Source organism: Colossoma macropomum, unplaced genomic scaffold (assembly GCF_904425465.1).
Source record: "Colossoma macropomum unplaced genomic scaffold, Colossoma_macropomum, whole genome shotgun sequence".
NCBI lineage: Eukaryota > Metazoa > Chordata > Actinopteri > Characiformes > Serrasalmidae > Colossoma > Colossoma macropomum.
In genome coordinates, this window is record NW_023494806.1 from 11702497 (window position 1) to 11774585 (window position 72089).

The following is a 72089-nucleotide window of genomic DNA, read 5'->3' on the forward strand; positions in this document are numbered from 1 at the left end:
AAAGACTCATTACCTTCTTATATCTCATTTACAAAAATGGTTCCTTAAAGAAACATCCACTGATGGATTCTTTAGAGAAGCAAAAGAGTGGAACCATTATGGCATCACACCAAAGAACTCATTTGGTTCCATTTAGGACCTTTATTTTTAATAATACAGTTTATGTTAGTTACTGAGTAATATGTCTTAATACTAATAACTGGACAATAAGCCCAGAGTTCAAAGGGTTAAGCAGTAGTTTGTCAAGGAAGAGAAGTCATTTAGAAGGTCAAACTGAAACATACATCAAGTTGATGTTAACTGAAGGTCATTTGAAGGTCATTTAATAACTCTAAGATCAGAAGTAACCAAAATGAGTTTGGCTTTAAACTCAGATTAATTACTTCTAAACGCAGGTAACATGCTAGATAAAGACATTTAATAGACTTCTCTAAAGTGTATTGAAACCTTGTCAAAGTCTTCTGTTGAACACTGAACAGTGTGAAAGTGTGCAGAGGATCTTCCACTGAGTATGGAAGATGCTTTCAGTATTGATCTTTCTGAAAATAAAGTCTGTTACTTGCAGCAACCTTGGAATCAAGTCTGCATTCTTTTCGGTTAGCCTGAATTCCTCATCACCCGCTTCTAATGAATATACTCTTTGAAAGCTTTTTCACTGTCCTCACCAGAAACCAGACATTTTAAAGGTATCAGTTACAGTTAACTGAACAAACAAGACATTATTGACAAACAAAGTGACCATAATTAAGCACAGAGACAAAATATGACCTACACAATAATGGTAGTAATATTCCTCACCGTGTGTGTATTGGGTGTGGAAAGACATAGAAAAAAACATGAAGGGAAAAGCATGAAGATACAAGATAAACATTAGAAAAAATCAATTGTTTTGAGAGAGTAAATTATTTATTAGATTACAGAGGAAAATAGAGACCAGTTTCCAGTTTGATTTCTGGTTTGAGGCTGAAGTCTGTCCTTGGAAAATGCATTTTGTTTTTACAACTTAGAGGAATAGTTTTCTGAGGATCATTTGAGCAGGGTTTCTCAACTACTAGGCCACAAACCATAAGTAGGCACACTCAGGTGGTCCTTTGGCCAGTATTGAAGAGAAGCCAGTGGTCTATGTTGGGTCAGTGATAGTACTTTGTCATAAAATCAGTAAGAAAATGACAATTACAAGAAAGAAAGAAATAAAATGTTCTCAAATGGTAAACAATATCAATACATGTCGTGCAACAATGATGCACAAAGCAGCTTCATCTATTTTTGCCTCTTGTTTCTAGAAACAAAATATACTGCCCTGAAGTTTTAATTGTCCACTCACAAGTAACAAATGTAGCTTAATTTATATATAACTCCATTACACCTGATTTCAGATATAAAGCAAGCCTATGTTTGCTTAATCTGTTGATGTTTAATGTTTAGTGATGTACATGGCAGGTTGCGTCACCTGAAAACTGCTGTATTGAAAATTAGTCAAAAATTATTTTATTAGGCAAAAAAGGACCTTCATGCTTTTTAGTGATAAATAGGTCGACTTTGGAGTGAGAAAGATTGAGAACCCCTAACTTAGAGCTATAAGTGTAGAAGTAGGTGTAGTGCTTTTGATTGTAGGATCTCCTAAAGAGTCTCCTAATCTCCCACACTGCCCTAAGCCTTCTAAACTCTTAAAAATAAAACTTTCAAACTGTTTGGAAAAATACCATATAACAAGGCTGCTCAAAGTGTGGCTTGCAAGCCAGAAATGTATCATAACCCCACCCCCTCATCCAAAAAAGAACTATATACTAAACTATAGAACTATAACCGTATTTTAGTACTACATACACTACTGTGCAAAAGTCAGAAGCAACCCTTCAGTTATTTAATTTCCAGCCAAAACAGCCATTAAGTATTATACATCATCAGAAAATAAAGCACAAAGCATAAACTCAAATGGAAAATTACACAGAAGCTTCAACAACTCAATATAATATTAATCTGTTGAGTATTTAGCGTGTGTACCCTTTGACTTTATCACAGCTTCCATTCTTTTTAGGAGACTTTATTTCAGTTTTTTCAGAGAAATCTGCAGGGACATCTTTCCACACATCTAAAGTTCAGTCTTAGAGGATGGTTGTATTTTCTGCTTCCATGATCCAAGTAACTCAAACATAATCAATGATGCTGAGATCCGGACTCTGGGGTGGTCAGTCCATTGTTCTGAGAACACCAGCAGCTTCTTTGTTTGATTTGCAAATATTTTTCTTTTTTGTATATTTCCTTTCTTTCTTTACCGCTACACATCTTTTAGATTCATAGCGTTGAGTTGTCCTCTCACAGTGGAAAGATGGACAGAAACACCTGTAAATACTGTGTATTTGATGGTGACAGTTTTGGTGGTCTACCAGGTCTTGTACGGTAGTTAGGAGATCAATTTTCTTGATGTCTTTTAATTATTTTTTAAACCCCAGTTTTAGAAACGACTGTTTCATTTCCCTTTCTCCTTCTTTATACAATCTAATCTCTTCAGATATATGCCCTGAAAAATTAATAATTAAATGTTCATAATGGCCTTTTTGACTGGGAATAAATAAATGATGGGCGGTCTCTGACTTTTGCCCAGTACTGTACCACCAATTTTTTTATTTTTCTTTTGAATCATATTGTATGTATTTTAGTGTAAAAAAAACAGCATAATGTTATAAAATAGTCTTTTGAAAACTTGATTTGAAACGTATTTGCACATTGCTTTGTCTTTTTGGCCCTTGCCTTGGCCCACCACAAACATGGCATTTTGGTTCCCAAGATAAAACGTTTGGGCATCCTTGCATTAGAAGAGCCATTTTATATGCTTTCAATGGATGGTTCTTCAAAATAAACTCCATTCAAAGGTTCTTTAAGTAACCAAAACTGCCCGTCTCTGGCATTGCTCCAAAGTGCCCTTTTTGCAGAGTGGCAGGCGCAGGGACGGTAGTGCATTCAGGTCTGCATTCATTTCGGTCAGCCTGAATTCTTGATCATCCGCTGCTAATGAATATGCTCTTTGAAGGCATAACCCAAGCTTTTTCTCTAGCCTCGACACAAACAATACTCCATCCTTTGGGAAAGATTTCAATAAGCTGCTCTTTAGCTCGTTGCCAATGCCACCTTCTCCTCCGCAGCAGTGCACTGTGGGTAAGAAGAGGCACAAGGGAGAGGGGGGCTTGTTTTGTCCACGAAGCGGCGAGGGAGACAGATGGTGCCCACAGCCAGAGTTGCATCTCCATCCTCTTCGACTTGGCAGTCAAACATGACAGTCTATGACTCAAGTCCACACACTGCTTCCTGGAACCGCACATATCCATGTTCCACACATTTCCACACAGAAGTATGACTCATTGAGATTTGAATTTGAAATCCAATGGACTGCGGAGGAGCAATCCTCACAGACTTCAGGACTCACTAATCGCTTGAGGATCCGAGACTTTGAGAACAAGTTGTCGTTCTTGTCTCGGCATGTTAAGAGCATAAAATCAAGAGCATATGGTGGTGTTCTCCCTGTTGTCTAGTTTTTTTTTTTCCTCTTTCAGCCAGAACATAAAGCTGCCTTAGGTCTAACAGCTTTCTAAATCTTGTTACGAAACCTCTTCTCCACAGAGAGCAGGGGCAATAAGTTTGATGAGGGGGGGATACGATGGCTGCCTTTGATCTCAGGTGAAGTCTGCAGACTTTGATTCTTATTCTGTTTGAACAAGCTCTTTCAAACGATATCAGAAGGTGTCAAGAACTTACAACACCGCTTGGGAAAATAATTCACCCGGAGTTACAGTCATAGAATTTCTCACAATGCTCATATTCAATTGTTTCATATGATAAAACACTAACTTATCTAGCAGTTCCTTCTAAAAATACCACTGATTAAGATGACTATCTGCAATCATCCACTGCATGATACAAGAAACCTTGTATTGCTCCTGTAACATTGTCTCTGCAGCTGAAATGGCCTACAGCAACACATCACTCCCGATACAGTGCTATTCCTAGCACCATGTATAATGTACGGCCTCTCATAGCCCATAGCATATTAACTGAGAGAACTTACTACGTCTGTGGGGGTTTGTAAAAGCATTATTACAGCCCATAAGTGGATGTGAAACTGCCTCTCCTATTTCTAATGCTAAAAGAATGTCTTTGTTGTGGCTAATTTTCTCTCAGAGGGAAACAGTAGGAGATACCTAATGGTGTTTGTGGGGCTGCATTCATTCATGCTAGATGTTTTGCGCCAGTCTGGGTGATGAGTGGAAGACTTTCAAACAGTAATGCCATAATCTGTGCACCATGGTGATAGCCTACATTTAATCCGAACATCAAAACTGTGCCAGATATGTGCCTAAAAATACAAGTTTATAAGTGGTTCTTAGCTTGGATGTTTGTTTCTAGGAAAAAGCTGTAATTGGTATAAAACCACCATGTTGTACATCCAAAACAAAAGTAGCTTACTTTATTGCAGCAACATCTCTATACTCATCACTCATTGATAGTAAATCATCTGCATATTCTAAATATACAGAAACCATGAGCAAATGTTTAAAACAAATGAATAGTCAGACCATGTCGTTTAGTGAGGAGGACGTGAAAGCTGGAGCTAATTGATTACTTAAGCACAATGACTACATTGAGTTGTTAGATAAATATCGACACAGTTATACACCAACTTTTCAGCTAACCAGACATAAAAACAGCTTTATTGACCTTAAAAATAACCACATAGTGCTATACCAACTGTCCATCTAACCCACTGTAAACACAGCCATATTAATCTTCAAAATAATCCCATAGATTTATACCATGTTGACAAAGTATACTATGTGCAAAAAACTTGTACAAAACTTAAGATTTCGGTTTTCTTCCCTCACTTCCGGTTCAACAGATCAGATACAGATAGTGCCACAGTGTCACACAAATAAACATGATAGCACTGGTGTCTGCAAATGTTTGAACACATTCAGTCAAATGACATGTTTCGTTGTTTTTCTAAGTGAAAATAAAGCTTTTGTTTTTATGTTCATTGTTAAGTTGTTTTCAAATGCAGCAAAAATAAATAAATAAAAATAAAAATATAAAACAAAAAAAAATCATAGGAAACACAGTAATTGTGTATTAAAATGTGCAGAAGTGTGTTCTCTGCACGTGTTAACTTATTGAATAAATTATAGAATCTGTAAAGGTCCACGGAATTTTCTTCACGGGCCCTTGGCTGTAAATAAGTTGAGAACCCCTTCTTCAGCGAACAGTCCATTGAAAGGTTCTCCACTATACAGGAAGAACGGATAACCTGGCTTTCAGGGCTAAATGACCAACCCATTTTGCTTGGTTAGATTCATACAGCATGTGCTCAGTCCAATAAAAAGTGCTAGTTTTCAATCTAGCATTTTAGGATGCATGAGGCCAACTGAGGTACAGAGGCAAAGCATCCTAATTATGTCATTAAAAAATGATTTAAACACAAGAATTAGTAGTTCAGTCATAAGAAGTGAATGGTGAGTCTAGAGACAACTTTGAAGGAAGCCCTGAGGGCTTCTTATTTATTTGCTCAGCGAAAGCTACATGCTATTGGAGCAGAGGTCAGTTCCTGCTATAATAGAACAGGTCCTAGACCACCATCACATAGTTTTATGCCAAGTATCCCACTAATCAGACCTAAACACAGCCATATTAATATCCAAAACAATAACATAGTTCTTTAAGAACTGTCCCACTAAACCTACCAGATCTAAACAATAACAACAACAAATAATCCAATAGCTCTATACCAGCTTTCCAGCTAGCCAGACATAAAAACAGCCTTATTAATCTCAAAAACAACCACATAGTTCTAAACCAACTGTCCATCGAGCCCGGATGTAAACACAGCCATATTAATTTCTAAAATAATCCCATAGATTTATACCAACTCGACAATGTGTACTATGTGCACAAACTGTACAAAACTTTAGATTTTGGCTTTCTTCCCTCACTTTTCACCAGTCCAACAGATCCATTGAAAAGTTCTTCACAAAACTACATGTGGTTCTTCTTTGGGAACACTTCAAAGAACTCTTTTTGGCATCTTCATTTTTAAGAATTCAATAAGAGAAACATGGCCTGTTCCCGGAATACTCCCAATGCTCATGATTCAACACCAAATGTTGAGTTAACAGAATGGGATGGGGAGAGGTGTTACAGTAGGACTTTCTCACGTTTGCTTCATAACATTGGTGTAATTTACACTTGGTGCATTTTAAAGATCCATTCTTGGAGTCGAGGCTTCAGCAGGGTTCTTCACGAACTGAAGAACATGCCAGCACGGATTACAATGATATTTACAGAATTATAAAAACCGTTGTACAATCTGAGAGAGTGCTACAGTGGTAGAGTGACTTGCATCCATAACCACAAGGTCATCAGTTCCAGACCTTTCATGTCACTTCAAAGAAGTAAGATTAAATGTCAGAAGCCTGCAGGTCCTAATATCCTGCCCTTTGCCAGCACTGTGCTGCAACCTGTCACCTCTGTCATTAAGTACTGTGTCGTAAAGAGGTGATACTAAAATGTTTCTTGTTTGGATGAAACATTTTGTGAGTGATTTAGTGATGCTTATTACGAATAACCTTAAACCTAACCTGATATATGAATAAATAATGTGTTCTAAGCAGACAAAAGCAACATTATTTATGTCTTTAACAGTGAAGGTCACTCTGAAATTATTTATCCAGTAGGAAGAAACTTGCTTTTTTTATCACAACAGGAAGCCAGAAGATACCACAAGCTCTACTTACATGTATCTGTCATTTGATCAGGCCTTTTCTCTGGTATCCTGATCTCTGTGCCACTACCTAGACCCAAAGGCAGCCTTATAAATCTCCAAACTAATCCTATAACTCTACACCAATCATCCTGCTAATCAGACAGATGTGGCATTGGCATTGCATTACACCGATTTTATATATAAATATTCTTTATGACACAAATGAGTCACCTGCTACTACAAGTTAAAAGACTAGAGAATTTTTCTACATGGAGCACTTTAAAACAGAAGTAATGATTGAAGAGAAACTACAGTATAGTCTACATATTCTCCTTTTCATCCTACAAGCTGAGCAGAGAAACATAAGGCCTCAAACCCATTATTAACAAAAAGCCGGAGGGCAGAAGTTATATAACTGTTTTAACTTTCAGCTTTCAAACCATCAACTCATAACGCAGTACATGTCTGACAAGCATACACAAACAAAACTCATGTCGAGACACAAGGAGTTTCAGGATGTGTCAGGAATGTGTCTAACTTCCTAAAAAGAAAAGAGCATGCGTGGGGTGAGACAGACCTAGCCCCTTCCTTGTCACGACGTTGCTGAAAAAAAAAGTGCCGTGTTGCTTTGCGCTGTTTGTGAATGACGTGTTGAAACAGTGAAGACTGCGTTTACCTGTTATCCAGTGATGAACATGCTTTTGAGATTCACAACTTCATAGTGTGAAAGAATGTAATTATTTATCTATTCTTGTCTGTTCTGACTGTTATCTATTCAGACTGCTTAGTGACTGACATCACCAAACTGAGAAGTTTCTCCAGCTCTTTGCTTCTACTCTATTTGTATTTCTTCTAGACTAGGTGGTGCAATACTTCAAAAAAGTGAACTGACTGCACAGTATACTGTGTACTGTAGGACAAATACATGACACACTCACTGGCCACTTGTGGGGTTGTAAGTTCATGTTGCTGGTGTACATTTAGAGACTGCTGCCATGGGCAAAATGTGCAGCCTTTCATCACTGGTCAAATTCTAACCACTCTACATATAAGCTCTTGTAGGTGCATTTTCTTGGCCTCTGCCAAACCCAGATTTATCCATAAGACTGACAGATAGTGATTCATCACTCCAGAGAACACATTTCCACTGCTGCTCTAGATTTCAGTTGCACACTCCAGTCAACAATTGGCATTGCGTGAACTTAAGCTTGTGTGCATCTGCAAGGCAATGGAAACACCCTTCATGAAGCTATATATATGTATGAATATATATATATGTATGCATGCTGACGTTTCATCGCTCCAATGACTTTAACTTACGAAAAAAATGTTATCTATCAAATTGTTAAATCCTATTGGGGCTTATTTTTTTTTCCTTCACGCTCGTCTCTGGAGTTTTCTAGTAGAAATATAGGTGGAGTGAGCCAGTGAGTGGAAACAAGAAGGTGGACAGAAGCTTCCACTTCAGATGAGCTAATGCTAAAGCTAATGCAGGAGCTCCTTGATTTTGAGGAGCTAGGAAGGAGGACATGTCTTGTGTGATTTTTGTATATATTTTCACATACATTTTCACACGCATATAAAATAAATACCAAAATAAATATAATTTGAAACAAACTTTAAATGTAGATATTCATAGGTAAAGCTTCTCCAGCCTTGCAACACTAGTTTCAAAAGTGGGCTGGGGCCATATTAAGATTAATCACTAGCTGTTACTCCACAGAGTAACTACTAATCCATTTGTACTTTCCATGAACTTTAGTTGAAGCAAGAGCAGTTCATTGTTGTAATGGATCCAGCTCCTCAATACGGAAGCCATTACAGAATGAAGATGTTCCAAACACCCATTGCCAGTTGTGGATGAGCATGTAAAGAGCTCCAACAGACGCCAGCCTTTAAGCCTGTGCACATTAGATTCATGCATTTTATTGATGGAAACCCCATATCAGAAGGTTGCAGAGTCCAGAGCATAGCACTGGCAGTGTTCTGCAGAGCATTTCTTCTAATGAGGCTATAAAGCAAGGCTGCTGCTGTTGGATGCTGGTGGGGCTGACTGCTGAATGCTGTTGATTAGGATAATGGAGATAAATATGTGTCTTTTTCATTCATATCACAGCACGTTTCTGCCTTGCTTCCATTCGTAGTGATCACTTAGGGGCTCGAGTGGCTATTGTTACTATGCCACTGCTGAGTTACTATGCAAATTCTTCACATTTCACCAAAGCAATAGCATCTCACTATTTCAGTCATAAAATATTTGAATGAAATGGGGAACGGTGTACTCCTGAGACAATTACATGCTCACATGAACAGGGATTTTTCTGTGACGGTCTACAGTATGGAGACTTCATTATGTGACAGGAAACAGCAAATAGATGGGTTATGAGACAGGTGGCCTTGATACTGCAGACTATAATTGAAAACATCCCATGTGAGCAAGTGCATCTACCATGAAGCATCAATCAAACCTGATTTTATTGGAATATATGTCCTTGTACAGTATGATTTATCTCTAGATCTTACATAAACAAAATTTTTTACCACTATTGTGTTTGTAATTAAAAGGACATTAAAGACAACAATGAAGCCTGGTGTAATTGTAAAAATGCCATATTTATGAGGTTATGGCTCAGAGGGTCTCAGAGTTGGAAATGATTAAACGGTCCGCACACCCGGCATTGTTTTCTTCCACTAATCTCAGAATCAAAAAGCAGGCAAGAGACAGCGAGAGAAAGTGGGGCATGCTTGTCTTGCATTACTCAGGGGCTTCATTTTGGCTAAGCGTACCACATTGCTTATGCATTCATTAGAAAACTGGAAAAAATACACAATTCCTCTGACACATAGTGCAATAGATCTATATCTTGGCATAATAGTGGTTTATAGTAGTGGTTTGCTGCCAAAATATAACTAGACTGTGATCAAACACAGGTCAACTCCAATAAAATGAAGTAAGCCCATATAAAAACCTGGTAACTCAATTTTATGAATTAATTACTAATTTCCAACCACTAGCACACTCTAAATGTAGGTATTCTGACATTAACTGAGCTGTGTGCTACAATTTCCCATTAAGCTGAATGGGATTTTTGCAATAGATCCACATCTTGGTGTAATAGTGGCTTACCTGCTGCCAAAATATAATTAGGCTATGAAAGATAAGATAAAATAACTCCATATCAAAGCATCATGGCCCCATTTTTCCCCTTTTGTTTCTTTTTCTACACCATTTGAAATCAATAGCCATCCATTATATGATGTTATAAGCTTTTCATATGACAGCAGCAACACCAGAAATATTATAATTGAGACAACTTGTTGCATGATAAGTTTTCATTACAGAACCTACAATATATGATGATGACCTTTTCTATCATATATAACTTCACACAGATCTCCCATTCGGTCATATGTTTGTCTTAGAAATAACAACTCATCTTCTGAAGTGTTTAAAAATGAAGAAGCACCATGTGACCTTTAAGGCCAGGGGCTTGCACTGGGAGCAGGTTGGCACATTATTTCCATAGTTTGTGTGCCTTCAGTGTGTCTTGAGCTGCCATGGTGATGGCATTTAGTGCTCTAATAGAAGAGTTTGTTACAGTCAGCAAGTGAAGAACGATTGTGCTCTAATGACAGCACGTGAGGATATTTAGCGTCAATATGACGCCTTGGAACATCAAACACCAGAAAGAGACGGTTCTTCAGTGGTCAAGATTTCTCACCAAAACGCAAGGATGCTTCCAGATGTACAGACACAGGGCTCGTTTCTATTAGATACACATACATGATGTATATGATCTGGAATACATAAACTGAAATGTAGTATACAGGAGCTGAGTTACCTAATTACAGTCTAAACTCTCTCTCACTCTCTCTCCCCCTCTTTCCCTCTTCCTCTTTCTTTTTGTTTCCCTCTTTTTCTCTCTTTCTCTCCTTGATTACCTATTTTCTTTTTTCTCTCCTTCTCTGTTTCTCTCTTTTCCTCTTTTTCTCCCACTCTTTCCCTTTTTTCTATTTCTTTCTTTTCCTCTTTTTTCTCCCACTCCACATTTTCCTTTTCTGTCTTTGTTTATTTCTTTTCCTCCTTTCCTCTCACTCTCTCCTCATTTTCACTCTTTCCCCATTTCACACTTTTCCTCTCACGCTTTCCATCTTTACTTCCTCTTTTCCTGTTTTTTCTCCATCCTTTCAGATTTCTGTCCTGTTTCCCTCTTTTTCTCGCTCCTTTTTCCTCTTTCCTCTTCCCCCTTGCATTTTTCTCTTTCCCTATCTCTCTCCCCTCCATCTCAATTTGTTTACCTCTTTCCTTTCCCTCATTTTTTCCCTTTTCTTTTTTCCAGCTCCCCAAATGTCTCTCTGCAACTATTTCATCCTGATGACCCATTAGACCTGCTCAAAGCTCGCCAAACAACGAAACCACTTTATCTCTCACAAATCAAGAACTGACTAAGGGGGGATGGGGGGTGGGGTTGCAGGGAGGCAGTCACCATAGCAACCAGTCGTTCTTTGTGTCACATTTCACAGATTCACTTTGCTTGGACCTCAAAGCCCCCAACCAGAGGTGGGTAGTAACTAGTTACATGTATTCCGTTGCTTTTTGATGGATTTAAACTTTGCTGAGTTTTTTTTTTTTTCACTTCTATCCATGTACATTTGTAACAAATCTACTTTTCACACAGTTTTCTTCTAGTCATTTAGACATAATGACTAATTCCTACTATGACAGCAACTGTCCTGCTTATGTAGACCAAAAGAAAGGATCTTCCAAAAGAGAAGAGTCTAACAAAATTCAGCTCTATGCAAATAAATATTCCCCTGGTTCCACTGCAGTGCTATACGTTCCTGGTACTTCTGGACTTTTACTCAAGCTCAGTAACAATGCAATAATAGTATGTTTCACTGAGAATGTGTTCAGGCTACACGCTAAAAAAATGGTTCTTCAAAGGGTTCTTTAGTAAAGAACCATGAACAGTCAAAGAACCCTTTGCATGATTAAAGGGTTCTTTGCATCGTGAAAGTGTCCTTCAGACTGATGGAGATCGTACTGTAGATGGTTCTTTGTAGAATCTTCTTGAAAAGAATTCTATATATAGCACCTAAAAGGGTTCTTCTATTGTTACAATGTCAAGCTTGTATCAATAGAAGAACACTTTTTGTTTTATGTATAGGTTCAATATAGAACCATATGAAATACATTTTCCACATCTCCACATTCTGTACATCTGCTTGGCCATGGAAACCCCCTTCATGAAGCTCCCGATATATATATATATATATATATATATATATATATATATATATATATATATATATATATATATATATATATATATACATGCATCATTTTGGAGATACAAGGGTGTATATATATATTTCATATATATTCTCTGAAGAGCACTTTCATGATGCAAGGAACCTTTTAATCATGCAAATTGTTGAACAAGTGAGGTAAAAACAAGGCAGAAAAAAGGCTGTAATGTTTGCTGCCTTGTCTGACAAACAAACATTGGATGTAAAATTTAGACAGCTTTTTGGTGTGCGAGTCATTTGGTTACTTGTGCTGTGTGTAGTTGTTTGTGTGGCGAAGACCCCCGAGTTCAAACGTCTTTACAGCAGTCGCTGCATTACAGGCACAGTTTAAAGGTCCTCATTTGTAGATTTCAGGCTCCTCAGCCCACCTCTGCCCCAACAAACTGATCTCCTCAGCCCACCTCTGACCCAACAAACTGATCTCCTCAGCCCACCTCTGCCCCAACAAACTGATCTCCTCAGCCCACCTCTGCTCCAACAAACTGTTCTCCTCAGCCCACCTCTGCCCCAACAAACTGATCTCCTCAGCCCACTTCTGCCCCAACAAACTGATCTCCTCAGCCCACCTCTGACCCAACAAACCGATCTCCTCAGCCCACCTCTGCCCCAACAAACTGATCTCCTCAGCCCACCTCTGACCCAACAAACTGATCTCCTCAGCCCACCTCTGCCCCAACAAACTGATCTCCTCAGCCCACCTCTGCTCCATCAAACTGATCTCCTCAGCCCACTTCTGCTCCATCAAACTGAACTCCTCAGCCCCAACAAACTGATCTCCTCAGCCCACCTCTACTCCATCAAACTGATCTCCTCAGCCCACTTCTGCTCCATCAAACTGATCTCCTCAGCCCACCTCTGCCCCAGTCAAACTGATCTCCTCAGCCCACCTCTGCTCCATCAAACTGATCTCCTCAGCCCACCTCTGCTCCATCAAACTGATCTCCTCAGCCCACTTCTGCTCCATCAAACTGAACTCCTCAGCCCCAACAAACTGATCTCCTCAGCCCACCTCTACCCCAGTCAAACTGATCTCCTCTGCCCACCTCTGCTCCCAGCAAACTGATCTCCTCAGCCCCAACAAACTGATCTCCTCAGCCCACCTCTGCCCCCCGTCAAACTGATCTCCTCTGCCCACTTCTGCCCCCATCAAACAGAACTCCTCTGGCCACCTCTGCCCCCAACAAACTGATCTCCTCTGCCCCAACAAACTGATGGTCATCTCCTCCTTAAATGCTAACTTATGATGAGGGAGAGCGCGGTTCTGGCACTGGTGGGCTCCTGCTGCGCTCCTTCCCCCCTCCCAGACCCTTCTTGAATTTCCCACGCCTGCTCGTGTCACATCCGGTTCAGCATCACAGCTAGCAGCTCGCGTCTCAAATCTGCTTCCCCACACCTCCGTTCTTGCATTAAGAAGCCAACTTTTGATAGTGATGAAGTGATTTTTTTCCCTTGTGGTCCAGCCTCCGTTCTCGCTCTTGCCCTTCTTTCATCTTCAAAGAAAGGGGCTAGCAAAAAAGAGAGGGGGGTCGCGGATAGCGTCGACAAACCGAGGCGCAGTAAATATGCTAAAAGACGCCGAGCTGATTTCATCTTTTCCTTTATTTTGATACCGAAGTCTGCGTGAAAGAACCGAGACGGGGGTCTGAAAAAGAAAGAGAACGAGAAAGATAAAAGAGAGGCGGACCATCGTGGCCAAAGCCAACCTGCATGTGATAGCCCCGGATCAGGTGGCGGACGGCGGCGGAAGATGCAGCCTGCAAGCAAGCTCCTGAGTCTCACCCTCCTCGTTCTGATGGGCACTGAACTCACCCAAGTAGGTTTATAAACGCCATTTTCTTCCCCAGCCAAGCACCGCAAGCCTAATTAGTCTGATATGCGCGGAAGAAGCAGCGCTGCCACTGCAAATCCCATATTGTAATAGGGTAGATTATGCTTTTAAGCCAGCTGTAGTAATGTGCTTAAGCCTGTTTCAGAGGAATAATCACTGCAGGGGGTACCACCTCCTCTTAGACCACATAGATAGATAGAAGGTTTCGGCTGAACTTTGCAACTGAAGACTAACAATACAGAATGAATATAATAACAGATCAACAGCTTTGCCATCAGATAGTAATGCCATCGAAAACACATTCATAATTCATCACTGATCTCCATTAAGCACCACTGTTTCACAATTGTGGCTTGAGAGACAGCAAAGCTATGGGTGCCCTATCAGAAATGCAGATATGAATAGCTTTGATCTTTCTCAAGCCATAATTGTGAAACAGTGGAATAGTGGTGCTTAGTGGAGAGAAGTGCAGGTTGGTAAAGTATGTTTTCTGGGGAATAATCATCTTCCTGGCTAGGAGCAGTAAATCTTGACTGGCCATGCATAGTGCCTTTGGGTCTGCACTTCTGTGGAGGACAGTAATCACTTCACTTCTTGAGAAACTACTCCTTCAGCAACTTGTTCACTGGGTTAATTTCATTAGAAAAGGATTTATATATATATATATACATATATATATATATATATATATACATATATATATATATATATATATATATACATATATATATATATATATATATATATATATATATATATATATAAGAGTACTCAAAACATGTTTGAAATTAGCTGCAACAAAGATGACCATGTTCTGCTTCTTTTCTTTCCACATTAAAAGAAAAGATTAAGTATGATTCTCTTTTGTTATTTCAAATGAAAATAGGCATCGGACAACTGCTGATAATTCCGCATAAGAGTATGGGGCCAAAAATCAAGATTCTTAGCAGCCGTATCCTGTGCCTCTTTGCAGATCTGAGCTCATGATCTTTCTCAAGCCATAATTGAAACTGTTGGTGCTAAATGGAGAGCAGTGCATGTTGGAAAAGAGCTATTTTCTCCACCCATATTGAAAAGTGTGGGCAATAATCAGCTCCCTGGCTTAGAGCTGTGAATCTTGACTGGCCTTTTGGTCTGCACTTCTGCTATACTTCTGTGGACAGTAGTGGACTCGGCTGCATTCACTTCACGTCTTGAGAAACTACTCCTTCAGGAACTCCTTCAGGGCAACCAAAATATATATCATATTATAAACGGATTGGGGATTGAGGGATTATATATCTGTATACATACACACACACACACACACACACATATATATATATATATATATATATATATATATATATATATATATATATAATATAATATGTATTATATACATAATCTAATTATATTATATATAATTTCAGTACTCAAACCACTTCTCAAATTAGCCATACCAAAAAATGACTATATTCTGTATATTCTGCTTCTTTTCTTTCCACATTAAAAGGAAAAGATAATATTATTCTCTTTTATTGTTACACAAGAAAAAAGCCATTGAACAACTGCAGGGTAATTCAGCATATGAATCAATAGTCAAGTCAATAATCAAAGTTCTTATCAGCCGTATCCTGTGCCACTTTGAAATGCTACACTGAAATGTCACTTGAAGTTTCTGTACCATACAAAAGAATAGGTTCTTCTGAAATGTCGTACATTTCTTTTTGTGGAAACTTTCTTTTCTGCAGCTCAAAAGTATGTTTCAACACCTCTGGTGTGGGGAACATCTTCAACGTGTTAATTGATGCAATGAATAATGTTGGTTTATAGTGAGAAAATACCTCCTGATTTAGGTTGAAATTCTTAGTGAGAGAAGAAAAAGTTGTCTTGAGGGACGATTTTAACAGTGAAAAGTAAAAAGTGCTATCTGTACAATTGGCTGATATATATAAAACTATAGTGTGTTTAATGAACTTAGATTAGTTTAGTCAAAGATAAAACAGACAAACAAGGTCAGAAACTGATAGAATGGGAAATAGGTGGCATTCGAAGTCTTTTTATGATGAAGTTTTTAAACACATGAATATGAAGAGGATGTGAGTCTAGAATATGACATTGTATTTGAATATAAATACACTCTGTCTTTCATTTCTGCTTTGGTTACATGAATGAAATGCTTATTTTCCTCCAGTGTTGAGGCAAGCTATGTGAGAAGCCAGGCTGCAAACAAGGAATATTTGATTATTAAGCAAATACCAAAACATAACTCATTGTTTCTTTAAGCATTTTAAATGATTCTGATATTTGTTCATTATTGAGTAGCCAGTTTAGGCATCTGGAAGATACTGAAATCTAGGCAGATATGGTAAAATAAGCCAAGTGGATGTTAAGACAATTAGACATCTGTCCATGTAACACCATAAATCAGCGAGTGAAAACTGCTTATGAAAGGAAAGTAGGCTGAGAGCTGAAGATAACTGTGCTTAGGCACATGTATATGAATGTTTTTGAAATTAGCAGATGTCAACCTCTGAAAGTTTCTGGGTGTTATGTGAAAATCCAGGTTACAAATGATGCTCAAACAAACACTGTCATGAGCAGCACAGAAGGTCAGTAGCCAGGAGGATAAAGAAACCTGCACTGCCCCCTGTTGGCTAATGCAAGTGTTGTCACCCTGAGGAATGATCATTTAGCAACAAATGTGAAAATGGTATTTTAGTATCAGCATTTTTCATCATCCAAAAAAAAAAAAGAAAAAAAAAATTCCCGAAGAAAACGAAAAATGGCCAATCATTACTCCAGGCCTCCTTTCTTTCCATTGACTGTAATGTTTAAGCTCTTCATAAAATAGTTATCACTCTTATTTTATCATTTCCTTATCTTGAATAATAAAGCATAACAAAAACAGTCATATAAGAACAGGTATGGCTGCACTGGTAAAGGTAATGCCATTATATGCATCCATTGATTCAAATGTACGTCATTTTTGCATAAATAAAATATTTTACACCAACACAGTTATTGGCAGGTCTAAGTGAGCTGACAGAGAAACTTGATGGACTGTGTTTTGTTCATGTGGAAATTATGCCCACATTTAAAATAAGTAAATTCAGTGCGTTCCGTTTTTTTGCGGATATTTACGCTTTCTGCGTATCTAAAATCCTTTGAAACAATCCTTTTTTCACGTACGCTTGCATGTTTCTAATCCTGCCCCCAAACGCCTGACCTTACAGCACAAATGACCCCCGCGGTTGGTGTTCAGTATTGCGATATTATTCACTCCGTTTGGAAATCGTGAGTCAAACGAGTCGGAAAAAAACCGGCAGGAGCGGAGCATTTCATGAATATTTAATGAAGTGGGCGTGTCCCGTGGGCCAATGAGGCGCCTTGCCGAGTCTCCGCGGTTTGCATTACTCGAATGCAGGCGTAGAGACCTGACGGCGCTCGCCAGCTCTTCCTCGTCCTCCTCATCCTCACCTCGGCGCTGTGTTAGAGAACAGAGACAGAGAGGAGAGTCATCATGTCCCGCACGAGCGCGTGTGAGCGGGTCTCCCCGCCGCGAGGCCACTCTTCCTCCGGCCAGCCCGGCCGTCTGAACCCCTCTTCCCCGCTGGCGCGCGCACAATGAAGGATTTAGAGGAGCGGACGCGAGCGCAGAGATGTCGGTGCCTTTGCTGAAGATTGGAGTCGTGCTCAGCACCATGGCCATGATCACCAACTGGATGTCGCAGACGCTGCCCTCTTTGGTCGGGCTCAACACCACGAAGCTCGCGGCGGCTCCTCCAGGAGTCCCGGACAGGAGCACGGGAGTGAGTGAGAGAGAGAGAGAGAGAGAGAGAGAGAGAGAGAGATAGATGCACTGAGACTATAGAACCTAAAATGAATGCAGAATGCTTATTACAGAAGCAAACTGATTGGTGAAGTTCCTAAATGGCTTATTAGGCAATTATTATTACCAATATTAATAATAGTATATAAATACAGTAGTGGAGGTTCTTATTATTAATATTATATAAATAGATGGTTGTTAAGGTTCTTAAATGCCTTATTAGGCTGTTATTTTTAACTTCATAATTATTTTTGTAGAAGCAGAGTGATAAGGTTCTCAAATGCCCTGTTAGGATATTATTTTTACTACCATTATTAATATTATATAAATAGAGTGGTTGGTGAGGTTGTTAAATGTTTTATCAGGCTACTATTTTTATCTTTATTATAATTTTTGTAGAAGCAGAGTGATTTGTGAGGTTCTTGAATTACTCATTAAGCTATTATTATTATTATTATTATTATATTGTATTCTGTTGAATCACTTGTGTTTCAATATTTTAATCTAAAATTAGTCTGTTATTATAATGATCAGGCTCGTGATAATGATACACTTTTATAAGTAATAATAGTCTTAGTGTTAGTAAAGTGGCCTATTTCATCATTTTTTTTAAAATATCTGTAATGCTGGCAGGAAGAGGGTCTTAATATATCATGAATATCATGGTGAGATTTTCATCTATGCCTGTTCTTGTAGACAAGCTGCAACACCATTTAGAGAAGGTGTCAAATTTCCAAGCATCTTTTAATTATAATCACATAAGGCATTAACATGGCTAGAAATGCAGCCTCAAGCGACCTAATACATTAATCTTAATAATCTTTTTCCTTCTACAACGCTAAACGTGGAACCGCTGTCAAACAGAATTATGTGATCCTGCACAGACATATTTTTGCAACTTGTGAAAGCAATAATTAGCTATTTTTGTCTTCTTTCTTCATCAAATGTGAAATTCCTGCAGTGCTCTTAACTCTAATCATGAGAGCTGATCTAACCTGAGAGAAAATATTTACCTGATTGGATTTCCCACTGCAAACAGTGCCACACAGCAGAAAAAGAATATGTTTCAGCAAACAGATAACTGCTTGGAGCGCATTAACAGAACCGCTGTTCTCTGCTCATCAATCAATGCTTTTCCTTTCCTTCTTGAAAAGCTCCATTTCTGAAAGCAACTGTAACAATATGTGAGTGTGAGTGAAAATGGGAGGGGTCCTTTTAAAGATCTGCCTGAGCAACCTGTCTAAAGTGTTCTCCTCTGTGTCTGAAATGCTTTGCCCTGCATAGTCATTTATTTGAATAGCTGCAGATTGTACAATACCACATTTCAAACCTTCTAAACCTTCTTAGATACGAGATTATGGTTCAGTGGATAATCCCAACATACAGTACCACAACTGCAGTCGATTTACAAAGACGTGCCTTCAATTTGGTAAAATCTCCTCTCTGGAATTAGAATATGGAGAATCCATCTGAGTATTGGAGATTAGATTGAGACATAGGGGAAGGTTTCTACATTCCACAAATCCAGATGTCTCTCTCACATTAAGCTCTGTGATCATAGTTATACAAAATCCCCTTTTGAGGGAAAAAAAAAAACAACAACACACGACTGCAGTTCAATATGACATGTGGAAGGTCCTAGAATTTACCTGGGAGCTATGTACAAGTGAGAGCCCTTTATTTGGACATGCAGGTCCTGAGGCTGGAAGATCCAGCAGATCTTTGAACTTGTGTGGATGTACCATCAACTGCATAGGGCTCAAATCCAGCAGGATGAAATAAGTGAAACGTCTTGCTGTGCTTAAGGAGTGGAAGGAACCAAAGAACTGAAAAACATGAGAATTAAGAGCAATGCCATAAAAGGACCACTTTTGGTTCCCTAAAGAACATTGACTGGCCTTAGTTGACTTTTAAGCCCTGATATGGCCAGGGCCCACCAATGGACCCAACGTTTCATTACACAGTTCTAGAACCTAAGAATGGCTCAGTTGGTTTGCACTGCATCCCTGTAGTTGCTGAATAATAAGCCTTAGTATGTAATAAGTCTGGAATTTTAAGGGGTTTTAAAGAACTATGCTTTGAAAGGTTCACCCCTCAAAAAATGATTCTTAAAGGGTTCTTTACTAAAGGCAATGATAGTATATAGACTCATGACAACTCAAGGAACCAGTGGTTCTCAAACCAGTCCTCAGGGCCACTGAGATGGTTCACATTTTTGCTCTAACCTTATGGACAGTGAGTTAAGTTGAAACAAAAATGCAGACCAAGGGACCCCAAGAACCTGTTTGAAAACCACTGCTTTAAACAACCTTTCAAAAAGACTTCCGTACAGCACCAAAAAGAGTACTGTTATTATTACAGGGAACAACGTTTTTTCATACTGTATAGAATCCTTTTGCTATTGTTCTTTAGGAAACCAGAGTGGTTCATCTATGCCATTACACCAAAGAACACTTTCTGGCACCTTTATTTTTAAGAGTGAAGTTGTGTGGACTCAGTGTATATTTTTTATTCTAACTCCCAGCAGAACTGTTCCAGGTAATCAAGGGTTGAAGAATGCTCATTTTCTGGGTCAGGTATTTGGGACTGTGGATTGAATTGTAATGTGGAACAGCCAGAGATGCTAACAATTGGGTTGGGATCCTCTAGTGTGACCTGTCTCTTTAGGCTCTCTCTCTCCCTGACCTCGTTTGTCTGTGTGTGACGCGCTTTGGCCAGGTGCTGCCTGCGAACCCAGAGGAGTCCTGGCAGGTGTACAGCTCGGCACAGGACAGCGAGGGCCGCTGCGTGTGCACTGTGGTGGCTCCACAGCAGACCATGTGCTCACGGGATGCCAGGACCAAACAGCTACGACAGCTTCTGGAAAAAGTAACCTTTACTTTCACAAACAGGGCAAATTCACACAGTCACTAATATTCACTGCAATTTCCAACAAGATTATCCATCTATCTATCTATCTATCTATCTATCTATCTATCTATCTATGTCTGTCTGTCTACTATTTTTAGACACAAAACATCTCATGGATTGGTCTTGTAACTCAGTCAGTCAGTCATGTTTAGCAGGCTGAAGATTTTCCACAAGGGGGCATAGTTAACACTACCATAGCATTTGGTGCTTCACATCAATGACACTGTGTGCTTTTTAACACATATGAACACAAGGCAGTGACAGATTTTTTTACTTAAAGATATGTTCACGTTAACCAGCAGAAGTTGAATTACTACTATATTAATTAATACTATATTATTATATAGTGTTATATGGTATATATATTACTATGTTATTACTATATTAATTTCACCATACTTCAGATGTAATCACATAATGTCATGTTTAATTACAAAGTGAGTTACCCAATAAATGTCATTTATCTATGACTTACATTCTGTGTTTATTGGAAGTTTATAACATGCTCTTGGCACCATTGGTAAACCTCACTGTAAGGGGTAAAATAGCAATAGTACAAAACGTGTATTACTAATTAACGCAACATTATTTAGATTTTGCAAAACTTGCTAGCCAGAAGCTCATGGTCCGTGCTGTGGCTCCGCCCCTCCAGGTGCAGAACATGACCCAGTCCATCCAGACGTTGGACCAGAGGACACAGAAAGACCTGCAGTACGTCCAGCGGATGGAGGTGCAGCTACGCGGCCTGGAGACCAAATTCAAACAGGTGGAGGAGAGCCACAAGCAGAACATTGCCAAGCAATACAAGGTACGGGCAAATGATGTGTTCATCCAATCATTCTGCCTTGTTGGTTCCATTTTTAGTCCAGTTGCTTTCTTCATTTATAACAACATGCAGAATTCCCTTTTAGAAAGTCCTGAGTTTATTTACTTTACTGCTTGCCATTTTAAAATGTGCCTTTTTGATTTCATGTGTTTGGTTATATAGTTTATTACAGAAACAACTGAGACAGGGACAGAAAATGTTTAGTTTTACTAGTCTCCTAAGGAGAGTGTAGAGTGTAGCCTTTAGCATTTAATCTGCATGAAAGTCCTATTGGTTTGAATTCACATATCAGCAAAAGTCATCCTCTGCATGATGCTTAAGGGAATAATCCAGCATTTTTCAATTTATCTTAAACTGTTACAACTTATTTCCAATAGAAGCCAATGGGAAGGCACTGAAGCAAATGTCCGTTGGCTTCTGCTCATGCGTTTTGAGTTGATGGGATGGGAGATTAGGTGGAAAAACACTGGAGTATTCCTTTAAACCCCAACCTTTACTGTTAAGTCCATTACTGCATGTTCAGGCATGTACAAACATGGGCTTTCAGCCACATGATGAATTCATAAAGAGCTGTGTTGATAGGAGCAAAGCATGGAGGAGATAGGTCTGTTGGCAGTTTGTATGGGAGCAGTTTGGAATTTCAAGAAGTCCTCTGTGTCGTTGGGGCTTTACAGCGGTGCATTATGAATTCTAAATGAGGCTGTAATGCCCATATAGAAGTAATATATTCATAAGCTTCATTGGATATAAATGTTTGAATTCATATAGTTCTTACGATTATTTGCACAAACGCAAAGAATCTTAACTGTACGTGTCCTTGCATGTTGCATCCTTCACCCACTTCTGTGTGAAACGTAATGTGTCATTCTATGCCTTAACCTGCATTTGGGAACAGTATATGTGTATAAGTAATTCAGACAGGCTAGTGAGTTAGCTATTCAACAGTATCTCATCTTCTTGCTTGCAGGGCTAACATTATGAATTATATCAAAGCTGCAGAGACTGAAGAGCAAGTTCAAATCCCATTGTAATCCCGAGCTGGTCTACTGAACATTTTGGCACCATTTAGTTTACTTTTGAACCGATAAGCACCTTTAAGGCTCCATGTTCCGCTCTCTCTTTCTGTGCATGCCACTGTAGAAGCATTCCATGAGAAGACATTTATTTATGTTATGGTGATATCTCTTCCATGTCTTTCCTCATTCAAGCTTGTTTAATGCACATTTTGTTACCAAGGGGGAAAAAAAGTAACAAGTAAACAATGTTGTATGTGACGCAAAGCATGTACTCACTTAAAAGACGTTGCATTTTAAACATTGAAAAATAAAAGAGTTTTCCCAATTGTTCTTCGTGTACTGAGGACTTGTTTATCATGTTTATGATATGTCGTATGCTACATATATGCGTTAGGCACATATTACACTCATGCTAGGGTAGCCAGAGAGGGCATGGTAGGGTCAGACAGGTGTTTGGACAAAAACCGATTGCACGCATGCCTACTGAACCAAGCCTATTTTAACCTTACAGGCCATAAAAGCGAAAATGGAGGAACTTAGGCCAATGATACCAGTGTTGGAGGAATACAAGGCCGATGCAAAATTGGTATTGCAGTTTAAAGAGGAGGTGAAGAATTTGACGTCAGTGCTAAGCGAGCTGCAGGAGGAGCTGGGAGCCTTTGACTACGAGGAGCTCCACAACAGGGTGTCAAATCTTGAGGAGAGGCTCCGTGCATGCATGCAAAAATTAGGTAGGCGGAGTTTGAGCACTAACACCACCACCCTCTCTGTCTCTGAGAGTGTGGCTCACAATTAGTCAGATATATTCACACCAGTAGATATTATTGAGCTTTTTAACTCACACATTTAGCCCACAGCATGCAAGTACATGACTAAGCCATAGCACATGTTAAGCTGGGTAATGGAGGCTTTATGATAAAGGTAAGTTCACTTCCTTTTCAACAGATCAACACAGAAAATGAGAGTTGTCAAGAATAGATAGCTGACATACACTGAATGCAGTAACATGGCAGTGTGAAAGGTCTTATCTTTTAAGAGTTCAACACAGAAAGCCAGAATCATGATGAATACATGGCAGACAAATTGTGTTCAGTAACACAATACGATGAAAGATGTTTCTTTTTAACAAATCAACACAGAAAACAAAAGCTATCATGAATAAATAGTGAACACAAGTTGTTTGCAATAACATTGTACTATGAAAGGGTTTTTTTTTAAACAGATCGACACAAAAAGCAAGAGTAATCATGGATAAATAAATAATTTAATAACATGACACATTAAAAATGCTTTTTAACAACACAAAAAATGAATAAGTAAATGAAGATTGAATAAATAAATAAACAATGAATAAATAAATAATAAATTAACAACAAAGATCATGAATAAATAGCTAACATACCTTGATGCAATAACTTGATTGTATAATCAGCCGTCATACATTGTATGTAATAGCATCTATGAAAGACATTACTTTTTAACAAAACAGAAAACAAGATTTCATTTTCAACACAAATAGTAATGTGAGTGGTTGGTAACATTTTACTTGAACACTGGTACAAAAGAATGACATAATGATGTCATAAACATGTCATGACAGATGACATATGTCATAACAGATTTTGTTCAGACTATAACCGTTATAACAGGCAATAAAACATTACCAGTAATTGTCATTATAAATGCCATAATGTTTGATGTCTTGACAGCTTATGTCACATGTTAATTTTTTCCAAGCATGCTGCAGTTAGTCATCGTGACATCAAGCATCTGTCATGACAATTAACGGTAATGGTAACATGACACCGTTAGACTACTGGACATAATATGTCATGATAAGACTTAACATGTTTATGGCATTGCTGCATGTTGCTGTTATGTATGGCGATTAAGTTAAGTATTACAGAATGGTCCTAATTTTAACCAAGCAACATGGACAATGAGTTATCAAGCGCTATTGCTGTTGATGGCAAAATGCTCTTGATTGCTTGTGGCATAATAACAAGCACAATACGACTTGTATGCAGTACCACGACTGAAATCAACATAAACAAGAGTATGAATAAGCAGCAAACACAAACCGTAACATGGGGCTGTGAAAGGTTTCACTTTTCACTGGTAGATGTTCTACCTTGGGTATGATAAGGAATTTCACAGAGGTGTAGAGGCATTTAAAAGTTGATTGAAGTATACAGAAGGCTGAATTTCACACACACAAAAAAATGTTTTTGCTGATGCATGAATGCCACCGTCATCCTCAATTTCAAGCAGGCTTCGCCTAGACCATGAGTGGTGGAGCTGTCTTTGACACCCAGGCAGAATTGATAGCGCTAAAGTGACATGCCTTGCTCCACCATAATGAATAAATCAAGGTCTGTGGAGACATGACATTAATGCGGGGGGGTGAGACAGAGATAAATCAGATTATCTTTGGTGTCAAAGGCAGTGCACTGAGACGCCGACTTCGTCTTTGTTCTGATTTTACATGAGCTGCTCCATGAATACAAAAAAGCAAATTTCCACAAAAACGCTGCAAAACATATAAACTGAAGACTCAAAGACAACCCATACTGTGTGCACTCTTAAAAATAAAGCTGCTGAGAAGGGTTCTTTGTAGCAAGGCTATAGAAGAACCACTTTAGGTTCCCTGAAGAGCCTTTAAGAACCATTTTTGCAAATGAGACACATAAGTGTGAAGAAACTTCATATAATGTAAAGGTTCTACAGCAGTTAGGGGCTCTATTGCAGTTAAGCGTTCCATAACAGTTAAAGGTTCTATTGCAATTTAGGGTAGTAAAGGTTTTTTCTAGAACCAATTTGGAACCTTTATTTTTAAGAGTGTAAGGAGGTGGCTGGTGATACATTTGGGTTGTTTCTCTTAACTGGAACAACAGATTTATCTCCTGCACAGGGTGTAATTTTGGCCTATTTTACATTAGTTTAGAGGAGGCACCATGCTGGGATTTGGCTGTCAACAGCACACACTAAAGTGAGCTACAGGCTTATGTCTCCTTCTGGGCCAAAACTACGTACACTGGTAAAGACAATTATCTAAAAATAGAGGCAGGATTTGAGAACAGAAAGATTATTCCTCTTGGTACAGTAATCTGCCTGTATGAACTGCTCACAATACATTATGCAAGAAAAAGGTTAACCATGGCCTGATCCATTCAGATTTTTTAAACCAAAGCCCATAGTATGGCCTAAAGGCATAAACTTCACCTCATGACCTGTAAACATGAAATCAAATACATACATGCATACACGAAAATGCAAGATCAATCTACAAACGCGGTGCCGCTCATGCAATGTTGCATTTTGACCTTTGGTGAAAGTATATATATATGGATGCTGTCTAAATTTCAGCAGAAGATAACGTAAAACTACTCATTCTGGACCATTTCATTTGGTCATTTCATCATTACTTTTTCACACAGTGTAAAGGGGAGCTGACATTTTCAGTGGAGATGCAAGGATTTCCTAACAGCATTGAAATCATCACTTTGAATTTAAGATGAATATGGGTCTAATTTCTAACACAATAGTTATAAATGCTAAGGTAGGTGCATATAGAAAATATTGCAAATGAAAGGATGATATTGTGATTTTCTGTCAATCCAGGGACACAGAGAGCCTGTTTACATCTTGCATTAACATGCATATTTGGTGATCAGATCACGTTTATATTTCACTTGACCACATGAAAATCCAGGTGTAAACATCTCCAGGACACATTGTGATCAGATTACGTTCAAATCACTCAAGCGTAAATGGAATACATTTTCGTTATTCATATGAAATTACGTGACCGGAAATGTGTCTGGTGAGCACTGACTAGAAGGCGAGAGGATATAGTGTGGAAAAAAAATGAAGGATATATGAGGCTATAGTTTTCCCTGAGTGTGGAGTGCATGAAGAGCCTTTACACTGATGAAAGCGTTCAAGCCAAGCTTGTCCACTTGTGTTGTACATGTTGATGTGCTTTTTACATGGGAAAAGTACAATCGGATCTCATTTGGTCAACTGTGGATACATTGGAATACAGCCAAAGTTTATCCAGATATGAACCAGACACAAAACACATGCTAATGCAAGGTGTAAACAGGCTCCTAGATTAGGTTTCCCAGACATATTCTTTGAGTAACTTATGTTTTAATTGAAAACAGTGAGTAAAGACACATAAAGGACATATTCAGAGAAAAAATGACTTTAACAATCTGATCAACAATAGTATATATTTACTAATCTTTTGATTTAACATTTATACCAGGGGTGCACAGCCCTGGTCCTGGACCTACAACATACAACACACCTGGCGCTGATATTCAGATGCTCCTGAAGGCCTTCATCACCCGGGTCATGTGTGTTAGATTAGTGTTGGAACTAAACTCTACTGGATGGTAGATCTTCAAGACCAGGTTTAGGCTTCTCTGGTCTATACAGTGCCACTTAAATTGACAAGATGGAATTCAGTAGAGTATTTTAATGCATTTGAAGACTGAAATTATAGCTATGGGGCATAAATAAAACTGGTATTTTGAATACTTCATAAACTACATTAGATCCTGGCATTTAGCAACCAATTTACATTTGAAAGTGTGTTATGACACTAATAAACCACTCTCTCTGTGTTATTATACTGTACAAAAGAGAAAAATGTGTTTATCTGGACAGTAAGCTTTTATACTTATTATTTTATTTATTTGCTAATATTAGAATAAATGCAAATAATGTTATATCTTATTTATAATATTTTATATATTCCATCCATTATATTATACTACTGTTTTCTAGTAATATGTAATATTTGTTTAATGCCCTCTAGTAAACTAGAATAATATAAAATTCTTTTAGGAATCCTATTGAAATTCCTGTGGCATTAGTATTGTCAGTCAATCAATAAAATATTTACTTGTTCATTATTTATAAAACATTCCTATTTATGTAGAAATAGCTTTTACAGTCATGTTTAAATATTACATTCACTCCTCCAGAAAAGCCATAATGTACACACAGTGTACTCATATGAACTGTGCAGGAGTAAATTAAACCAGTGATTTTACTGGTCAGTGTTATTCAAGCAAGAGAAGGACATGACCTCAATCTTGCTTACAGTATGTTGCAGTATAATTGCATCAACAGGCTCACCGATTAAGTGCCATGTCCTTAGACTTCAGCGGCTTGTATCTTGCGGACTGTATTCAGCTGGACCTTCTCAGAATACTATAGCAGAAAAAAAGCTGTGATGATGACGATACTCTGTTGTTCTGTGTAGTCCCATTAGCTAACATTTGCACATCCGATCGCTTCCAGTGATTACCCATCTGTGCAGAGACGATTAATCTAACGGTTATTTATTGAATATTAATTTCCACGGAGGACTGTTTGAAAGTGGGTTATGTTTGCAGCAGTAAGCCCAGAATGGAGAATGGGGAGGAATAAATCACAGCTTGTCCGATCCCATAGAGATTACGGAATTACACAGGTCAATATTAGCAGATTGCTGCTGCTGCTTTGTAGAAGTCAGACAGGCACTCTGTGCTACAGCTATGCACTGGTTGTGTTATTCTATACTATGTTATACTGAGCTATAATATGATATAATTCTATATGATATAATGCTAAACTTGATATTATATTGTGCTACATGACAATTTTTGTAGTATAGTGTATGATAATATTGTTGTTATTGTAACAAAACCTCACAGTGTATAAAATGGTGATAAAATGAAATGTTGAAACATGTAAGATTACAAGGTCTTGACATGACACTGAGGATAACTAGAGGGTATATACATACAATGGGGAGACACATGAGTTTTCGTCTTCATTTAGACCTGGAAATAATTAGAACATTTAGAATTTTGACAAAAATAAAGAAAAGTAAAATGAAGAAGAAATATTCAAGATTCTGCATCATTTCTAGGTCACTATTCAAATTTATGCAAATTTGTTACATTGACCATGTTAAGGCCTTTTGTAGTCCTACCTCTTCTATTGAAGCTCATGTTCAGACGACTCATGGGTGGATTTGATCTGCTCATCAGAGGCTTTTGCACAAACTTATAGAGTCCATGCCAGCTTGAGTGCACACTGTCATTAACGCAATAGGAGGACATACTGTACCTAGCACTAAGAAATTCTGAAAATCTCAGTAATATTTTAAAGATTTTACATTTCACTCCAACTGCTATGCTGATAATATAATTTCTAGCCAATATAATAGTATATACATTACATTACATATACATTACGTGCTATTCCATTGGCTATAATAAAACAGTGTAATGTACTACATTACAGGGCTACATGTCATTCAGCAGTATAAGGCATACCATATTCCAGTGCTTTGTCAGTTTACAGTATTACAGAGAGTCGATATAGTGTACCTCATTCAGTGATTACAAACTTGAAACAACAGTACAATGTAACATTTCAAAATATAGCCAAGCCGGTGAAATGTAAAACAGTTCATTGATCTGAACCGGTGGCCATCCGGGTTTATTTAAGCAAAGCAATGAGGTGCAGTTTCACTGCTGAGTACAAAAATATTTCAGGGAGAAACAGCAGAGGAGCTAAAAATGGAGGTTTTGGTAAGAGGATGCAGTAGCCAGTGCTCCAATGCCAGGAGAGAAAAAGAGAGAGAGAGAGAGAGAGAGAGAGAGAGAGAGACAATGACAAGTGGAGTTTATTTTCAGCTGAGGAAAGATGGATGGAAACCATAAGTCATAGACATGAATGAAGTAGTGAGATAAAGAGTCGGATCCTGACACTAGCCCGGGGTGTTCATTTACCTGTGTGTGTGTGTGTGTGTGTGTGTGTGTGTGTGTGTGCGTTTGTCTGTGTGTGTGTGTGTGTGTGTGTGTGTGTGTGTGTGTTTGTCTGTGTGTGTGTGTGTGTGCGTGTGTGTGTTAGAGAGGCAGAGAGAGCGAGGGAGGCCATCCATATTCCATATTCCACACTCTGACAACACTGCTAACGTCCACACAAGTCGTGCCTGACAGCTTCTGTCTAGCACCGTGTCAAAACAGAAAGTATGAGCCGTTTGCTGATGTCTCGAAACTTCTGCCTCAGTGCTTCACATACTCGAGTCTGATAGAAGCATAGCTTGCAGTTAATGAGGATTTCATGCACCAGATGTTGCGTTCAGGTTTGAGGGAATATGAAGATAAACCATTCCATATCATATGAGGATCTCATATAAAACTGGATTAAGGTTGGATAATGTATATTTAGAGAAGTGATTATTGCAGAATTATAGCAATAAACAATATAGTCATAATCCAAATTCAGTTACGATGTACCACACATGTAGAGCCTTACCCTACTCTACCTTACATGTTCCTGATAGTATTAGTAGCCATGTAATTACCAACAGGGCTAGCCTCTAATAATACTTGATTGATTTATAGTGATGACCATATTCTGCACAGACAGCCTGTAACACTGTTAACTTCCAGTGGTTCTCCACATTCATTTGGTTCGAAGCCAGAATATTGCCAAACTGTGCATTGGTACCATAGATCTTATGTATGAGTTTATTTTATTTGCATGTACCCCAGCATTCTTTACCAGACTGAACATCTACATTATAATCTTTCCAACTACAGTTCAAAGTATGCAAGTGGGTAGTTAATTGTTTGGTGATGTTCTGTTTTAGCCTGTGATTTAGTCCATTCTTTTCTATTGTATGTATTTTTTAACTAACCGTCGTTAGCAAATGAATAAGAACTCAAGAACAATTTGCACTTATTTAAATTATTGCAATATTCAATATTATTAATTATTGGCCCAAGACTGTTCTGTATTATATGTCTTCTGAGCCCCCTCTGGTCTGTTCAGTATGTTACATGCAGGGCTCAATTTGAGGGAGGGGAGAATTTGAGTCTAAAATAAGACCGAAACACACACAAATACACACACACACACACATTTTCTAAGCCACTTATTCTTCTGGGTCGTGGGGGAGCTGGAGCCTATCCCAGCAACCAGTGGGCGGAAGGCAAGACCAAAATAAATAAATAAAATGATTAATTAGTTAAAACATCCTCCTGTCACGCAGTCATCATGCCCCCTTTGAATTAACTACTGTAATATACGCTGCTATAATGATGATATAATCATTATGTGACATAATGCATCTACATTCTTAAAAAGAAATGCGCCAATAAGGGTTCCTTGTGGCGATGCCTTAGAAGAACCACATTTGGTTCCTTAAAGAAACTTTCAGTTGATTTTTATAAATTAGATATTTGAGGGACTTTTTTACAGCTTAAAAAAGTCTTCTGCATCCCAATAGGATGTTGTGTTTCCTAACCTGTCTTTATGCCTCCAACAGGCTGTTTTTGTTACTGTGCTTTTAAGACTGGCATGTGTAAATTACCTCTGTTCTGATTAAGTGACCTGCATTGCGCCTCATTCAAAAAGAAGTTAAGGCTGAAACACTCCTTATAACTTCAGTGTGAATGGGCGGGGCTAAGCTGCAGTACACTAAATATGTAGTATATATAAATATAAATATATATAAATATATAACTATATAACTATAAAACAGTGCATCCAAATCCATATCCATTAAGGAATCTTTGTTTTTGAGAGTGTATATATGTACATGCCACACAATCATTGGGTCAAACTAGGTAAGGATTGGGCAAAAGCACTTTCACAAAGGTAAAATTTGAAGTCTGTTTGTAGCACAATTTTTACTTTGTCCTATATAAATGGTTCACTGAACTCATCATTCCACCATTCATTGATTTTTTTTAACAGTTCGACCACTGGTTATGTCATACATGTGCGCACTTCCAGAGACAAGTTCTTCAAATGTGTAGCATTCTTGGCAAAAATAAAACTGATTCTGCTTCTGATTCTTCTATAATCCTCATTAATTCTGCTGTTATCATTTACAGCCTGTGGGAAACTGACAGGAATAAGCGAGCCTGTCACTATTAAGACGTCCGGATCGAGATACGGATCATGGATGACTGATCCCCTCGCCCCTGATGGTGATACAAGGGTAAGTTAATTAATTAAAAGCACTCTGCATTAACATCTCCTTTGTTTTGCAGAAACCAAACAAACAATGCTTTCACATGGACAGTGGAAGTGGAAGATGAATTGCATTCACTTTGAGTGCTGTGCCCTTGACTTTTGTCATGACGCTGCATTTTTATGGTGCTAAATACACTTTTCTGTGCCATATCAGCACTCTTGTTTGTCCCCACAGTATATTTGCTTGAAAATAGTCCAAGACTGAAGCAAATTAAATTAGCAATGCACATTCAGATGCAAATGCAAGGTGTAAATCTCGCTAGATACCATTAGCTTGGCAGCAGAGTCATTCTAAATAACAAGTAAACGAACACCTGTGTCACTGCTTCAAATGCAGTGCAACTTTATGCTAGTTTATGGATTTTATTATTATTATATCTCATTAAATAGTCTTTCCAAAGTTATATTGGTCTGGTCAGTCTAGTATTCTTTCTCTTTCTACAAGCTCTTAGGTCTTTTTCCAATTTGTCAAACACGGTCCACACATCCATCTTTGTTAAATGCCAGTAGGGGGGATTGCCAAATAATCCATGGTCCTGTCGTATATTAATGGACCACTTCAAAGAGAATAGTTTGAGGTGAGCCTGTAGCTTTTTAGCTCCTCTGAGGGAAAAACCAATAGAAACGATACAGAGATTTATCCACCCTTCAGATCTATGCCCCTTTTGAATTATTAATGAAGGGTGAGGATGTTGCCCTTGAGATTATCTTTTGAAATATAAGCCACAAACCTTTAGAAAGGGATTAGTAATAGCCAAAATAGGTCCGTCTTAATCCAGGGCTAATTACAATGCTAGCATGCTAATTGAGAGTGGGCTGATTAGCTGACCATTTTTGAGTCCACAGTTCATCTGTTCAGTCAACTAACTGCCACAAATGAGTCTGAGAAACTCCCTGTAATTGCCTTAGTTCCACTGTAAGATTTTAGCGTGTTTTGCATCATTAGCTTCACAAGGCTAATGTTTTTGATAGGGCTGCCATTTGGGAACTGCTTGTGGAGTAAATACAGTGTAAATGAGCACAAAATTTAAAGTAAAGAAAGTAATATGGTGTTCATTTTGAGAAAGCATAAATAAATAAACATAAATTAACCTTTCATGCTCTGGACTGCATCCTGTATCCCAACGTTAGTGGTTTTTAATTTCTCAAAAAAAATAATGGCTGATTGAAAATTGTTTGGACGTGTAGAAGTATCCCAAGTACTGAAGTTTCTGTGAAAACAAATGGTGGCTCTACAGTTCAAAGACATATACGTATATTGTCGATGCTGGGTCAAAATCTCTAATTTTCTAAATGATGACTTCTTAGGAGCAGGAATAAAATTCTTCACTTCAGTGTACAGTACTATGAAAAGTCACAAACCACACTTCATTTATTTAATTTACAGTCAAAACAGCCATTATGTACAATTTATTCATTCATCAAGAAATATGTCTGAGGATACTAGATATAAAATTGATCTCCTCAGACATATCTAAAAGAATTCTGAAATAATTAACTTGAATAAGGAAGAGGAAGTCAAAGGAAAAAGTTAAAAAATGAGTTTTCAAAACTAGAATTCAAAAAGTTGTTAAAACGAAGGTTGTTCTGTTCTCAGAACAATGGACTGGCCACCCCAGAGTCCAACATCACTGAATGTGTTTGAGATTACTTTGTTTATGAGAAGCAGAAAGTGCAGCCAACTTCTAAGACTGAACTCTTGAGGTGTGGAAAAATATCCCTGCTGATTTCTATGAAAAACTGAAAGCAAATCTTCTGAAAAGAATGAAAGCTGAGGGTGGACACACTAAATACTGGAAAATATACATTGTATTTGGTTGTCAAGCCTTCTGTTAAATATGTTTTCTGCTTTTTCCTTTGAAAAACAAATGGATTTCTGACTTTTGCAAAGTACTGTAGGTGTAAAGCACTTTGAGCTGCCACCAGAATAAACCTATACAAATTGTATGAATAAGTTAAAATTATTATTATTATATTATTATTATTATTATTATTAATAATAATAATAATAATAATAATGTGATAAGATCTTTTTCCAAGTAATGTTCGACCATTTTTGTTTGTCCATTCATCATGCAATTCTGACATATTGTAAAGGGTAGCTAGCATTTTTAAATGCTGCATGATCAGAGTTATGAGGTCCTGAAATGACAGAGATGATTTGATCATATGATGTTTCAGTTATTCAGTTATGATAGATTGTGAATATCTTGTAGTGTGTTCTGGCTTGAAAATGTTGCTCTGTCGTGTGATGCATTTCACACTGATCTGATCTTCATGCTGTTTCTCCACCATCAGGTTTACTACATGGACGGTTACCACAACAACCGTTTTGTCCGTGAGTACCAGTCCATGGTGGACTTCATGAACTCGGATAACTTCACCTCTCATCGCCTCCCTCACCCTTGGTCTGGCACCGGCCAGGTGGTCTACAACGGCTCCATTTACTTCAACAAATTCCAGAGTCACACAATCATTAAGTTTGACTTCAAAACGTCCACCATCAGTAAGTCCAGCCAGCTGGACTACGCTGGCTTCAACAACCGCTACCACTACTCGTGGGGTGGCCATTCCGACATTGACCTGATGGTGGACGAGGGTGGGCTTTGGGCAGTGTATGCCACCAATCAGAACGCGGGGAACATCGTCATCAGCAAGCTCAACCCAATGACGTTGCAGGTCGTCAAGAGCTGGACCACCAACCACCCGAAAAGGAGCGCCGGGGAGGCTTTCATGATCTGTGGAACTCTCTATGTTACCAACGGCTACTCTGGAGGAACGAAGGTCTACTACGCCTTCCACACCAACTCCTCCACTTACGAATACATTGACATCCCATTCCAGAACAAGTATTCCCACATCTCTATGCTGGACTACAACCCCAAGGACAGAGCACTGTATGCTTGGAACAATGGGCACCAGGTGCTGTACAATGTGACCCTGTTCCACCTTATCCGCTCTGAGTAGCCGTAGATCTCGACGCAGTGACCTTCTCTGTCGGCGTGAGATGTAGATCTGATGGAGTACTGAAGAGTAGAGTAATACCAGTGATTGTTCAATAAAAGAAGACGTCAAAATATATTCAAAGTAATATTAGGCAACATTATAAACAGCTGCCAAACGGTTATGCCTTTCGTTTTCTTTTTTAAAGGTTTGGACACTGAGTTCATTCTTGCTTTAGATGATTGTGTTCTCAATTTTGTATCACAGAATACTTGTACAGCTTTGTCTATGAATATGAATATGAATATGAATTAAAACATCCTGTAGGCCAAAAGAGAGAGAGAGATTATGATGCAGAAAGGAAGACATTACTGTTTATTTACACAATCATATCCTTTGTATCAAGAGCAATCAAAAAACCTTTCAACACCAACTAAAGAAATGAAGGCACTGACTGTTGGAGGCACCCTGTTAAAGTGAAAAAAAAAATAATAATGTCATTGTGATTGTATGTAGCGTTTTGGATTTTCTCAAAAAGTTTGCATGGACATTTTTTAGCACTAAGATCCACATGGATGTATGTATTTCGCAGTAATATGACACGTTATGTGAAAAGGAGAGTAGATTAGCACTGGGTTTGTTACATTATTTGCTATGTTTTCTTTACGTCTCTTTCTTTGGTTCACATTATCCGTGCATCTTCTTAATTTTTTCGTGTTTATAAAATGAAGTTCTTAATTGGTAGCTTGGATTGTAACACACACAAAAAAAGAATATATCAAAAGAGAATCTATCCAAACCATATCTCTATGTCAGCAAAAGAAATATTACAATAGAATGTATCAAAAATGTATTTATAAGATAGCAATGTATACTTTGGTTGTATTTCAAAAATTGACTTCACAAGTCAGCTGTCTTCGTAGTTTAGAAGAGATTGATGGTGGCATCCAAAACTGTTGCGCTTGCATATGTGTTGTACCTGCAATGTGATTCATATCAATAAAACCAGTCTTTATTTTACACCTACTTTGTCATGGTTAAGCGAAGAAATGACAAATGCACACAAAAGTAATCCAGAGCTGTTATCAGCAACATGTTTCTAGAACAGCAGATGTAAATCCAATCAAAATAGGCTTTGAAAAAAATATAATCTTCTCTCTTTTCTGAGAATCCAAACCTTTATCAAGATAACCTGACTCCAAAGTGAACCTTGTCAGCCCCTGAAGCCCAGGGGACGCAGGGATCAGGACGGATAGTCTGATGGAAAAATGAAACGCGTCCCAGGGTGGATGTCATTACCAGCCTCCAATTCGTTCTCCATGGCAACGGGGCTGGAATGTGATGACCTCATCTGTTTGACTGCGGGGAAACAGCTGATCGGGAAAGCGCGGGACAGACCCAGGTTGTGCCGCGTAAGACAAAGTGGCTCATTAGCCTTGAGCTGTTCTCCCAAGGCAAAGCGAAATTGAATTGTCTGGGTCTGCCTCTACTACAGCAAAGCGAGCACCCAATTCTAGCCACATAGTAAGACACGGCAGCCGTCTCTAAAGATGCTCAGCTCTCCTGGCAATAAAGCTTAGATTTGGATGGGATTTTTTTTTTTAAAGAAGAGTCATCAGCAGAATTGCAGTGTTCTAATGTCTTTGGGTATTACCGGACTTTTCTGGTATTGCATAAAAGTTTTAACATCTGAGAGAAAATAGAACTTACAGAGGACAAGCTTTTAGTCTGAAAAGCATTCACTTGGATGCATTCTTGAAATGGAGGCTTTGCATCCGTAATAGTGTTCAATCTCTGTTTCATCTGTATTAGAGGCGATCAGCAAAGGATTAAGAGAGAAATCGTGATTTGCCTTTTCCATAAGAAATTCAGATATTGGAGGATTTTACAAATGGCCTATTCACCCAATACATGTAGGCTTATGTTGTGTTCCAAGTAACATTGCTGTCATCCATATAACACTTCACAAGACAGAATCATGTGACCAGAGGTGGCTTTTTCTTTACCATGACCTTGAAGTATTTTTGATACCTTGATATTTCATTTTTGTCCTAACAAATTAGAGGTGTACCGAAAATTGATTCCTATACCTGAACTCAGAGTATCAGATGATACCAAGTACAGCTCCGATAACAGGGCTTTTTTATGTTACAGTGTAAAACTCATATTTACATTTATGGCATTTGGCAGACGGCATTATGCAGAGTGACTTACAGTTTGATCAATTACCTCATATACCTCACTGGGTGAAACTCCTTGGGATCATTCTTCTATGTATGGAAACGTAAGGTTGTAGTTACACTCCACTGTAAACAATTATTGTAATTTTACAATACAATTTATCATTACACAACTATTTTTTTAATTAAAATACGGAATGTTTTATTATCAAATTTGGGAGCTTACATCCTTTCATAACAATGTATAGTATAACTTACAGTAAATTCCTGTAACTATTTCCAAGTTCCCTGAAATCTCTAGAAAAAAATAAAATTGGAAAACATTCTTTCAAATGTTTTTATACCACAAATATGCAGGATTTCACAAAAAGAAGACATATTTTATAAGTAAGGTTTAAGTGCATTATGCATATAAAAAAATTATCAAAAGACCTATATGGCTTTGATGGCACAAACAGTATAATGCAAAAGTCAGAGACTGCCCCATCATGTATTTCACTTCCAGTCAAAACATTAACAGTCATTAAAAAGAAGTCATTACATTTTCAGACTCTGAAAAAAGTAGAAATATTTAAGAGAAAATTACACAGAAAACTCAACAAATAAATATTGCTTTTTCAGTATTTAGTGTGTCCACCGTTTGCCTTCATTCCAGCTTTCCTTTTTTTCAGGAGACTTGATTTCAACTTTTCAAAGGAATCTGCAGGGATATTTTTCCACATCTCCAAAGTTCAGTCTTAGAAGTTGCTGCTTCTCATGATCCTAGTAATCTCAATAACAAATTTATACATGAAAGTCAATAAAATTTCACTCCACATCTCAGATGTCCTGTTCAGTATTCTATTTCAAATTTCCTTCTATTGTTCTCTAAACTTTCTTCAGTAACAGCTTCTTGACAGCTACACATCCTTTCAGATTCATCACATTGAGTTATCTTCTCTCAGTGGAAGGATGGTCAGAAACACCTGTGGATTTTATCAGATCTGACTGAGAGTGGAGCTTGATTTTCTTTTGATGGCCTACCAGGTCTTGCATGCAGTTGTGTACAGGAAAGAAGTGGCAGCTGTAAAGAAACAAATGTGTACAGCAATGATGATAATTTGTTGTAATTCCAATTATTCATCTAGTGTACTGTAGTTAGGGCGGCACGGTGGCGCAGTGGGTAGCGCTGTCGCCTCACAGCAAGAATGGCCTGGGTTCGATTCCCGGCCGGGCGACCGGGGTCATTTCTGTGTGGAGTTTGCATGTTCTCCCCATGTCTGCGTGGGTTTCCTCCGGGTACTCCGGTTTCCTCCCACAGTCCAAAGACATGCAGTCAGGCTGATTGGACATGCTAAATTGCCCCTAGGAGTGTGTGTGTGAATGTCTATGTCTGTCTGTCTGTCCTGCGATGGACTGGCGACCTGTCCAGGGTGTATCCTGCCTTCTGCCCGATGACAGCTGGGATAGGATCCAGCACCCCACCGCGACCCAGAAGGATAAGCGGTTTAGATGATGGATGGATGTACTGTAGTTACACTTTTACATTGTACTCCTTAGCTGTAAAAACATGCCCAGAGTTACTGTAGATTACAAGAACAATCTCCATGTAATGCTGTATAAATTTCCATCTCTACCTTCCATTGCCTGTGACGAAGTTTTTCCACCTGACCACCACCACCCCATCTCCTCCTTGTTTCTTAGTCCTATTAAAAAAAGAGGGTCTGGCCTTCTAGTTCAAAACAGAAGCTGTCCAGAACTTCATCCCGAGTTCTCAGAGTTCACTCCCCTCCTACAGTCATATAGTCTCTTCTCATACTACAACCATACACATAAGATATGTCTGGCTGATACTCAATTCATGTAATAAGGTCAGTATAGATGTCTGGCCAATCCTCAATTCACATAACAAGGTCAGTATAGGTGTTCATTTCAATCCAGTGCATCAGTGTATCACTAGAAACAATGTGTGTTTTTAAAGCCTTATACCTGCTTTGACCTCTAGACCAAAGCTGTTGACTTTGTAGTCATTACTTAATGAGTACAGATGGTGTGTTGACCACAAGAACTGCAGCAGATACGGCAATTTCCCCCAGGAAGGGAAATTCATCACCGTGCAAAACACTTTTCTAATATGCAATCAATGCTGCTTTTACAAACCCAAAGAATGTGAGACAAAAACGCTAGCAGTCACTGAGCTGGTTAGCTGTGCTGACAGCATGTTTTCTATCCCGTTTATCAGCCAGAAAAACACAGCTGTTCACCTATTTGCCATTTAGCCCTACATGGACACCTGGGCTCCTTCAGTAACAGAGGATAGTGTGGTTCTAGGGCACTGGATGACTGAATGATAGATGCAAGAGAGATGTGCACAACTGTAAACTCATCAGTGTCTCAGATGGGGCCAGCTAGGCGTCCCTCTGGATGTCCTAAATGTGCTCTTATCTTTTTAACTTGGAGAGCATCCACTCTGTTCCTCTGCTATTTCACCTCTCCCTCTCTCTCCCTCTCTCTCTTCCTCTCTCTCTCTCTCCTCTCTCTCTCTGAATCCCCTCTCTATCCTCTTAAGGCTGGAATTGCTTTTAACTCGCGCTCTAACTGCATTACAGTAAGTGCACCACACTTTCAGAGGATGTTCTAGCCATCTCATGCGTTTGCTCTTAATGCCTAAAAAGACAGGCATGATGTGTATTTTCATGTGCATTCTCTTTCATAAGCCAAAATTGATAAATTATTAAGTGCAATTCCCTTTATCACAAGCCATTTTTTTCGGATGCTTTTCTGCTAGGCCTGTTTCATGCTCTGAAGAACCTTTCGTTCTATTTCAACTTCATCATCAATTACAAATGAAAAAATAGTTATTATTGCACTGCTTCAAGTGGAACATGGAAGGCCATAAAATACATTTTGAGCTCAAGCCAAACATTTTCTAATCAAAGAGGATTTTCAACGCTTTCTGTTAAGTAATGATTCTACACTTCAGCTTTTTCAGGCCATGCACCTTTCACACATCGTGCATTTCTAACTGAAATTAAATTGCCCTTCACGCATGGTATACACTTAACCCACTGCTAATGAACGTGGGCTTTTAATGTAGTGACTACTACTGCCCACAAATGTTCTGCTAGCTTTAAGAGAGAGAGCATGAAGAATTTTGGTTTTAAGAGAAATATAGCGCTCAGTAGCATTTCCTATCCTTTTGAATGATAACGTCTTTCTGATGTTTCATTTTTTTGGATCACTCTTTGGCATATTTTATCTTTGTGAATGCTAACTTCTTTCATAGAATCAATGCACTAGTGCTAGCACATTGTAACAGATGGCAACCATGTTTTTTGTTATATCTTACATATTAAGTAGTTTCAGTACAAACAGAAGTCAGTTTTAAAGAAATGTGTCACAGGCTGCTTGCATGTTAGTACCATCCTTCAATGTTACTGTGAGTGTGAAACTATTTTCTGATGTGATCACAGATGGAATTAAGCAGTGTGAATCCATGTATGACAATTTAGATTTTTCTTCATCATTATCTTTAGGCATTTTCAGTACAAGCACAAAAAAGACCATTTTCAGGATAAGAAGAAAAAAAGAACGAAAGAAGAAAAAGTCTATTCTGGAGAAATCAAGGGCTGATTGCACGCTATGAGGTTAATTTTGTGCCAAGTTTCAAATAAAATACTAAACTCCACAAACAAAATACTGAATATCAAAATTTCCAAAACATGTTGTAAATACAAAAACTGAGAGTAAAATCCAACTTATTTTTTCAAAGAAAATACTACTCATCGTCTCTCATTCTGGTATAAATTTATAAATTATCTGATTAAAATTTTTGCTTTATTTTTTTTCTAATTGCGGATATGATTTTGCTGATATGTTTTTTGCTTCCCCTGTGACCCAGAAAGATAAGCGGTTTAGAAAACATGTGTATGTGTGTGTGTGTGTGTGTGTGTGTGTGTGTGTGTGTGTGTGTGTGTTTTGCCTCTGGAATCACACTTTTGCTTTTGAAATATTTCTTTTGCTTCTGACTTTTGGCATTTTTTCACAGGGGGTGGGTCTTATGAGAGGACGCTCACCTGCACTTTCTATTGGTCATATGATTTGGAGTAACAGGTCTTCTGAACATGTAGCCACTCAGCATAAACCGGCCCAACATGGCGGAACACGTCATACTGAGCATGGACATGGTATTGAATGTTGCTTTGGGTGCAGTGTTGTGCTGACATATCTGACGTCATGAGCAATGTGTGTCATATTGTTTTTAAATAATTAATGCAATGTGTTTATGGGTCCTGTGTCAACCTGTATAAAAGTGCATAATTGTTACTTTGGGCATTGGTGAACATAAACTTAGTTGTTTATGAATGAACGAAGCAGTACCACCTTTTGAGTTTTCAGATGCTAGCACTAGCCAGCCTAGCAGTGTCCTCTAGGGCTAACTAGTAGAGCCATTGTGGTAATGGACCTAAATTGCTCAAATATCTAAAGTTAGTTCACTGTACCAATGTGAAGACAATGATTTGGAGTAGCACATCCTGTAAACTGGCATGCTGAAATAGGAAGCCTGCTTTAGTGACTGACAAGTAGGGATTCTGTGGGCAGAAACAAGAAAAGACTGACATAACAGCATTTATAACCCCCAGAACAGAACAGCCAACCATGACATGTCAGATTTTATTCCATTTTGTAGCGATTAAACATCACAATCTATCAACTATCTCACAGCAGCAGTAACTCGTTGTTGGCAATAATCAGCTATTTTTTTCACCTTTTTATTGTGTTTAACCAGTGGTACCAGAGCCAGTTTAAGGGACCCCAGCCACCTAAAGGTCAATCTCATCCAGTTGACCTTCAGTGGACATCGCTAGGCTAGTCAGTGCTAGCATCTACAAACCCAAAAGATGGTACATCTTCGTTAAACAACTACGTTTACCTAATATACTCCAGTTTACAAAAGATGCATTTCACACAACACATTGCTTATAATGTCAGCACAGTCCTCTCTGACAATACTACTCTCAGTAGGATGCACTCCGCCATGTTAAAGGCAGATCATGGCTCTCGGGGTGGGTGTGGCTATGTGCCCTGCCCTCTGTTAAAAAGTGCCAAAAGTCAGAAGCGAAAGAGTGACTCCAGAGGCAAAAAAGATATCAGCAAAATTAACGAAAAAAAAATTATATTAAAGCAAAAACTGGCAAAATGAGTAATACATTTTATCAGAATGAGAGAAAATGACTAGTAATCTTCTTGAAAAAAAAGATGATTGAACATATTTTGGGCATTTTGATACTTAATATATTGCTTGTGGGTTTTAATATCTTATTAGAAATTTTGGGCACAAAATTAACTCCATAGCATGTTAGCAACAAACTAAAATAAAAGTGTTCATGAAAAAGTAAAAGTCAATTTTAGAGAAGCGAATTACACACGTTAGCATCACTCATTCTTGCGAATGCTAACACCATGTGATCACATTGAATGTACTGGCGCTATCACGTATATTAATAACGGATGCCAATTATGATTTTCTTCGTTATAATCTTGCGCTCACCTTATTTTCACCCAAAACTTTACCTTATGCCTTCCCCAAGCTCTTCCAACCTACAATGTGCCAGGGTGTTAAAGTGTTAGCGCACGTACTTCAGCAGCAGTCCCTGAGCAACACCTCACCACTGACTGATAATGGCTTTCAGAAAGCTGAGCATCTGCTCGGTGCTATTTTTACTCCTTGAGTCCCTGCCCAGCTCTGTCTTCAGGGGGGTGGTGGTGGTGTGTGTGTGTGTGTGGTGGGGAGTGGAGGAGGGGGGTGGAGGTGGAGATGAGCTACCTTGCAAAGCACGCAGAGAGCCCGAAGCTGCTCCAGGATGCAGTCAGGCAACACTACACCACGGGAATCCTCCTGCCCTCTCATCACTTTAAAAGGCCCGGCCAGAAGACTCCACATAATACTCCCGGAGTGAAGCGGCCAGCTCGCTGTGAAGCCCTGCCAGCTTATCAATAGGAAAAAGCTCTGGCTGTCTTATCTCGGATTCAGAAAGGGTTCTGTGTCAACTGCAGCTGAACTCGTTTAGTCGATGTTTTCTTTCATCTGATGTTCATTGATGTGCTCTTGTCTCCCTGGGCCTCCGCTTTTTTGTCAATCCGTGTATTAGAGCGAGAGGGAGAGACAAAGACGGCTGGTGTTCTGTTAGCTATCACACTAAAATGCTGTAAAACGTGTGTTGCTGTTTAAACCCACCCCAACAAAAAAAAAGACCTAAAATGAGTATTGATGAATGTTCCTCATTTCCACACTGCACATCTGCCTGCGTGATGTGGGATGTTCTACTCCCGAGCACTTTCACAAGGATCCCACTCATCCATTAATTAGCAGACTCTGGGTTCCTCTTACAGAGCCTATTTCAGGATCAGAAATGCAGAAATTATTTAAGATCTTACGTCAACAGGATGGAACTCAAAGACTTCAAAGATGCTACAAGACAGGCCTCAAAAGTACAGTCAACAAAAAAACAAATAAAAAGAGAAAGAACAAGGGATTTGTCTATCCCAGTGGTAATGTGGGGCCTACTTTGATTAGGAAAGCACAATCAGTAGGCAGTTTAATACAGAGAAATAATGAAGTCCCTTAATGTGGTTGAAGGTACAGGTGGCAGGTTTGCTGAACTTGATAAACTACACTGCTTAAAAACATGTTTTTTCAAGAGTTCTTTAGTAAAGAACTTGGAATTCTATATAGAACCATTTCATGCTTAAATGGCTCTTTGCGTGGCGAAATGGTTCTTCAGATTGATGGAATACATGGTTCTACATAGAATGTTTTTGAAAATGGTTCTTTATACCACCAAAATGGTTCTTCTATTGTTACAAACTCGACATCATAATGGAAGAACCATTTTTAGTGCTATACAGGACCATAGACAGGTTCTATATAGAACCATATACCACATATATTCCATCAATCTGAAGAACGATTTCACCATGCATGAAATTGTTCTGTACAGAATTCATGCTTCTAAATAGAACCGTTGCCTTTGCTAAAGAACCCTTGAAGAACCATCTTTTTTCAAAAGTGTAGTGAATGAAGTTCATCAATATTAGTGTCTTAGCTTTTGAAATCTGTCAAAAGTTTGGTTATTATTTTGACAACTCAACATGGAGGAGCAGTACAGTAAGCTCAACATATTTCTGACTGTTGCATAAGCACCCTTGTGGCACAGGAGCCGTGCAGGCACTAACATGGCAAGACGTGCAGCAAAGTGTCCTTATGTAACAGACATTTTGATACTTCACCACAATAAATGCTGTCTCCTCAGACCTGCACACGCATGCAGATTTCTTGTTAACAGCAAACGAAGAGCTGATTCAGTCAAATCGCTCTAATGACAGCATAACTTGGCAAGCTCCATCACTTATTTATTTATTTATGGATCTGAGCGTCTCATATTTAATAGACCCTTCTGTCTGACCCAGATGTCCAACGACAATGGAACTGGCCCACATGAATCAAGATTAATTGTATTGACGTTGCTATTAATGGCTCACAGTGATTAATTGCTGTGCTTTAATTACGTATTGGAAAGCAATTACCAGCTGTTCACTTAGCACAGAAAATGTTTGTTTCGTTGTTCTTCTTTTGTAGAAGAGTGGAATAAAAACCTTGTAGACTTAAGAGGGAAGGATTACATCACAATTACATACAGTCAGCACCCTTGGTAGAGGTAAGGAAAATAAGGTCATACAAAAAGAGGCTTTGTGGATAATTAGATCAATCTCACATTTAAAATATGAAAAAAAAACAGTCAGAGAAAATAAAATTACCACAATTACCTTGCCAAAAAATTGTATATACTGTTTTTTGTTTTTTTTTATCTATGCATCCAATTCTTAGCATCCCTAGAAATTCTTATAAAGAAAATGTAAATGAAGTATGTTGCTATTTATAGTTCACTTTTTTAAGTCTACTTGAGTGTTCAAGAATCCTTAAGTGGACATCCATGGTTATAAATTTGAGATGTTACAGAGGTCAAATTGCTTTAATCATTCATCAACATCAGGAAGATTAGAGAATACAAAAATAATTTATTAGATAAAATTGGGCTGACCTTCATAAGTCTGGCAAAGGCTATAAAAAATGACTACAAGACTGAAAAGGCCCATCTCCACTGTTCAGAGGTTTCAAACAACCAGAGCTATAGTTAACCTGTCTGGAAGAAGATGCAAGCATATTTTGCCCCCTACACATGGTGAAGAGGATGGTTACAGAGGCAAAAATCTCCAAGGATTCGTTTGGAGGTTTGCAGGAGATTTTGGGGTCACCAAGTCTCCAAAACTACAATTATAAGCCACCTCCATGCCAACAAACTATTTGGAAGGTGTGACGTAAGAAAACCTTTTTCTTTCATCTAAACACAAATATAATGTCACTGTACCCCCCCCCCACCCCAACAAAAAAGTATTTCCATAATAGTAACTTCACAGAAGAAGGCAAAACTCTTTTGATTTAAGTCAGTGTAATGAGTTTTTGTAACGATGAGCATTGGAGCATTTCATTTGGACCATTCTTCATGAAATGTTGTCACAATGCAAAGGGCAGCGGCTGTGCTCAAATGATGTAGAAAAATAAAAATAGAAAAAACTCAGAGGACTGTGACAATAAGCGACTGTAGTTTACTAGACACTACAGGAACTTTGATAGGAATTGGGTTCTAAGGTCAGATGAGATAAAAAGCTTTTTGGTGACAAACACTCAAAGCAGGTTTGGCATAAAAAGAAGGACAGTTATGCAGAAAAGCACTCCATCCTCAATGTTAAGTATGGTGGAGGATCTGTGATGTTTACGGGCTGTTTTTCCTCCAAAGGCCACAAAGATCTTGTTAGGTTACATGGCATCATGGACTCATGGCCACATGGCATCATGGCTACTTCTGCCAAAAAGCTAAAACTGGATCGTGTTTGAATCTTCCTGACAATGGTCCAAAATATCTGTCCAAATCCACACAAAAATGGTTTAGTGACAATAGAACCACCATGATCATCCCAGTCCCTTGACCTAAATCCCATTAAAAAAAAAAAACACCTGTAGTATGAGCTGAAGATGACAGTCCAAAAGAGGGCCCTACAACCCTAAAGGATCTAGATGGATTCTGTATTGAGGAGTCTCAGCCTCAGATTCATTGCTTTGTATCATTAAGCACTATAAGAGAAGACTATTTACAGTTATGTTGGCAAAAGGACGTTGCAAATACCAAATGTGGGAGTGCTAATAATTGTGACATGTGGTTTTAAAACAAATTATCAAAGTTTTTTCTTAAATTTACTTAAGGTTGGATTTTATTTTCATGTTTTTGTTGTGAGTTTGAGCTAATCCTTTACCATATTTATCAATACTTATCAGCTCGAACATACAGGAGGAATTATATGAGTAATAGAAGTTTTAGTGTTGGCAGGAAACATGGACAGGATAATTTATGCAGGAAAGTTTTCCATTCCAATTAGTGTACAAGGTCTGAAAACATTCATCCACTAAAAGTGTTTCTTCTGGCAATAGTCCTTGGCACAAACCATTGCACTCTCTGGTATTGATGTTAAATATTTTCACACCCTTTTTTGCTGTGTACAAAGTCAAAGATAGATCGATGTTTGTGTGGTTTTATGTACCAAAGGCAGTCATAATGTATTTTTACATCTGACCATTTTCCAATCTTTCCTTATCTTTATCAAAAAGATAATGTGCCTTTAAGACTGATGTAACGACCTCTGTCCTGATTGGCTACTCTGTATTGTTCTTCATTCGATAAGCAGTCCAGGCTGAAACTCCCCTTATAACTTCAGTGTGAATGGGCGGGGCTAAACTGCTGTAGGCTGAATAGGTAGATATATGAATGGTCATATGCAAGGGTTTGGACACCACTTGCCAAATGACATGTTTTGTTGATTTTCTATGTGAAAAGTCAACACATCCTCTACAGGAAACTTAAATGTGATTTTTTTTTTTTCTGGAAACTGTAGTGCACAATTTTTACATATTCGCTGAGTTTAACACATTGAAAAAAAACATAACTTTTGTATATGCCACAATTTATGTTTAGTTTTCCCATCAATTTGTTAAACATATCAAATAAACTGCAATTGTGCATTAAAATATGCAGTTCTCTGTAGAGGATGTGTACTCATTTTTACTTAGAAAATCAACAGTACAACAGTAATCTGACTGGGGTGGCCAATCACTTGCATACGACTATAGGTGTGTTGCTTTTTATGACATCACAAAACATTGCATTCAAAACAGTTTTTGTAGTTCAGTGCCCATATGTGGATGTTGTGGACTTTAAAACTTTAATGATGTTTACAATTCACCTTAAATTCTTATAGTTCAGAAAAGGGAGGAAAATTTGGTCCATAGTTTTTTATGATATGGGTCCTTTTAAGCTCCTTAATTTAGAATGTTATGCATGCAAACATATGAAATCAAGGAAATAAACTGAATTCAGGATTATTCTCTTTACATTTAAACTCTTTTGCTGTTTATCAAATAGAAGTATCTCAAGACATTGGAAAAAATGTTGCTTCTTTTAAAGCAATTTGTCCATGTCATGTGCTTTAAACATTTTTGTATTTTATCAGTCATGTTTTTCCAGATTGGCAGATTTCCAAAAGTCTTGAAAATCTACCAACACTCTCAACCTCAAGGTCTTCAGTGTTGCGCATGCTTCTTTCACGGATCAATACAGCACACTCTCCACAGGATAAAGATAGTTCTAAAAGTCAATACACAACCCTGACACAACAGGGCGTCAAACCCAAGCACTGAAGCACTGGACATTAAATTTGTCTCTTTTTAAGGTAAATGGGAGTCTGTATTTCTGAAATAGGAGGCATTAAAATACAAGACCTGCTATTTGCTCAGTTCATATTTCTGTGGAAAAGTACATCTGATTGCATTGTTGTTGAATCTGCATGGATTTTAATCTATATGCTTGACTGGATTTGTCATTTAAATCTTATTTTCCGTTCCATTTGTTTTCAAAATCCAATTTGATCTGAAGCATTTGTTTGTACCTAATCAGAGAAAAGTTAAGTCTGTGGCACGATAGCTGGGCTTGGTCCAGTGACTAAATGCAGCGCTCTATGTACGCTGAGATATCGTTACTGATCTGTTTGTCCTACAGCTGACTTTGTCTGCTCTGCTTTTGGAAATGTAATTTGGAGATGCGATCTCTTGTCACTGATGCAACCTCTCGATTGCCAGCAAACAGGCTGCGCCTTAAACTCCGACAGGGAGAAGAGACAGAGCGGCGACAGATGCAGCTTCCAGAGGAGTAATTCCTCTTTTATCCTTCGGCATTAGAGTCAAGCTCCCACCGAGAACCCAGTGATGTCTCACAGTGTGGCCCTGTGGCGCATGGCGTCTGTATGTGACAGACTGACATATCATTCTCACACTTTCCCAACAGACCTATCCAATCAATGGACTATTTTGGGCAGGTTGTGAAAAGGAAGACACAATTTTGACTGCGAACTTGAGTTGTGGTTGGGCAAATAGTCTATATAGACCACATCACCAGTCAAATGGATAAGTGTAGTAGGTGGAAAGCATCTATGATCATGTTTTCATATGGTATTGTCCAAAAGTCAGGAACCACCCTTCTAGTCAAAACGGCTGCTAACTACCCACCTCAAAATGATGGTTCTTCAACGGTAAGTAAAGAAAATGGTTCTAAATAAAACCATGAACATTCAAAGAACCCTTTCCATGATTAAAGGGTTTGTTGCATCGTGAAAAGGTTCTCAGGTTGGTGGAAAATATGCTGTAAATGGTGAGATATAGAACCTTTTTAAAAAATGATGGTAAATAGCACCAAAAATGGTTCTTCTATTGTTACAGTGTCAGGTTTGTTACAACAGAAGAACCCTTTTTGGTGCTATATAGTTCCCTTTTCAACAAGGGCACATTCTCCATCAATCTCAGAACCTTTTCATGATGCAATGAATCATTTAATTATGGAAAGTGTTCTTTGAATGTTCATGGTTCTATATAGAACCATTTTCTTTACTAAAGAAGCCTTGAAGAACCATAACTTTTAAGTGAGAACAAGTTATGATGTTATAGTACCAATACTAGTACATTACAATATATTCTGTTCAAGTATTTACAGGAAAACATAATAGGCATTAAAGCGATGCGCAGAAAATGATGGCAAAATCTTGAATTCCTCAAATTAGCCATCATTTCTCCAGAAGTACCCAGTTAAAGTCAACCAGATTTACACAGTATTTCCCTTAACCCAAAATCAACCAGCCAAGATAAGTTTGGTTTGAATGGTGGGACGGCACAGGAACATTTTCAGTTTGCATAATTGGGCATTAGCACAGTTCATATTTTTAATGAATTTAAAGGTAAGACAATTTTTGCACCATTTTTGAGAAGCTGAAGGTCATGCGTTCAAATCCCAGGACCAACTGGTTAAACCTCGTTGTGCCCTTGAGCGAGACTCTTTACCCCCCCACTGCCCCAGGCGGCGCTGCTCTGCTGGCAATGCTGTGCTGCTCCCAGACTGGGCATCATCTTGATCAATAAAGTACGTAACACCACCAAGCATGGATAGTGGTTAATGGTTTAAATGGTTATACCTTTAGGGGAGCTTTATTTGCTCATAGCAAAGTCTGAAGGCCTTTTAAGCCATTGGTTGAAGTAGTACACCAGTGTTAGATATGATATCCATATCTAATGTATGTTTAGACTTAATGTCATAAATTAGTAACATTGCCGTGTATCTAGATTTAGACAACAACGTTTAAAATAGTTTAAAATTCCATTATGCACTCTTAGGAACAACGGTACCTTTCAGGGTACAAACACTGTCACTGGGGTCGTAACCTCGATGGAACATCTTCAGTACCTTTAGTTAGGGAACATAATTACACTATGCCCTGTCTTCAATCCCAGTGATTTATTTTATTCTTTTAATAGGAAAAAAATGTTTGAAAATGTATAAATATTATTCTTTCCTCTGGGAAAGTGAATAGAGTGCACCTTTAAAACTTATTTAAGGCACACAATCCAACCTCAAGGACATGCTGAACCTTTGAGGTTACATTAACATTGTTTGTACTTTGGTTTATAAAAATGTACTTGTACAGTACCCTTTTTTCTGAAAAGCAGTTTTTCACTAGCTTTTCAGTGTCTGACCCAAAACTTGAACCCTGATCATCAGTATTCAGTGTTTGCTCTGGATGTATTACATCTCATTCAAGTTATGCTCTAATACAGTAATGCAGTTAGGTGCAGTCACTCGCAATTACTTGGTAAATAAAGCAAATTGATTGGAGTGCTGGCCTCGGAGGCATACAAGAACACGTTTAATTCATTAGAAATAGAGGAGGTGAGAACACACCAGGCAGAATGGAAGTTTACCAATTTATTCCTGATGAAACACATTGCCCTTGGAGAGTACCGCACAGCGTTAGTGATAAGCCAAGAGGGGATTCAAGGGGACTTTTCTACTAAAATGTTTGATTAAAGACCACTAGGAGAATGTGAGCTTAAAATTAAGACTTCATTTGAGCAGGTCCTGCAATTATAAAAGCAAGTCTTCAGCCTACAATTTAACTTTAATTTAACGTTCATCTCTATCCACGGTGTTTTCTTGAACGGTTTACTTCTAAACCAATTCTCTTTGCATGGTTGACAGTGAGGAGCAGTAAATAAGAGAGTGAGTGAGGCTCCTGCTGGGTTTCTATGTCAGAGCTGTTCTTGAGTTAGTTATGCGGAGTGGATGGCACTATGTTGGAGGGTTTTGTTGTGCAGACTTCAGCAGTAGAGTGGATGAGGCTTCAGGAGCTCAGCTATGCATAGAGGACAATTTGACAGTTCCATCTGCCTCTTTCTTTCCTTTTTTTTTTTTTTTGCTTTCCTGAAGATACGCACAAGCACATACACCACACAGCAACACAGCAGTTTACCGCTGCACTGTTTTGTCCGTTGGACATCATTCATATCAAATTGTTCTCTTGGTGTGGTGTCACTTTTCCAGAAACATCACTCCGTCCTGCGACAGACTGACATGTTTGATCACAAATCTACGCATAACAAGGCAAACCAAGACAAGCAGAGACAATTTCAAATGTTATTTGCTTCATTTTGTGGCCTCGAGCTACATGATGAAGTCCAGCTCATCAAAGCTGGCGCATGAGAGATGGCCATGCTGTCAGCTTAATCAGAAAACAGTGTGAAGGGAAAGAAAGAAAGAAAGGAGAGAAAGGAGAGAAAGATGAGAGTAGAAGGGTGAGATGTCCTTCATGTGTGAAGAGAAGAAGGGGGAGAGTGGTGGGAGGGTGTTAGAGGAAGTGCGGCCACATGGCCCTCACGCTGGGCCCCCGCTCAGCCATCATAACGCTGCACACACGCTTTGACAGGAGGGCCCACACAAGGTTAACAAGATGCAAAATTATGACTGCGGAAGCTGAGATCTTTCTCTCTCTCTCTCTCTCTCTCTCTCTCTCTCTCTGTCTGCCTCTCTCTCTTTTCATTGAGTAGGACAGAACACTGTCTTTTGTTCTCAGATTCACCCTGAGTTCCCCTAGAGTTGTCAGACCTGACAGCACTGCAGGCTTTCTCTGGCATGTCACTGCGTTTTGGCATCAACCAGCGAAAGGATCGCAGTGTGGGCGAGATGGCTATTAGAAAGGGATTGCGAGGGGAAATGAAAAGGTGTCCTGCGCTCTCGTAGGTGAAGTGTGAGCGAAGCGCTTTTCACTCCCTGACCTTGTCCCTCATCTTTCAATCAACCTGGAGTGGATACTTGTCGCAAGGAAGGTGGCCAAGGATAATTGACACAACCTAATCCAGTGCAGGTTAAAACTAAAACTGGGGTGAGAATAAACCAAGCCAACAAAACAGTAGCATCCAAGGTAGCAAGTCGATCGTGCTCAGAGCTAACAATGGAAAAAATGAGTTTTCTTTCATTCTTAAAAATAAAAGTTCCTAAATGGTTCTTTGCTTGAACATGCACTTATATATATAGAACTTTTATATTATGTGGTAATTCTTTCGTGTTCATTTACTTTCACACTGTTTGATTGTTATGCAGTATTCTGCAGCAGATTTGAGTGAATTAATGATTTTTGTGTCATAATTATGTCAGTGTTCTCTTACTACAATATCCAGCCTGCATTATGCAAATACATACAACTATTGGAAATCTCTGTGGTGTAAACCAGTCCTGACCGCTAGTCTAGCCACTGAGCTGTGAGCTAATAAATACAAACAAGATAGTATTAGCATAACTCCTACCTTGGTCATGAAACAAAATCGTAAAGACAAATGACAACATTCAGCTTTCTAGCTGTAGTGCTACCTAATCCACCTCAAAGCTGTTGTAGTTTTTCCAAAGTTCTTCTTACTTTCACAATATATCATCAGCACAAATCCTACAACTGGAATATCTCACTTTAGAGCAATAGTCACCAACCCTAGACCAGGAGATCCACCTTCCTGTGGAGTGTAGTTCCAACCACAATCATCCCCACCTGCTCCAGCTAATTAGCTTTCTTCAGTACTTGATTGGCTGGATCAGATGCATTAGTGTTAGGTATGGGGGAGCAGCATGTTGGATACAGATGTAGGTTGGAACTAAACTCTGCAAGGAAGTCAATCTCCAGGATCAGCGTTGGTGACCACGGCTCTAGAGACTACCATGCCATTCCTGTAGAATGCAAATAAGCATGTTTACAACAGATGTGGAAAAAATGTCCCTTTAAGGTCAAAGCACACCTACCCAAAAACACCAGTGTTCCAATGTTGACAGTTGTTTTAGGACTGTTAAACCAAATGAATGGGTATGAATATAGATGAACATTCTAGAACAACGTGAACAGAGAACATCTGAGAACAGTATAAGTGTAGAGTCTCCCAAACATTTGATCTTTTTTGGGATGGTATGCACTTGGTATGGTATGGCCTTTCAAGTTACATCTACTGAACGTTTTTTAGAGAATCAAAAGTGGTTTCATCAATGGCATCGCCCCCAAAAAACTTTATTTTTCAGAGTGTAACATACTTTTTTTTTATCAGGGGCTTAAAGAGAGAAGTGTCTTAGGGACATAAGGTTTTCATCAGCACCAGGAATTTCCAATATGCCCTCAAAAAGGACCTGATTAGTCTATTCTCCTGCCCATCTGTCCATTTGTTCAATATCCGAAATGAAAATATGATTTCACTCCCATTTGATCAGCTTCACACAGACATGGTCCGGAATAACTCAGCCCGAAATTGGGAGTCTCTTCCTCCTCCCAATCAGTGTTAGAACAGGACTGTGTAATTTGCATCTCATTGCCCTGAGCCGAAAATCAGAAAGGATGGAATGTCACGCTATTTGATTTCAAATGGGTTTTAGCCCAGTAAATTGAAGAAAGGCAGTAACATCACAAAGTCTGGCCCATCAGGCCTCTGACAAGCATTAGCTCTGGAAAATTACTCTCCTTCCCTGGAGAGGGGAGACCATGTTCTCTTGAAAACAGAGCCAAATATGCTATTATCTCACCACTTTTCCTGTCTGTACCTCTATAACTATTCAATTTGACACGTCGTTCCTCCTAGAAAGTGGCAAAACAGGCAGCAACTGGGCACGGACGACTGTGTGAGATGAGCGAACGGAACGGAAGCTGGCTTGTTGTGTAATTTGATTAATTTATGCAAAATCATGCATTATGCATAAGTGATTCAGGGCGAATGATAACGAGGCAGTTATAGGCTGGAAGTGTTTGCGATCCACGGATGAGTGGGCTATTCGACTGGCCGAAACGGGTGGTGAGTGGGCAGGCTGTGTGGGGTGGCAGGGCCACCTTTACCATGCACACACCACACCATGCTGCTCATGCACTTTTCAAGATTCTAACTAGGAAAGAAAGAAAACTTCAAGCTCAGTTCAATCAGAAATGGAATAGAACAGAAGTAAATTAGCATCTTATATAACATTATCAATTCCCACTTACAGCATCGGAGGACACATGCCCATCCCTGCTGTAGCTCATGATTTCTTGCCTTAGGTTCAACAGTCTCCTAGCAACCACAGTAAGGGAGAAAAAAAAAAGTTGAGGAAAAAACAAGATCTATTATGGCCTAGTTTTTTGTGCGATTGCTCAAGGAGTGAAAGAATTGGAGAATCTTACTCTAATGACTTCCTCCTTTTTCTCATCTCTCTGTAATAAACCCAGCAAATGATAATGGGTAAAAAAAAAATGCATATATGCATGTAATATGTGTAGATATTGTTGAGAAACATGAGGTACAGTTACAAACAACATGCACATACATGTTTTAATCTACAGTGACAAAATCCCACCTCTTTTAGAGTTAATAAAAAACCTAAATACCACATACAGTTCAAAACAGACAATTAACAGTGCCAGGCATCCTGCTTTAAGTAAACAGAACAAACCACTGTATATCATGACTAATTTATAGTTCTGCTTATCCTCAGCTACCACATACTTCAGTACTCAGAGATCAAGTTACTGTACACTACTTCTACTGCTTGTTTCAAAAATAAGACACTGCAAGAAACAAGCTGGCATCAAGGTCACTGTATTTAAATATTCATGCGGGCTGCTCCCAGTTACAATGTAGTTCATTGTGTTAGTTTGTTTGTTTTACTGACCATAAAACTCTGCAAAATCTGAAATTTTAGACGAATTCAGGCTGTACAGCCCTAAATGTTCTAGCTGCTGCTGTGAAATGTATATAGGATACATTAAGTATACATTTTAAGGATTTAAGGCACTCCTAAGATGGATGAAAAGATAGGTAGGTAATGAATAAAAGTGCCCTAAATATTCAAACACATGGAACTTTATAACATTTCCTCTTCATAAAGCTCAATGGGGGGAAGCATTTCAAATTTTGGGGGTGCAATAGCAGATACTGTAACATTTGGGAGCATTCATAGGATATGGCGCCACCATGTGGCTAGTACAAGAAAAACAGCATTTATTTACATTTACTCTTCACAACCAACATCAAATTCCCTTTAAGTCAAAGCGAATCAAAATGCTCTTTGTTCAATACACAGCAAGAAAACAAAAGGGAAAAATGAAGCTTACATTCCATTACATTCCCAAAGTCCCTAAATGCACTATTTAGGCTATTTACTATGGAATACATCTGATTTACAGTGGAGCCCATTTGAGCACAAACATCACAGTATACTGAGAAAGCAATTAAAAAACAACATTAAGTCAAAATATACAAAATAAAGGCAGCTCATTTTGAAAGTGAGTCCAAAGTCCAAGACCTCACCAAATACACTTCACCTCAGCCCAGTGATTCTTGGTCGCTACCACTCTCCTGGTAATAAAACTGACAGTGTTCTGAAGGGTCCACCATGCTGCCCTCGATACAGTGGCCTCCATGGGTCAGGTACTCCAGCCCAGTCTCCTGCCCCCTCCAGGCCTCCTCCTCCAGCTCCTCTGCGCTAGCCTGACTCAGAGCCAGACTCAGGATCTCCTTCTTCTCCTTGTAGAAGCGGAGCTCGCGGCCAGCCTGTCGCGCCTCGGCCAGCTCCCTGAGGGCCAGCTGCAGCTCATGGGACAGAAGCCCGGGCCTCTGTCTCTCCCTCTGTAGCCAGTCCAGCGCCATGTGACTCCGCATGCACTCGTCCAGCCGCTGCTGCGAGTAGTAGCTGATCACCTCCTGTTTGGCAGAAATGGACAGTGGTCACAGTGAGGATGTATGTCCAGCGCTGCCTGACCTTTCCCAGTTTGTTGGCACTGAGATGACAATTGTGTTTTGCGATGATTCAGCCCAAAATCAAATCTACACAATTGATCAACCAAGACATGTTTGGTGTCCAAAGGTTTGCTTGTTTAATTTTGTTCCAGAGCTACAAGGCTAATGTAGCTTAAGGCTAACAAGTAATGGAAGCTTAAGGCTGCCAGGTTAACATTGTGCAAACTGCTAATTCATTACTCGTTTGCCTCAAACTGCATCAAGTTGTTTCAGATTTGCTTTTGTGATATCTGGCAGTGTAGGACAGGGGTCATCAATTCTTATCCTAGAGAGTCAGGACGGTTTGGCAATTTCCCTACTAAACCTGGCAGAGGTGGACAAAGTACAATACTTCTGTGCTTGAGTAAGAGTACAAATAAATATTATTGAAGTAAGAGCACAAGTATTCTGGCTATATTTATACCTGTGAACCACTGCCTATTAGGGACATAACAACGTATTGTATTGTATTGTATTGAATTATATCACAGTATATCATATTGTGTTGTACTGAAGTGTTTTATCATGACTATCTCTAATAAATTGAAAATCAAAACATTCACAAGGCATACTTTCTGCCACTCCTTATTTTCTGTATTGAATTGAGACACCACTCTGACTCATTTGGAATTGAATTCAGAATTTTGCTCATTGTCAAATCTCTGCTGCCTACTTTCAGAGGAAGCTGTGCAGCAGAAAAAACTAAAAGGATAAGGAACAGTGTGGCAGTGTGTATAGAAGTTTGAGTGTCCCTGGTCAAATGGCATGTTTGTTGATTTTCAGCAAAATAAGTACACGTCCCCTCAGGGAACACACTTAAATACTGCATATAAAACACACACACTTTCTAAGCCGCTTATCCTTCTGGGTTGCGGGGGTGCAGGGGCCTAACCCAGGCAGGAAACACCCTGGACAGATCGCCAGTCTATCTCAGGGCAGACACACAGACATACACACTCACACCTACAGCCAATTTAGTATCTCTAATTGTCAATTCGCCTGAGTGCATGTCTATGATCTGTGGGAGGACACTGGAGCACTCGGAGGAAACCCACGCAGACATGGGGAGAACATGCAAACTCCACACAGAAAGGACCCACATTTTACATTCATTTTTTCTGAATTTGTTAAATTTAGCAAATAAACAGTAATTGTGTGTTAAATGTGCAGAAGTGTGTTCTCTGTAGAGGATGTGTTAACGTGGGTTAATGTGTAGAGGCAGACTTGTTTACATTAAACAAAACTACATTAGGCTGTAGTTGTTGAGTGAGGCCTACCTGGCGGCTGCATCTCCTCTCTCTAAAAGCCTTCAGTGTCCCATTCCAGTGCAATAGCTGAAACACTGTCATTATTTCCTTAAAGAAAAATAAAAAGAGAAAGTTTTTGTTTTTTTCTTAAGTCATTATGTCTTGCTGGTGGCCAAGCCATTGAGCTAATGGGTTTAATCAAACACAGATGTACAAACTTTGAAACTTCATCACCCTGATGCATAACGAGTCTTCATGCTTATGTGGCTCTCTATAGTTAACTATAGTTATACATAAACCAATGTCATGTTATTCTTAACCTCAAATCGATTTCATAATGAAGACTGCAGATGCTGTGAGAGGTTCGGAATACATAGAACTCCATTATTTTTCAACAGAAGGGTAGAGCATGTAAAATGTCCAAACGGGTCATGACATGCGTTGTTTTTGGGTAAGAATGAAATGTTTGTTTTGGAAAGCATTCATGTGCAGGCATTCTGCTTTAAGTAAAGAAAATATTGCTGTCTACCCCTCACTTAGCCTTAGATGAAACTCTAGAAAAGAATTATATTTTCAAGGGGGACTACTGCCAACATTGAGTAGCTTCAACATCCTTATGTTTTCATAAGCTTAACTGTAGAAGCAAAGAATCTAGCGTCATATTCTACCATTGTAAGACCATTTCAAATCAATGTCTTTCATCCCAATGTCTTTCAAACCCATATCTTTCAAACCATTGTCACATTTTCACTGGTTGTAACAAACAAAACAAAAAAAATCTGCATTAAAATTGTTCACAAACTCTGCAATTCTTTAATTAATCAAGTTGGCCACATTCACATTACAAGCTTCAGTGCTCAATTTCGATTTTTTGCTCAGATCTGATCTTTAGGCTTTGACATTCAATTTGTGCCTACAAGTGACCCATATGTGTCTTTAATGTGAACAGGCCTATGCCCTGAAATATCCACATATGCACAAACAAAAAAATAAAATTACTTCACTCTGGATTTTGACAGTAATATACACGAGCAATGGAAAAAGAAACATAAATTCCGTTCTCATTACGGTCACATGGCCCTGAATCAGATATGAATACTATCTAGTATCACATACGAAAGTGGCTCAAATCTGATTTGAAAAGATTTGATTTAAGTGTTCACACAGCTCTGAAAAATCAGATCAGGTAAGATTTTGGTTCAACACACCTGATTACACTTATCTGCTAATTGCCAGGTTTAGTGGGTGTGTTTGAGCAGGGAAACCTCTAAACTGTTCTGGACACCGGCCCTCCAGGACCGGAGTTGTGCACTCCTGCTTTAAAGGATCTCTTGATTTTAAGGTTATAAATAGGGTACTTTGTATCAGTTTGGCTTCTGTTGTTTCCACATTTTTTAAGTTTTTGCAAAAGATATAGAAGTAAGTGCAAATGTGCTATATAGTATTTTTCTTCACACCTGAAACTCCAGCATGGTTTTACCAGTGTTGGACTGCAGCATGAGGCAGTAAGCTCCTATACTGGTGCCAGGGTCTGAGGCATCCTCCATGTTGCCCTGAAAACCAGAGGGAATCAGAGTGATTACAGGCCGGCAATCACTCCGCCTGAAGGAGACACAAATGCAGGGGGAGGGCAGGGTCCTGCTACTGCCCTTTTGCTTTGTCATCAGAGCAAGTTGTAATCGTTGCCGGGGAACAAAAGGCTAAGACCAAACATGAGAAATGGCAGGAAAGTGAAGAGAGACCACACACACATAGTGACTCCCACAGACAGGCTTGGCTAGCCTCAAGTGGAGCTGAGGAGTTCATTGGGGGCTGGAAAAGACAGGACATCTTTGTGGTGTGTTTTGTATGTTTTGGAACAAAGTCAAAGAATCATTAGGCTTCCTGTAGTGCTCCTTGATGTGGACTAAGTGAAGAATGTATGCATAAACATGAATAGCCATATAGTGTGTATCTAGGCTGTTTTCACACTGTTTGTTTGATAAAATTAATGTTTGGATTTTGTGACATTGTATATTTTTAATTTGGTTTGACTTTGATTTCAATGAAAAGTGTATCAGATTTTACACATGGGTGTTTATTTATTGGTCTTAAATTTGATGAGGAGGCACTCCCCTTTCATGTTTACCACCATTAGTGCCAAGAAAAACAAGTTTTTAATTTTAACTTTAATTAGCCTATTACAGTATAAAATCCAGATCTGTCCCTCACAAATATATTTTAAAAATTTATCGTAGCCGTCTAAAAAAAAACAAGTATCAAGCAACTTTTGTATATAAATATAAAATAACATATAATGTTATTTTATATTTATATACAAAAGTTGCTTGATACTTGTTTTTTTTTATATATTTATATATATATAAAACCAGACAATCAAACACTGTCTGGTTGCCATCACTACTGTTGTAAACAATTCAGACCTCTGGAATGGAGCATTTCGCGTCAAACCCCTCTGTTTACATCTTAATCGCTTAATCATGCAAAAATCAATTCAAATTCCCTTTTAAAATGAAAGGTCTAGTGCTGGTAGACTCACGCTGGTAGTAATGATGGCTTCCTCTACGCTGCGAGCGATGAACTCTGGGGTGATGCGGCGACAGGGCAACTCATTGAATGTAGAGTTCATCAGAGCAACACGGGCTGCATCCCGCCTGGCCTCTGCCTTGGTATAACAGTACTGAAGAACACGAACGAGAGAGAGATTGTTATTATTTATTAGGTAGTGTTTAGAGATAAAAGCAGCATGATTTACCAGCACGAATTTCTGAAAGTCAGCAAGTCTTATAGGTGAAAAAAGTGGGTTTCTGGAGCACCATAGGCAATATAACTCAAGACTGAGGACCCAAACAAAGGCTCCTGATGAATGCACGCACTACTAGTGGATCACCCAAAGAGAGAGAGACTGAGAGATTGAGAGAGAGAATTTCTTGGATCATTACATTTTTGAAATATGATAATAGGAACTATTTAGGAACCGTGTCTACATCATATGTGAGCTTCTCCAAGTAACATAAACATCCTTGATTGAACTTAAAGTTCCATAACGCCTCAAAACGCATGTGTTAAGCACGTAGGCACATGCCAACCCCATCACAGGATTATGAACCCGATTATGGCTGTGCACTCCAGAGCGATCACAGGCAGCTGGGAGGCTTACTGAGCCGAGATCAGGCATTGGCTTACCAGTGATGCTGAAAAAAAACTATGAGCCACACCAGCCCTACGCAAAGGCCACACAGGACTAAAGCTGAATGAAGAATGTGTAAAAAAAAAAAAGTGAAAGAGAGAATGAGAGAGATAGAGAGAGAGAGAAAGTGAGGTAGCCAAAACATATGAGAGAGGAGATGAGGAATTATTAAGGCTTAATGTGGCGGTGTGACTTTGATCCAAAGGGAAAAGGCCAAGAAATGCTTCTCCGTGGAGTCAGTGCAGCACTGAGAGCATGAAAGGAGTCCACAGAATGGACGCCCTCGCAGGCCAGGCGGGGTGTAAGCCTCCGGTGCCCACAGGCTGATCAAAGGCATGGATAGCTATTCAGGCAGCAGTAGCTAACTCCCTGGTGTGCCTCAGTCCCTCCAAAGGGCAGCAGCTGGCCCTGAATGCTCCTCCAAATAGCAGCGGAACTATGGTTACCGAGCACCACAGCAAGGCATTCTGGATTATTCAAACACGCAGTTTGTATCACATTAAATGAATGAGATATCCATATCCCACATTTTTCTTTAGTTCTCCTTCCACTTGTAATGTTTGTGACAATTTTCGAGGTAAATAATCAATGTCTGTCCTGATTGGCTGTTCTGTTTTGTGCCTTCTTCGAAAAACACTCCTCATAACTTCATTAACGGGGGGACTTAACTGCTTAAATCATTCAAAATGGACGTTAATGGCTACTTAAGGACTGGATGGACTGAGGAGTGAATGGTATATTTTGAAACTTTTTTATTTCAAAATATGTAAGATTTCAATTCAGTTTTCCATGATATATGCCATTTAACCCTAGTCAAGAAAAATTAAAACAAGATTACATCCAACATAACATTACATCCCATTCAAAAGTTGTATAAATTATATCTCATATTCAACTTCCAAACACAAATATGGTATTAATAGAAAGTTTACAATCACTTTTTTCAGTGAGCTACAAGTGACGAATTATAATTAAAGGAAACGTGAGCCTCAATATATCGTACATGTCCAATGCTATTCAAATAAGTTGTATAAGTTTATTAATAAAAACAGACTACATCCCTTTACTTGTTGGTTGCTATTTTTGTTGCAGCATCAAATGGCTGCTCTCTTTCTTGCTGCTATAGTGAGGAAGAGCAAGTTAAATGTCTCATTTAACTCAAATATATTCATCAGCTTTTCCAACTCTATCTAGAGCGTGGCATTACCCAAGAGAAAAACATTTTCGATTGTATTATTTTCTGCAGAACTGAGCCCAGTGCAATTACATGACATCATCACAGTTTGACAAAGGCAACCTGCTAGCAGAGGGATGTTGCCTATTTGTCATGCCTTTTTATAATGAACAAAATATATCCATTTAGTTCATACATCATATTTTAATAGTATTGGATATGTAAACTGTTTTAAGGACTGTTTTAAGACCAAACCATCAGGGTTTCCCTTTACATTTCATTGTATATATGCCTGTGGGAGATGTAGGAGGGTGAAGGCAGACAGCTCTGTTTCACATATTACTTCTAAGTGTTTATTGCTTTTTATTAACACCAGTTTTTATAACTTTTGAGTGTCTGTTGGCCTCCATGAAAAATGCCCAATAAACACATATGATCGTCAGGTTTATTTGGACGAGCCCAAATCCGTAGCTACTCCAAAGGGGAAATGATGAATTAATCATAAAATGCTAAAAGTCTATCCTGAATAATGTTATCTGCTCTCCTTCATATGCAAAGGGCTCTTTCAAACTGACAAATGAATAAATAAACTGAAGCGGTTACTACTTTTTTCCAGGTTTTGTGCAGACTGTGTTCTCGAGAACATTCCACTTGGGCTGAAAGCAAACTCTTCAGCCTGATTTGCGGTGAGTTGGAGTAATTGGGCTAATAAGAACCACCTGTTAGGCCTTCTGACTTTCACACAAGAGCCTCTTCTCCTGCGCCGGGGGGATAGTGCTGATGGGACTGATTGAGCGGAGACGCTAGACCACACTGAGACGTGCCCTTTATACCCTTACTGACCCAACAAGGCCGGAATTGTCTCCAGAGGATGGATTGGAGTCTAACGTCCCTCAAGTCTGATGCGTGCTGACACAGAAATATAGACTGGTTTAACCTAAAAGCACTGACCCATGCCATCACTCTTGCTGCACCTTGGGTGGTAGAATTTGGTTCACTTACCTTGAAGTTGCCAAAGCAGCTCCCCCCTGGTAAAGTGACATAGCAGATGAATGGAGGTCCAGGTGAGGGGATAGATTCATACACCACAAGGTTCTCTGTCTCCACCATAGCTCCTTTCACTTGCTTCTGCTCCCAAAACTGATGCAGCATCCCAACAACATTCACTGACAACACAGACAAGTAAAACATTCAGTTACAACAAAACAAGTAGTTGCATGCTTACTTGTGTGACTTTAATCTGATGCTGCTACGATCCTACACACTACAATGAGCTTTCATATAACACTGACCCTTAAAGGACCTATATCCTACGTTTTTCTTGTAATTCACTTATTCCTCTGCGGTCTACTAAAGACGGTGGTGTGGTTTTTATGCACCAGAAACATTTTCACATAACAATTTTCCAATTTAGTTTCTAATCAGTTAGAATAAAACTATTTTTGTTACTTTGCCGTTAAGACTGATATATACAAGTAGAAACACTCCTTATAACTTCAATGTGAATTGGTGGGGCTCAACTGCTGTAGGCTGTATAGGTGGAAAAAGGTAAATGTGTGGGGAGTGAAGGGCATGTTTTGGAACTAGGAATGTTTGCACTACATCAAAGTCTTTTTTCCTGTTTTCCATGATATATATATCCTTTAACCGGCTACCCCATATATACTAGAATTGATTTTAAGACTCTTTTACTATGTTTTAAAAGTCATCATTATCTTGATCTATTACACTTTAGCAAAGCAATTGCTTGAAATAGCTAGATCACTCAGAACCTCCAATTGCTGAACAAGAGGGAATCAGCTTCATTTACTATCGTAGTTAAGCTCTAGAAAACTCTACTTGAAAACAAGTATGATTGACACTCAATAATTAATAATCTTTCCATTGCTTAATCTTAATCTTTTTATAGCAGTAATTTTAGGGGTCCATGCACTAGGTGCTAGAATTGTATTTTTGGTTTGGAATTTTTTTTTTCCATTGTTAGTATCTCAGCCTACTTTTAATCTTTTAGTAAAGCCCTTTGTAAACTTGTTTCAAAATGAGTTCTATAAATAAAATGTATTATTATTAAAGTGTCGTAGTAGTAGAATGAGTAGTAATATTAGTGGTAGTAGAATCAGTTCTATTTATATGATTAGTTTAGAGGTATACCTGATGTACCAACATAGGTTTCTGAAAGTCAGCAAGTATTATAGGTGACCAATGTGGGTTTGTAGTGCCACATTATTTAAGACTGAAAGCCCCAACAAAAGCCCTTGATAATACACACACTATTTTTGGATCACAGTAAAGGTGGCATCAATCTCAAGGTGATCCTGATTAACTTGTCCCAAACTAGAAAGGAATTCTCATTTAGTCTTCAGAGAAGATTCAACCTGCACATTAGTCCACAACCACACTTAATCTGAGAAAACAACCCAAATATCTCCCACAAGCGTTGATCATTAATTCACCTTTTATTCATTCAGTGGACCTCTACAAGAAGCCTGTCTGCTGGTGTTTGACATTCACCTCACTGATGGCTAACACCGATAAAGACTGTTTACGTTTAACTGCTTATAATGTCGGATGATCAGTGCCAGAGATGAGTTAGTGGCTACAGGCGAGGATTTGAACCCTCATGTTTATTGAACTTGAGTCGCTGGCCAAAGAATTCTCTGTCTACTATCTGAACCATTCATCAAACGGCATTGAGGGAAAACAGTGCCAGTTTGTGCTGATCTGGGAGCAGAGTTTCTTCGCTAAACCCTAATGCTAATGTTATACAACAAACCACAAAACTGATCTTAGATAAAGGTGAAGGGCATTCATCTGTTGGAGCTTGCGCCAACGCTAAAATGGCCCTCCGAGTGTAATGTAGGGGTTCAAGTCCAATTTAGATTTTTGTCATAAAGCCAGCTATCCTGCAGAGATATCATCTAGAAAGAAACAGTCTGTGCTTTTGTGTCTGACTGCTAGACTGGTAGGAATATTCTTACATGTATTTTGAGTGTCTCTCTCCCTCTCTCTCTCTCTCTTTTGCAGTTGTTTGAGTTGTTTTCACAGATTCCCCAAAGGGTTTGTAGGCCTTGCAATGCATTACTGTCATCATTTTACAATGCACACCTTGTACATCATAGATATCCTGTACAGCTGTGGAATGGAGCTACCCACAAGAATGAAAGTATAAATATTATTTTTCCACATTTTTTCTGTATTTAAGGTAATTTTACTTCTTTAGCCCTTTGCTAGCCTCTCCCCTCCGCTGCTCACAAGGTGTGCCACAGAGAGCTGATGTCATGGCTAAAGCAGAAAAGTTTACCTCCAGCTCAGTCATCTCATTTATACCAACAGCAGTTTGAGTGCTGTCCAACATCAACACTAGTGAATGCTTATTTAACCAGATGAGCAGGTGTTCAGCCTATAACAGACCTGAGTGTGTGGGGCAGACAAGTGTCAGAAGGGGGAGTGATAGCAAAATCTGCGGTATGGTTTCAATACCCACAGTAAGTGTTTGTGCAGTCTGCTTTAATCAGGTCCACCCCTCATAGAGGGTCAGCAAAAATATTGGGAGTGGGAACTCAATATATATTGTTCTAAGGGGACCAAATATATGGGAACACAGGGTTGTTATTACAACATAGAAATGTCCAACTTGTGGTTTATTTGAAGAAAGTAAGCCACAGTGGATACCACCCAGTCTCTGAATGTCTACAGTGTAACACTGAGTGGCTAAATGCTGAAATCAATACATTTTTTATCTGACATTTAAAACGACAAATTGTCATAACTAAATGTGGAAGTGCAGTAGTTCAAAATTTAGATGTATTTCATATTTTCAGTGCTATTCTTTACATAATCTAAAAAAACAGCAGCTGCTCTTTACATGGTGTAAAAAATGACATGATAAATCAACAAACAGATGATCAAAAATTATTCGGAATAAAATGTTTATATACTGGCTTACATTTAAAATGAAAAATGTCTGTAAAGTTACAAGGTTTTGTTCCAACAGCACCATTTCATTGTTGTTTCTTACTTTTAAAGGACCTATATTGTACATTATTATATTTTTTCCCCTGAGCTTCACAAGGACTCACCAAAATCCATTTTTACATGACCATGTAGTCTGTTTTTGTTGCTGTGCTTTTAAGACAGATATACATAAATAACCTCTGTTCTGATGCCTTGTATCATGTTTCATCTAAAAATAAAGCAGTCCAAGCTGAAACACTCCTTATGACTTCAATATGAATGGGCGGGGCTAAACTGCTGTAGTCTAAATGGGCGAATTCTTCATATTCAAAAACAAAGAATTCAAAATGGGCTGTTTTTGCAGCTTAGTTCCCAATATGGACTGTGAAGTGAATGGTACATTTTCAAATCTTAACAAAATGTGCATACATCAAACTTTAAAATAAGTTAGAAAAATTTAAATGCTGAGAACTGCTGAATGAATGTTTAATCACCGTGATAACTTTCTGACCTCTCTAAACAGTCTGTTTTTGTTATAGAGCCTTTCGGATTGATATACATAAATGATCGCTGTTCTGATTGGCTGCCCTATACACTGTTAGAAATAAAGGTACTGTGCAGGAACATTTTTCATTCATCAAGGTACAAACAATTTAAATGTGCTCTATAGGGCACAACAGTGGTTTTGAGATCCAGTTGTGTTAAAAATTATGTATTTGTACCTTTTCATAACCTAATGTTTTAAAACAGAGCAATAAAATAAAAATGCCTGGAGAAGAGACGGGGTGTGTGGAGTCAATTCAGCTTAGAAAATATCATTTCAATGGATTATGGTACAGTTATGTTCTCTGACTTAAGGTACTGAGATGTACCCTTTAGGGTACCACCCCAGTCACAAGAGGGGTACTGCCCCAGTGATAGTTTCACACCCTTTTTACTGAGAGTGTACCATGTATCATTTAAAAAGCAGTGTGGGCTGAAACACTCCTTATAACTTCAGTGTTAATGGGTGGGGCTAAACCTCTGTAGGCTGAATTCATGACAATACAAAAACAACAAATTCAGAACTGGAGCTGTTTAGTTTCCAGTATGGACTGCTTCATATACAGCTTGGAGTGAAAGGTCAATTTTTACAATTCAAATTTTAACAATTTTTATGTACGTTATCAAACAATTATTTTTAAATGCTGAGAACAGCTTAACTAATGTTTTAGGGTCAAAATGTGATGGAATCTCTATATTCCATTTAATTCCATTTAAGTTCAAATGACTTCTGCTTAGACTATATTATCCATCTTAGAAGCAGGTGACATCATCATGATCATTTCTTATGTGTATTCCCCACGTTATCAGACACCGTATTTACTAACTAGTTGTACTCACAGTCTTTAAAGGCTCTGTCATCATCTGAGTCTGGAATGGAAGTCATCTCTCCCAAAGGTCTTCCAAAACGTCCTTCAGTAACTTTATCTCTGTCTCCAAGCCCTCTCTCATGCTCTGGAGTGGAGAGCGACGTTCCTTGCGGACCCCAACTCTGGTTCGGAGAGCACTAGTGTGAGCCGCTCCCCTTCGAGTGCAGTGTGTAGCGCTGTTAAGCTAGCCTCAGGGGTTCCCTTCTGTGGCTGGCCCACCTTTGTCAAGAGCTGAACTAATTAGCTGTGAGGCTGGCCATCGGACTTCACCCCCTCCTCCTCACACACACACACACACACACACACAGCCTGTTGCACACATCCACTCGACTGAGTCGGGTAAGCCCGGGCAAAGGAATGCAACCCCCTTCTCTGTTCATTCATGGCATGTCTTAGCCCTACACATGCGTCGCCTGACTCAAAAGGCGAGTGATCAAAGATGCATTATGCAATCATTTGATTTTCACCCCCATCAAATTGCTGTTTTGCATGAGAGATGTGAATTTTGTAAAGACAAAATAAAGATGTTCCCTGCTAACATAAGATGCCTTTGCAAATTGCAAATTCAGACAAAACATATTATTAATATAAAGTTACAAAATTACATTTAACCCTCTCTAAAAGAAAGTGGCAAAAAAGGAGTTCTTTGGAGTGGAGATTTGTATACAGTACCACATAGCAGGATATAGTAAGGTTCTATAGCCTATAACAATAGCAGAACCCTTTTTGGGAAGCATTTTAAAAGGTTCTTTAAAAAAACATATCAGCACTGTCCAAAAAAACATATTTCCAAAATGGTAACTTTACAGGAGAGGTCCAAAACATTCTTTACCTTTAATGTAAGTTAATGTAAAGTGATTTTATTCCAGGCAATTCTGGAGCATTTCTATCGGTCCATTCATCATGATATTGTCACACAGTGTAAAGGACAGCTTGGTCAAATGACATAGAAAAAAAAAATGGAGATACTTTTTTTTTTTTGGATAGTGACGATATACAATAGGTTTTCCATCATAGAGGAGAAGCATGCAAACAACCATTTATCCATTCAGCTGATTCTTTAAATTATCACAGATGCATAACTAACTATTGTCTTTACAAAAGAACCCTTGAAGAACCACATATTTAAGAGTGAAGAAGAGCTTCTGGTTCCCTAAAGACCCTTCCAATAGATGGCACTGTAGTCTCTCTGCAGTGGCCATTCCACTGGTGGAATGAAAATTGGCTTAGATATTATAATGAATATAATCAAATAGTTTCCATGTTGTGACTCTGCATTGAGCTGCTAGTGAGCAATGAGGGGCGAAAGGGGAGGGGAGAAACACTGCTGTGAAACTGAGCTTTTTTGATATCAAAAAGTTGTGTGCAACTGTAATAAATAAATAGCATTCAAACAATACAAACACATTTAAAAACATTGACGTGCTTCCTCACCTACAAAGAAAATCCACTTCACTTCCTGTAAATCAGGGACCTCCAAAACAGTTGAAAACTCATGGAACAAACTGGTCAATAAGTAATTTTTTTAAATAAGATGTGTGCTTGTGAAGGACCTTTAAAATTGTAAAGAGGTTCCACAATGTAAAGGTTTTTTTATCAATTAAATGTTTTTCTTAGAATCCTACATCCAAGCCAAGAACCACTTGGGAACCTTTATTTTTAAGAGCCCTGAATTAAATAATTGTTTTTCAAAACATGTTTTTGTAAAGACAGATGCTGCTAACACAAGATGCAATACATTTTAAGCACATTTTTAAAATTTACATTAAAAGCACATTAAAGTTTCATTGTATGATATGATTACTTTCTAGCAGGCACTTATTGCTGCAAGTCGCTTAACTTATTTCTGTGCTTAAGGCCAAAATCCACCCAACCGTTAACAAACTATGTCTTGGGTTAATCCTGACATGCTGCTCTGTTCGGCCTAATATATTTTGCTGCTCAGATCACTGTGCAGTCCGACTGTATGAAACACATTTGAATTTAGCTGCTGGGCCTGAATGGTTATTGTTCAGTGAGCAGCTCTGAACAGTTGAGAACATGCTTGTGAATAGGGCACTCAACATGAAGAACTCAGAGTGCACCTTATTCTCGGTCTTTTCCTCTCTGCGAATCTAGAGTCCTCTATACTGAGTGTGTTGAGCTCTATTCACAGTACACCATTGCCTAAAGTGCATTTTTTAAACGTCTAATTCCCCCTTCCCAACTTCCCTGTGTCTTTACTCTGTGGGTTCTTTGGGGAATAGGGAGTCCATTCAGGGCAAAGCGCCATTGTGAGACTGCCTTGGGAAAGGGGAGAGGTGTTTAGCATAAATGACAATCACTATATGGGGCGGAGCTGTCCAAATAATACAGCCAAGTGAACAAGCAACATACGATGACAAGAGAAGAAATGCAGCATGCAATTACAACAGATGAGTCTTCCTTTGGAAATACCTTATGATTTCTTGTTTGTTAGAATTTTCTTTCACTTATGAGGGAAACAGATGTGAATATGTTGTGAACAAAGTGCCACCTGGGGTGGAAAACAGGGAGTCTTTAGAAAGATTCAAGTGTCCAGCAGTCTGATCGAACTAACCACAGGCTTGACGTTCTCTTCAAGGAGCATGCGCATGCCTGTCTTTGTGCGTTTTCAGAACAAATATGTCCTGATTGGGTCAAACAAACAAATCAAACAAACTTGGCTAACCTACATCCTACATGACTGACAAAATGGTCCTCAATTTGTGAAGCAATATTAACAAAAGATTTTATTTTTTTTTATTAAAAAAGGAAAAAAACACTGTTGGTTTTTCACAGAAATCTGCATGTATATTTCTCTACACCCCCAAACTTCAGTCTTAGAAGCTGGTTGCATTTTCTGAACACAGAGCATTCTGAATGCTAAATTTGACCTTGCTTTTTTAGATAAAAACCATCTGCAGCTCCATTCATAATTCTAGACACATCTACAAGTTCTTTTTTTTGATTCATGAATTTATTTTGTATTTTAAATAAAGGCTTTTACTAAGCAGTTAAAAAGTGTAATGTTGTGGAGTAGGAGCATCAAATTAGAATCGGTTTGTAATTATGCCTGCAACAAAATTGGTTTTATATTAATAAAATCTTTTGAATGGAAGTGTTTATACATACATATGAACTTACATCTTGACATTGTATAAAAACAAACCTGTATGTGTGTGTGTGAGAGAGTGAGTGAGTGAGTGAGTGAGAGAGAGAGAGAGAGAGAGAGAGAGAGAGAGAGAGAGGTGGCCTGTGCCTGTGCACTTCTTCCATATGTTGCATTCCCTTATTGTCATGTGAATCACGGAACCATTACATGTCTTTAGCCTGGTCACGGTAAAAGACTTTGCTCTGTCTGCACAGGAAATAACACTGTCTGGACAGGAAACACAAAGACATGCCACAGCCGTATAACTGTCCATGGCTGTTAATCTAGACGTTCCCACTCTGAGCATTAGCATTAGCATTGCATTAGCACTGGTCCCATTGCTAAAGCTTCTTCACATAACAAAATGACAAAAACAACTGCAAAGTTTAAAAATACATGTTTTATATCAGGCTATACAAAACATATTTTCAATCTAATTACAGTTGTTTTGGAAATGACTGAACGTTTCATGAAATAGAATTTTCCCTTTTTTGGGGCATTGAGACATTGCCAGTTTCACCTGCCCAGCCAGGTCTGCCCATCATACGATGCTACTAGCTAGGAGGGTGAACGCTTCCTTGAGACACATGAAGCACCACTCCATCTTCTCACACTGCTGCTAATGCTCGCACTGGGTGATAGGGGGACAGCGAGGACTATCTTGGACATTGCACCAATGTGGCATCATCAGGGATCATACTTGATCCTCCTGATGATAGAAGCCAATGCTTAGACCAGGGGTCGCAACCCAAATGTTAAGAAGAGCCATTTTGTCCTTTCAATAAAAATCAAACCACCTTGGGAGCCACCACATTCTATGTCCATTTCACCTGTATGTGCTAATGTACTTGTGGTATAGGCTAAAAATATAATATAAACAAAAATGCAGACTTACTTTGCTCTGCTTTAAAGACTTAGCTCAGCTGTAATCGCTTTTCTCGCATCTCCGGCAGGAAACTTTTCCACAAAAGTAGTATAGTTTCTTGTACGTCTCTCAACGTTCACTTTTTACGAGGCTGAAGTCAGCTTCTCATTCGGCAGCTTCATTTTCGAATTTTCCTTTAATGGCGCCAGGATGTAACTGCTGCACCATTTAAGGTGGAACGGGAGAATTCGAACAAGAAGCTGACTTCTTGTCTGTGTTGCTGTGGTGACCAGCAGTTTGCGCGCCAACCTTCAGGGTTAAAGGTCGGTGAATTAGCACTTATAGGCTGCATTAACTCCGCCATTAACTAAGACCCTTTGTTGTTAAAACTGTGTTAGAATTATCAGCACAGCTTTATTTTACTGCAAAGGAGGATTATTTCATTCCATTCACTATCTATGGTAAAAAAAAATGTATATGTTTTAGACTGTATGCAGCTCTCACATCACTTACATTAAGCGCTGTCTGAAGGACCTCTCAGGGCAGAACTTGGCCAAGTAGAGTAAGGGGTTGTGTTGACATAACCTACAGTCTTCCTGGATGAAGTGGTCCTTGTTTAAGCCTCCCACTGTGGGAAATGTAAACGGTGACACATGGGAGCCTGCTTGAGCCTGGCACTGCCTCCTGATGGAGGTGCTGGTAGAAGCTGCCCTTGAATTCCTGAACTGAAATCAGACTTGCGGTTTCTCCTGAGATGGTTCAGGTTGGTAAAGGGGAGCTGATCCTAGATCAGATGCAAGAAAACAAGAAAGAGGTGCTCATATACCGTTCAAAGATATATGTACTGTTTTTCACACAGTAGAGCAATAACATAAACTATGAGATAATTAGTACTACAGAACTGACATTCCTGACTGCGAGCTATGGGTGAATGAGGTACCCTACCCTATAGAAGTCAAAGAGAAATTCCAATAGATTTTGTTGTATGTAATCATACTGGGTGGCCTAAGCACTGAATCATGAAAGCATGAAAACATGGAAATCGTTCATGTGTTTCTTGTGAACACTTAGTCCCCATAGTGCTTAGTGAGTAATACACAGTTTGCAAATGTAAGTAAAAAACAAGCTTGTCTAATCAGTGAAAATCAGATGTGTTTTCTAATAGGATATTTAAATACAAATTTTAACCTTCTCATATTCAGAATTGGGTAGTAACTAATTACTTTTCCGCACTTATATTTATGAGGATGTTATTTACTTTTTTTTTTTAAATTTTAGTCATTAATGTGCCTGCTATTTTTTTCTTTTTTGGTTTTCATCATTATATTGGTCATCATTATGTTGATGTCAGCGTCTCTACTGCTGTGATTGGTGATTGTCATGATTAGTCATGTCTCAAACTGTGGTGGTTTGTGCTTTTATTTTAGACAAAGAGAAGAAAAAGAGAATAGTAGCATTTAAAAACTTCAGGTCCTATGTGCTGATTAATGGTAGTTGTACTAAGAAGCTTGGCTGCATTTCTACACAGAGCCTATTAGTTTTTGGTCCTGGTACTTTTGTACTTCTACTCAGGTTGTTTCTTTTACTTGAGAAACATTGTACATCTTTGTAAGTTATCCATTTGTTTGTCATGTGTGTGTGTGTGTGTGTGTGTGTGTGTGTTTTGCCTTTTTGGAGAAGTTATATTCTCAGCATCAACAGCAGTTGTTCTTCTGCTCTCAGTCCACA

General features: G+C 38.7%; 2 protein-coding genes across 3 annotated transcripts; one reads left to right on the forward strand and one right to left on the reverse strand.

Annotated features, from left to right (window-relative positions):
• Positions 1-13395: 13395 nt before the first annotated feature.
• On the forward strand, positions 13396-35466 carry olfm1a (olfactomedin 1a). Of its 2 annotated transcripts, none has more exons than XM_036598434.1 (6): positions 13396-13871; positions 20419-20568; positions 21263-21418; positions 22964-23183; positions 31362-31468; positions 33802-35466. In XM_036598434.1, exons 1-6 carry the CDS (start codon positions 13806-13808, stop codon positions 34468-34470), a joined length of 1368 nt encoding a protein of 455 aa, XP_036454327.1. In that variant the 5' UTR covers positions 13396-13805; the 3' UTR covers positions 34471-35466. The 2 variants fall into 2 exon arrangements, with proteins under 2 accessions (XP_036454327.1, XP_036454326.1); XM_036598433.1 differs by lacking the exon at positions 13396-13871 and adding an exon at positions 17226-17680.
• Positions 35467-54376: 18910 nt separating this feature from the next.
• Positions 54377-67009, reverse strand: lix1 (limb and CNS expressed 1). The gene is made up of 6 exons (XM_036598686.1): positions 66317-67009; positions 61982-62145; positions 59155-59295; positions 58073-58168; positions 56646-56723; positions 54377-55293 (listed from the first exon to the last, which is right to left on the reverse strand). Exons 1-6 carry the CDS (start codon positions 66360-66362, stop codon positions 54916-54918), a joined length of 903 nt encoding a protein of 300 aa, XP_036454579.1. The 5' UTR covers positions 66363-67009; the 3' UTR covers positions 54377-54915.
• Between the last annotated feature and the right edge of the window lie 5080 nt (positions 67010-72089).

What these genes read in the sequence shown, in the direction of transcription:
- olfm1a (XM_036598433.1), top strand. Translation starts at nt 17,531, where the DNA reads ATGTCGGTGCCTTTGCTGAAGATTGGAGTCGTGCTCAGCACCATGGCC. An exon ending in ACATTGCCAAGCAATACAAG is followed by an intron (nt 21,419 to 22,963) that starts GTACGGGCAAAT and finishes TTAACCTTACAG; the next exon opens with GCCATAAAAGCGAAAATGGA. An exon ending in CCCCTGATGGTGATACAAGG is followed by an intron (nt 31,469 to 33,801) that starts GTAAGTTAATTA and finishes CTCCACCATCAG; the next exon opens with GTTTACTACATGGACGGTTA.
- lix1 (XM_036598686.1), bottom strand. Translation starts at nt 66,362, where the DNA reads ATGACTTCCATTCCAGACTCAGATGATGACAGAGCCTTTAAAGACT. An exon ending in TGACAGAGCCTTTAAAGACT is followed by an intron (nt 62,146 to 66,316) that starts GTGAGTACAACT and finishes CTGTGTTGTCAG; the next exon opens with TGAATGTTGTTGGGATGCTG. An exon ending in AAACCATGCTGGAGTTTCAG is followed by an intron (nt 56,724 to 58,072) that starts GTGTGAAGAAAA and finishes TTTTTCTTTAAG; the next exon opens with GAAATAATGACAGTGTTTCA.